The sequence below is a fragment of the Perca flavescens genome, chromosome 11, assembly GCF_004354835.1.
Source record: "Perca flavescens isolate YP-PL-M2 chromosome 11, PFLA_1.0, whole genome shotgun sequence".
Lineage (NCBI taxonomy): Eukaryota > Metazoa > Chordata > Actinopteri > Perciformes > Percidae > Perca > Perca flavescens.
The window spans coordinates 10,189,120-10,261,208 of record NC_041341.1 but is presented as its reverse complement, the minus strand read 5'-3'; the positions used below and the strand labels follow the sequence as shown (position 1 = coordinate 10,261,208).

At 40.6% G+C, this 72,089-nt stretch overlaps 2 protein-coding genes across 3 annotated transcripts in view; one reads left to right on the top strand and one right to left on the bottom strand.

The window, feature by feature from the left end:
- The window catches only part of ndufa10 (NADH:ubiquinone oxidoreductase subunit A10), a 13,876-nt gene extending 6,463 nt beyond the window's left edge, over positions 1 to 7,413 (bottom strand). Inside the window, exons 1-6 of the mRNA XM_028591322.1 lie at positions 7,246 to 7,413; positions 5,877 to 6,045; positions 3,215 to 3,430; positions 2,897 to 2,983; positions 1,274 to 1,395; positions 935 to 1,014 (exon numbers count right to left, since the gene is read on the bottom strand). Coding sequence (XP_028447123.1) covers positions 935 to 1,014; positions 1,274 to 1,395; positions 2,897 to 2,983; positions 3,215 to 3,430; positions 5,877 to 6,045; positions 7,246 to 7,320 — 749 coding nt within the window. The 5' untranslated portion in view covers positions 7,321 to 7,413. The remainder of the gene's footprint in view (positions 1 to 934; positions 1,015 to 1,273; positions 1,396 to 2,896; positions 2,984 to 3,214; positions 3,431 to 5,876; positions 6,046 to 7,245) is intronic.
- Positions 7,414 to 23,102: 15,689 nt separating this feature from the next.
- Positions 23,103 to 71,841, top strand: LOC114563739 (aryl hydrocarbon receptor). 2 transcript variants are annotated; one of them, XM_028590558.1, is made up of 11 exons: positions 23,103 to 23,585; positions 36,265 to 36,455; positions 54,275 to 54,381; positions 58,295 to 58,384; positions 59,571 to 59,685; positions 60,739 to 60,866; positions 62,330 to 62,526; positions 62,640 to 62,749; positions 63,945 to 64,086; positions 66,199 to 67,987; positions 68,729 to 71,841. In XM_028590558.1, the coding sequence occupies exons 1-10, from the start codon at positions 23,527 to 23,529 to the stop codon at positions 67,985 to 67,987; spliced, it is 2,928 nt and encodes a 975-aa protein (XP_028446359.1). In that variant the 5' UTR covers positions 23,103 to 23,526; the 3' UTR covers positions 68,729 to 71,841. The 2 variants fall into 2 exon arrangements, with proteins under 2 accessions (XP_028446359.1, XP_028446360.1); XM_028590559.1 differs by lacking the exons at positions 23,103 to 23,585; positions 36,265 to 36,455; positions 54,275 to 54,381 and adding an exon at positions 54,454 to 54,661.
- Positions 71,842 to 72,089: the final 248 nt, after the last annotated feature.

Here is a 72,089-nt window from a genome sequence, read left to right as displayed (position 1 = left end):
ATAACGGGGGTTGACTATTGCTTTTATTTTTGATAAATAATCTTCAGTAATGTGGATGTTATGACAAAGTGGGTAAAGGAAAAACAATAGTCTACATACAGTCTAGTAAGAAAATGACCTCACTTCACTTTTTTTTTTTTTTTTTTTTTTTTTTTTTACAGTTAACAAATTCTACGTCGTATATAAAACAAAAATTGAAAACTGGCCAATGTGACCCGAAATCAACACAAGGGTTAAAGTGCTCATATTATGCTCTTTTCCAGGTTCATAATTGGATTTAGAGGTTATATAAGAATAGGTTTATTTCGTTGAATTTTCAGAAAACACCATATTTTTGTTGTACTGCACATTGCTGCAGCTCCTCTTTTCACCCTGTGTGTTGAGCTCTGCGTTTTAGCTACAGAGTGAGACATCTCACATCTTTATGATCTTTGTTGGGAGTCGCACATGTGCAGTAAGTACTACTAGCCAGTCAGAAGCAGAGTATGAGGGCGTGCCACGCTAGCAGCTAGGTGAGCATTATAACGTGTGTTACAAAGTGACCACGTTTGTCTCTGAAGTAAAGGCTGGACTACAATAGAGCTGTTTGGAGCAGTTTGTGAACAGTGTTTTCTGTTGGAGATGGTAAGTCCCTTTGGGGTGGACTTTGAGCTTTTTCACTTTGTAAACCTATAACGTGCACAAAAAAAGATATTTAACCCAATAAAGTAAAGGGGAAAAGCCAAAAAGCATAATATGAGCACTTTAAAACCAGGAAAAGTCAACACGTGTCTTATTGCTATATTACGATATCAAAAATGTAAGACTATATCTAGCCACATGTTGCCTAGCCCTACTAGGAGTCTTTAAATACCAAAATACATAAGCATCATGTATGCTGCATGGGTTATTTGACAGTGGTCTGTTACACATCGGTTTTAGTTCAACTACTCACCTGATTTTGGGCAGGAAAGACTTCTTGTAGCTATCCTCAATGCTCTTCAGATACGTCAGGGGCACATTCTGGAGATAGGACTGCGAATGGAGAGATTCAATGTGAATAAATAATTAACATGGAGCTAAAAAAGCTTGACTGAATCATCCCACTTTAAACTATCGTTTCTTTTATATCAATAATTGATTTGGAATCTGTGTATCAATTCTATCCATTCTCTGCGGCGTTTCTTTTCCAACGGAAAATGAAATGTCTTCTATTTAAGAGTGAGACTGAAACATGTTGCCAGGATTCCAGTATCTACAGCGTGCTGTGGTTTCATTGACGGCGCCTCACTACCTTGCCGCTCTGTTTCAGTTTCTTCTGCACGTCCTCGGCTGGCAGGTCCACGTAGACGACGAGGTGCGGAGGCAGGAACTCACAGATGCTAATGCCCTTGATCTCGTTGTAGTGCTGCACACCTGCGAGCCACAGGACATTTCTTTCAGACGTTTGTGTTTGTGTGTGTGTGTGTGTGTGTGTGTGTGTGTGTGTGTGTGTGTGTGTGTGTGTGTGTGTGTGTGTGTGTGTGAGCACAATTCGTTCTCGCAATGTACAACATCACCAAGTTTTACATTGGAAAACAGCACTGAAATCCCCGTCAATACTAAAATCGCTATATGGACTATTGCGATATCCGAATCGGGGGGGTGGGGGTGTCAAACCATTCTGAATTAAGTATTGAGGTGCGGCAGAGACCTCCTGTCCCATAGACTTAAGAAAATAAATCTTTGTTTGGTACAGATCCTCGCAAAAATCCCACTATAATCCTTGTAATTGTAATACTTTTCAATGAAAATGAGTAATGATACAAAAAGTATCTTTCCCTCCAATATCGTGAATCGTATCGCAATTGCAATATCAGTCAAAAAATAATCGCAATGAGATATTTTCCTCATAGCGTGCAGCCCTAGTCGGTACGTGTTTATATTCAAGGCTACTGAAATACAGAGAATTACTTTTAATGGTTGTGCTTGATATCTGCATCTTTGTAGTTAGTGACAGTGATATATAGGGCTGGGTAGCGCCGACGATTTCCCGGATCCGATTCACAGGGTCCTGATTCGACTGCATTTTAGATTCAATATCAATTAGGTTAGGGAAATTACCAATACCAATTTTGCTCGGTTATAAAAAGAGATTCTTAGAGAACTTCTGCTGTAAATTGTACAAGCAAGAAGCAAACCTTCCACCCCCCCATAATTTGTATAATGCACCCCTAATACTAACATATTAAAGTGGTCATATTATGCTTTTAGACTTTTCCCCTTTCCTTTTATTGTGTTATATATATATTTTTGTGCACGTTATAGGTTTACAAAGTGAAAAAGCCCAAAGTCCAACCCAAAGGGACTTACTATCTCCAAGAGAAAACACTGTTCACAAACTGCTCCAAACAGCTCTATTGTAGTCCAGCTTTTACTTCCGTGTCGAACATGCGTCACTTTGTAACACACGTTATAATGCTCACCTAGCTGCTAGCATGGCATGCCCTCATACTCTGCTTCTGACTGGCTAGTAGTCTTTACCTAGCTACTGTCAGGGCACGCCCTCATACTCCGTTTCTGACTGGCTAGCAGTGCTGACCGAGGTACTGCGCATGTGCGACTCCCAACAAAGATGGAACAGAAGTGAGATGCCTCGCTCTGTAGCTAAAACAGAGCTCAACACACAGGGTGAAAAGAGGAGCTGCAGCAATGTGCAGTACAAAAAATATATGGTGGTTTTTTTTTTTTTATTAAACCATGTAAACCTATTCTGATATAACCTCTGAATACAATTATGAACCTGAAAATGAGCATAATATGAGCACTTTAAAAGATCGATTTCAGGAGTTTATTCATCGATATCAGATTACTCAAAGAAAGAATTCTTTTAATGGGAGAGTTGATTATTTCAACCCAGCCCTAGTGATATACTCACACTCCTTCCTGATGTATCCCTCTTTGAACATGGCCTCCAGGAAGACCGTGTCACTGAAGGGAGAACGCTCCAGGATCACTCCTTGGCCTTAAAACACAGACAAGATCAGGCTGTATGCGAGTGATTCTGTTAACACACTATAAATCCTGTTATACACACACATTCCTTAATGTCATTGCTTAAAATCAATCACAAACTTAATTGTGTAATTGCATATGACAATCACAGACGTGATTTTGGCCGGTTGCCATGGAAATGACCTAGCTGGACGCTGAGCTGAGCATGGGAAGCTCCAGTGCCACTCTGAGCCCGCGGTACCTGTGGTGAGCAGGTGTTCGAGGGCGTCGGCGTACTGAAGCAGCCTCATGGTGTACATCCACATCTGCAGTCTGTAGCCGTTTCCGTCGGCAGCTTTGGGGTCCGCGTAGAACTTCTCCAGGCTGCACATCCCGTTGAAGTCAACAGGAAGTGGCTCCTTCTCGCCGGTCATCTTGTCCAAGTAGAAAGTGTCAGGCTCGGGCATGTAGAGCATCCCTGTACATACAGAATCCTAAGTTATTGGTCTCAACACAAAATACTGTCATCCCATTGAATTTTCCAAAATGTTGTTTATGGAGAAGGAGAACCAGGAAATGAGTTGAAGGTAAATGCAACGGACCAATCACAGTTGTTGCGGGCTGCGTCACCGTGACGTGTAGTTCATTTTTTTTGAGAGGTGCACATCAGACTACGGCCAGGGCTCCAGACTAACTAATTTTTTTTATTTATTTTTTTTTTTTTACTAGGAGCACTGTAGCCCCTAACTGTAATTTTTTAAGGGTGCGGGAAGAAAATGTAGGGTTGCACACCTTAAATCGAACTGCAGCTCAATTTTTCACATTTCCCCCATTTTAACTGCATTACTGATAAATGCTTTGGTAATAAATACAGAAACTACAATCTGCGGTCATATTTTAGTTCACAGTCACATTGAATTGAATGGTGCTAAACAAATGCACATTCAGAAATGTAAAAGTATGATTATTGTCATTGTACTGTATTATTCCCTCTGCCTCATACAGGCTCTACACCTCCCTCCCTCCCATCTGTTTTATGTTAACACTGAAACAGCAATCATATCTAAGGTGATTAAGCTTCCATGGGAAGGAGAGAAACGTTACTGTACTGTCGTTCCTGACTGCACTTGAATGCAGCTTGATTTCACGGAGAAAGAGAAAAGAAAAGACAGATCGACTGTGCTTTGTTGTTTGGAAAACATTCAGCTGGACACAGACTCCGGGGCAGGTCAGTACTAGCGTTTAGTTTTCTTTTTACCCTCATAGCTTTAAAAAGGTTACACTGTGTAGGAATTTCTCCCATCTAGCGGTGAAACTGTATTTTGCATTCAAACAAATAGTGCTCTCTAGCGCCTCGCTTTTTCAAATGCGAGTTGCAACTACGGTAGCCGGTATGTACCAAGAAGCTATGACTACATGTCTTCCAATTTTTGCTTTTTTGGCGACGAGGATTCCTTCTCCTGTGGCTCGGCATAAGTATGACCCTCCATTATGAACTATAGAGAATATGAGAAATAGATATACCGGTAGCAACTATGATTTAAAAACGGGAATAATAAAAACAAACGTTTTCATTTTCACTTTTACCGGGGCTGTATTACCGAGGGTCAGCGGCGCTGCGCCCGGGTTCTGCAGCACCGGAGCCGGCTTGGATCAGCGGTGCCCCATATATACAGTATCTACGGCAACCAAACTTTACTGGTGAGACAAACGTGTGACGGTCAGGAAGACGTTTTGGCAGGGGGGGGGAAACGGATCAGAAAATGTAACGGAACATTGTAGAAATGTAGTGGAGTAGAAAGTATAGATAATTGCTGCAAAATGTAACAAAGTAAAAGTCAAAAGTAGGCTATGCACTATTGATTCTACTTAAGTAAAGTACAGATACGTGAAAAATGTACTTAAGTACAGTTACGAAGAATTTGTACTTGGTTACATTTTACCACTGCATTTTGGCCCTATAAATAGCGATCAACCACCAAATAACGCAGGATTTAATCAGTTTAATTGCTGATGTAAATTGCACTGTTAGTGTTTTTTTTGCATGATATGATTTTTTTCTTTTCAACAAATGATCAGAAATACATTACAGTACAATACTGTCATTGTAAATGACTGTAGAATTGAATAAAATGCAGTAACCAATCATTTGGAGCAAATTGTCATCACTCAAATGTGCGTAAGAGTGCTTTTCAGTGTTCGTAGATTTTGTTCTTAGCTAAGAACAAATCCAAGTTAAGAAAACATTAGTGAATGACAGAATCTTCGTAAAAAGATCGTAAGAAGGGTTTAAGAACACATTTCTTCGTAAGAACGGTTGATGAATGAGGCCCATTGAGCTAATAAAATACTTAAAAAAACACTACACAGTGTACCTATAGGCTAAAACTTTCTTGTGGTAGCGACAGAGGCAGTGATGTTTCCCCGTTTAATGTACGGGACTCTCACGCAGCCTCAAAACCGCCACAACACCTGTCACGTAGAGTACTTGGCCACTGCAGCATGATGTCAGTCTTAACGTTTCACCGGAGGATTCTTGGAGTTTTTTCCCGGCTCCCCCACAGCATCCCCCGCCACAGTACTACCCCCACGTGCCCACGCCGTCAATTTAACACGGGACCAGAAATTGGACTTAACTCCCAGTAAGACATGTAAGAATATTTCCCAAAAATGTCCACAGATTGTTACATATTATCAGCCAATATTGGATTATCGCAGATATATCACTGTCAGGCAGGCTCTCAATCATTGGTGCAGTAAGCATTATCACAATCAAATTTCAGCCATTTTAGCCCCATGATGGAAGGAGTTTAACATTTTGGCCTGTAAACGCCTTCTTACATCCACTGCATGGCGAATCACTGGATGGGTGTACCTTTGCCGGGGCAAACCTTGATGAAGGGTCCCTACAGTGAGATAGTTACCCAGCTTGTCAGCCAGCTTTTGGGCCAGCGCTCCTTTCCCTGAGGACAAGTTGCCGTCCAAGGTGATGATTTTGCTGTTTTGCTTTAACCGTGGCGTCGTCCTCTCGCCCAGCGCATAGGCCAACCAGCCATAACGTAGGCTTCTCACCGAGCTGGTGTGAACACCTGCCTGTATGACACAAAAAAAAAACAGACCCAGAGCAGGATTAATCCACACAGATTCCCTCCGACCCATTTCGCCCCCGAAGTCCGTAAAAAAAATCAACCAAGTATTTCTACACAGAAACACTACCCAGCATTTCATTTCCTTTCTACCATTGTTTTGGGGAGCTACGTACGGCGTGTAAGTGGCACATATGCTCCGCAACAACTTTTTGGGGGAAGAGTCACCACCCTCCCCTGGAAAAAATCTGGAAACACTGCTACCCTGCCCTTAGGTTTGCTGTAAGTTATTTATTTGTAAAAATAAAAAACAAGCAATTATATATATAAATATATATATATATATATAATTTATTTGACACATGGAACAGGGTCTCAACATTAGGTAAAATACACAACCAACCATAGGGCCCTTACCATTTCAGTTTTTATTGGGTTGTAATGGTACAACATATTTACCAAACTAATTTGTAATTAATGAAAATTACAAAGTCACTGCCACACCAATAAACTGAGCTCGGCATATTTGCCCGCTGTGCTCAGGTAGTAATTTAGCCCGGACACAGACAAAACTATGGAAGACATTACAAAGATGTTTTATTCCACATCCTATTTAATCTATATTTTATATAACGATGTGCATTGCTCTGCACTTCACTGTGTTTTGCACTTCTGGTTAGATGATTAACTGCATTTCACTGTCTTAGTACCTGTGCAATGACAATAAAGTTGAATCTAATCAAATCCATGTTTTTGTCCACCTCATTTATGTCAATGAGAGTCGACCGGTTGCCAGGTAACACGGCTTAGTGGGACTACATGTGTCTGTGATGGTAACTGCTTAGTCCTAACTGGGACCTCAGTCTGATACATTTTATTAGAAATATCGAATCCCTAGTGTTGAGATAACACATAATGTTAGGGCTAAATATTTGGTTGAAACTCGAAACTCCGCATTTGGCAACACCGAGACTGGCTAGCTTAACCAAATAGCATATTTACAAATTGGTATATCGACAGGCTCGACTGCCAACGTCATGCTATTGGCTATCCACTGACAAGAAACATCATAAAAAGCTGGTAGCCTGTCGGCGACCGACTGTGATGCTAGCGGCTACGAAGCTCGCTAGCTAGCTAGTTAGCTTGTCCTTGTGAACTTAACACATTATGCAGGACAAATAAGGGTCCGTGTATCTTCTGTCCTTACCTTCTGTGCAACGTTCACCGCTTTAAAAGCAGTTGCTCCCGATGGGATGACCAGTCCGATCACCCTCAGGGCCATGATTAACTGTCCTCCAAAAACCCTCCGAGCTGACCCGAGAAATCACAACCCGGCGACAGGATAACACGTCAGAGGGAGCGAGGGCCTTTGCTAAGTTTTGTCTTGTAGATTACACGTTTGAGTACGTCTAATCGTTGCCTGACTTTTTTTTTTTAAATAACATAAACATGTCTGTTATTGCAAAAATCAAAATATGATTACAGTACATAACGGGCTACATTTATAGGTTTAAAAAAATAAATGTTTTTTTTTTTTACAAAACAACCCATTTTAATGTAGCCTCCCTGTGCTTATGGTTCGGATAAATAGTTGTCAATAAATAATTTGTTTTGTCTATGAAATTACCATTATTACCCATTATAGTTCCATCAGAGCCCAAGTGAAATTTTCAAGTTGCTTGTTTTATCTGATCAACAATCTCAAAACTCAAAGCTATTCAGTTTATAACTAAATAAGCTTTAAATCCCCACATTTTATAAGGCCGAACTAGGTGTAAGCATTTTGCTTGAAAACATTAAACGATTATCAAAACAGTTAATTGATTTGATGACGATCCACTAATTGATTAATTGACTAATCATGTGAGTTCTATAAGCAAAACTACTTGTGAGCTAAAATTGCTAATGTTCTTCCTAAGAATTGACTGTAATAATCCTTTTTGTCATTGTCTTTAATGCATCCATAATCTATTCTTATATTCCTGTGAGGACCCACAGTCCATGCCCGATGTTTGTCTCTCTCTTTTTACCAGCAGGTGGCAGTATTCACTTGTTTAAAATAAACCTGCCTGACCTCAAAACGGTGTACTCATAAACAAATGTTTTCATTTCAATGTCACCGTCTGCAATGGAAAAGTAGGTAGGAAACCATGGTGGAAAGTATTTATGTAGGCCACATTTACTCAAGTACATTTTTGAGGTACACTGTACTTCTACTTCACTACATTTCACAGGAAAATATAGAACGTTTTACTCCATTTCCTTTATTTTAAAGCTGTAGATGAGGCCCTACAACTACAGTTACTTTGCAGATTACAATTATTAATACGAAATATAATGACCATATGAATTAGGATGTATTGCTGTAGATTAAACTCCAACAGTATGTATTGTTCTATTGTACGTTTGATACTTTTGGACGCTTACGTCCAATTTTGAATGCAGAACTTTTACTTGTAACAGGATATTTCTAGTACTTCTTCCACCACTGGCAGGAATACACATTGAATACACACTTCTTCACCTATAGTTAGCGGGACGGCTAAAAGTTAAAAAAAAAAAGCACTGGCTTGGACCAGGCTCATGAGACAGATGGGATAAATAATTTAGCTAGATCTGTCCCATCCCCCCCTCCCCCCCACACACACACAAGAAATGTAAACAGCCATAACACTGTACACTCACTGACTGAAGTCTCTGAGGTTTTGCATGTGATGGTGTGAACAGCAGAATTTAAACCACATTACCCTGCCAGATACAAACAGTGTGTATCTGGGGGAGGGAATTGCCCCCTCAGGCCCCCTTTGTGGAGCCTGAAGCGACATGATCTCAGTTTCTTTTTCTGTCACTGCAGCCTTGAGTTCAGCATGATAGGGAAAACCTAAGTTGGCCAGTAGGTAGTCTAATTATACAAATGTGTTTTTAATCTTCATGATCTGGACTGGAATTTATATAATGTGGGTCTAAACTATGCCTGACATCTCATTCTGTCTTTTTACGGCGATGACTCACCAATAGGTCAGGTGTAGCGTGGTGAAGATGCTGTTGATTAGATCATTATAACACAAGCTGTTATTGTAACACTGGTCTACAGGGAAAACGATACCTGAACAAATGGTTATAAATAGTTCCCTCTGGTTTCACTGTGATAGTAATTACTTTACACATATTCACTCACCTTCTGATATTAGGTTGGCTCATCTTTGCCTGCACTTTCCCTTACAGCTACGAGCTCACTACGCTCACACATGAATTCCCGAGACTTTACATAACTCCTACAGTCTGTCGGCACACAAGTGTGACTCACTGGCTGTTTCCTCTGTAGGCTCAGAAACCACCAATGTAAACATGGCAGACAGTCAACTACACCGCTTCATATTTCAAAGGCCATTCAGTATGGGCTCTTAGTAGTTAACTTTGTGAAACAGAACGAGTTAAGTGCAGGCAACAAAAAAACGTAGTTAGGGTAACTGCGTCATGGACTATACGGTCAAAGGTGTAATTTAAGGGGGGGTGGGGGCCAAAACTGGGCTTTTTTCAAATGTTCTTTTCACGTTTTCAATTTTTTTGTCACTTTTTCCGTCATTTTTGCCAGTTTTTTTTCAACGTTTTTGTTTCCTTTTCGAATTTTTCGACAATATTTTTGACGTATTTTGTCGCCTTTTTAAGGTTTTTTGTCTACGTTTTTGGCGCTTGTTCGACATTTGTCACCTTTTGATGTTTTTTTGAGGTTTTCGTCGCCTTATTACACGATCTCCACCCCCCCAATGTTAAAACCAAAGTTACGCCCTTGTATAAGGCCCATAAAAGTCTGTTCATTTCCAAAATTGACCGTTGACTTTTGGTTTTACACAGGACACGAGCCATTCTCCTGTGAAAGTCCTGTGTTTGTTTGAACCTTGTTTTGGCACTCTTATAGTTTTGTCACCTTACTTCCTCGTTTGCTCTCACAATAATTAATCGTGAAGCAAAAGATATGGGTTGTTATAAGCTGCTTGCTGAATCGAAATATACGGTCGTTTTCTCGTTTGGCTACTACTACTATCTGGGAGGATAGAATAAAAGAAGAAACTTAATGGGGCAAACCTGTCTCCTGAAATACAATTCAATGTATATCTGCAAAGTTGCATTATGATCATACAGGATTTATTTATAAGAAGATTGTTGTCACTACAATATCCACTTTTGGCATTATTCACTTTTCTCATGGTTATGTTTAGGAAACTGGAAGCACATGGTTATGGTTCTGGGAAATCTTGTGGTCTTGGTTTGACCCAAGACAGGATGCATGTTTTGTTTCAATATTTAACCAAAACGGTGATATTTCCCTAACCAAAACCATAGATTTTCCATTGTCAAAGCCCTGTAGCTTTGTGCCATCCACCCTCTCTGTGACGTCTGTGCGGTGCAAGAACATTGCAGCTGGAAAAACTTCCCACGCAGGAATTACGTTTTCTCCAAAATGTTATTAGGCAAAACTATTTAGCGGTGTATATAAATTAAATAAAAAAAAGAATTTTAGGAGACCATAGGCGATCATAATCAAAACGTTTTCTCTAAAGCATAACTACTAACTTTCTAACTAAAGCATAGTTAGAAAATGGATGGAGATATCTTTTGCACAGGCAGAAATGTTAACCTGCTCTTGACACTTGAGGAAAGGTCAGTGGGTTTACCAAAAACACTGGGATTCATCTTCTGGGGACTATGAAAATCCAAAATGGCAGTCGAGGCTTATCTTGTTTTGGACTGACTGACTGACTGGATGGATTGATAGACCAACCACTAAGGCTGCAACAACGAATCGATAAAATCGATAAAATTCGATTACTAAAAAAGTTGGCAACGAATTTAATTATCGATTCATTGTGTTGCGCAACTATTAGTCGCGGAGATAAAAAAAAAAATTGAGTTGAGCGCAGAGCGAAGCAGCGCGGAGCGAAAGAAAAGAAAAAAGAGCAGAGCGGGGGTAGAGGAAATACGGAGAAAGACCGGAGAGACCCGTAACATTGTTCTGAAACACTCGGCGGAGGCAGAGAAATCAGTACGACCTAAGTCATCCAAGGTGTGGGAGCATTTCACACTAAATAAATCAAAAACGTGTTAATTGCAAGATAAGCAAAAGCGACACGGCATGGCACGGGCGCACCACGGTGATGAGTCACCCTATCCTACTTCTGTTCCGTTCTGAAGGGAGGAACGTACCGTCCCTCCAGTAGCTCTTCTGGTGCTGCTGTTTACTCGTTATCCAGCTGACTAGCATGACAAGCTAGCGTTAGCTCGGTAATAAGAGTAATAAAGCAGGGGTGGTATACTTTGCAAGACTAAAGACACGGTTTTATTCACTCGCCTTTTTTGGCCCATTAATTTTTCAATCTGTTGTCATGTGTATATTATGTGCTTTGTCCCATATCAGTTATTGTTGACAAATATAATAGTGTGTGGTGTATAAACGAACTTAACTTGCACTTACTACAATGATGGTAATAATTTAATGAATAAGTGTGCGTGTGTGTGTGTGTGTGTGTCTGTCTGTCTGTCTGTCTGTCTGTCTGTCTTGTCTGTATCTGCTATTTGGGTTACTTACCTTTACACAACTATTAACTAAAACAATAAGTATGCATGTATTGAGTTGATGTAAATTAATGCTTTTTTTTTATCCGATTCATCGATTAATCGAAAAAGTAATCGACAGATTAATCAATTATTAAAATAATCGTTAGTTGCAGCCCTACCGACCACATTTCTTATTTATGTCAAAACATTTTGAAACGTCTTGCTTTTATTATGTATTGTTTTTATTCCACTGATGAAAAAAGAACTGGCAAAACTACTTTACTTTGATAGATGACACAGCAGATTGGAAAGAAGTTGCAACGTGTACAGAAAGGGGGGAGGGGTAACACACAGTTACGGTACAGTACCAAACACTTTCCTGTGTTCACATCCTGACACACAGAGACGCCCACCCCCCCCCCCCACCCCAACAGGAACCCGAGTAATTAGTCAACAGTAAAATAACAATACTCTACATTCAGGTCTCACGGCTGCAGCCCTGTGAGGCCAGCTGAAAGGGGTTTGGCAAATCTATCTCTTGCCAAATTTCCGTTGGTTTTTACAGCAGGTTTTATTTCACTCCTCTGTAGTTTGGACTGGCTTTAACAGTGCCAGCAGGGAGGAGGTTTGCCTGCATTGTTTATCATTAAAACAACTCAAAAGCATGGCAACCAAAATAGCTGCCCTTCTCTCCACACCTGCCTTAAACCATACAAAAGAAAACTCGGCAGAAGTAGCATGCTTCATCTTGACTTTATCAAGCAACCTTTGTTCCAGTGTTTCTAATTGTGTTTTGCATCTGTAATGCATCTTACAATTGAAAAAAAAAATCCAAATTGACGTAAAAGATAAACTGGATTTATAATGTGGTGTTGATGGACACTGTTGTTCCACATTGAAGCTTTATATTGTGGACTTAGATAGATAGATAGATAGATAGATAGATAGATAGATAGATAGATAGATAGATAGATAGATAGATAGATAGATAGATAGAGATACTTTATTCATCCCGAGGGAAATTGTAGGCATCCAGTAACTTAAACAACCAAACACACATACACACATATATCTCACATACATAAAAATCACTCACAGAAAATTAAAGAGTTATAAAAATCACTCACAGAAATATAAAGAGTTAAAAGGTGCTAAGGTGGTAGTGCAAAAGAGAACAATGTAGGGATTGATCAGTGCAATAGCTTATTATTAAATATTAACTATGACTATGAAAAGAGAAGAATGTAAACGGTGCAATACATTACAATAATAATAATTCTTTGAAATAATGTTTGCTGACTATTTATGGAGCAGTGTTTCCTAGTTACAGCTTGACTGACATCCTCTGGCTCACGCCTTGTATCATCTCCTGTTGTTGTAATTGTTGGTGTACTAACTGCCGAAATGGTGCACTCTCAACGTTAGACCATGTGATGTTACATAAAGTCTCCGTGTGAAAGTGAACAACGCAGGCGAGCAACTGCAACGTGCTCAATATGAAATCATTTTGCAGAGTTGCGTAATTTACCTGGTATGTTGTGTGTGTGTGTGTGTGTGTGTGTGTGTGTGTGTGTGTGTGTGTGTGTGTGTGTGTGTGTGTGTGTGTGTGTTTTTAAAGGGTTCACAGCATTTTGCAACAGTCTTTGGGATGAGTTATTTTGACTAGCGCTGAAACAATTAATCACTCATTAGTCCACTAACAGAAACTAATTGGTAACTGTTTTGATAATCTATTCATCATTGAAGTCATTTATCAAGCAGAAATGTCAAACATTCTCTGGTTTCAGCATCTTCATTTCCAAGATTTGCAGTTTAGTTCCATTTTCTTAGCAGCAAACTGAATAGTTGTTTGACGTCACCTTTTAATGGGCACTTTTTGCTATTTTCTGATATTTTACAGACTAAAACAATCAACTGATTAATCAATAATGAAAATGCGGCCCCCAATATTGACACTACCAAAATGTTATCTAAATGTTTTTTGTTTTTTTTTCCACTTATTGCATGTCCATTACTAGCCTAGTGTTCAGCCCTGATGCTAAAGCTTTTCGGAGTATCATCAAATCCTGTAAATATGTTTAAGGGTTGTTAAGCAATAAGGAGGAAGTGTGAACCTCTGTGTAATTTTGTATGTGCTTTTTGGCACACACAAAATGGCAGCCAGTGATTTAATGTCAATTAGAGGAAGCATGTGGCTGCCTCATAAAAATATGTAATGCCTCCCCGATTTTTTTTTTTTTTTTTTGATCATCACAGTGAAACATGTCAGTGTCCACATGCCAATGCAAAAGGTTTTCCCCTTAAGTTTTCCCTTAATGTTAACGTAGAGTTTAAGTAGCCGCATATGGGACACAGGAGGAAAATTGTAAGACCTGAAAGATTGTATGCTGTATTTGCATATCTGTTTGTTTTGTAATAATATGATATTGTGAAGTAGGGGCAGGACCTACTGAGCTATTTACTTCTGCCTGCTCCTTCTCAAACATATACTTTTTAATTATTTTTATTTTTTTTGTCTTTGGTAAATTCAGATTGTTTGCGTTTGAATTTTGGGGTTTTAATTTTAAATTTTTTATTTTCTTTTGCAACATTGTTGATTGTTCGAGATAAACAATAAAATGAAATGAAATGAAACCCATGACCACTGTACGTGTGCTTGTATGTCATTCCTGTAAAGGCTACTGTTCCAGTGACACCATTTTGTTTGTTTTCTTTACTCTAAAAAGTACATTTCTTTCTACTTTCTTTTTTTTTTATTTTGACTCCCAAAATATAAACAAAAGATACACAATATTGCCAATGAATCAACATTTAATGAGTCCTGCCATTTCTAACCCCCTTAAACCAGTAACAGCATGCACGCCTCAAACAATATCAGCCACGGACATCGTTACTTTCATTCAATTTCTTTTCTCTTTCCCTTTCTTTTTGCTCTACTTTCTTCAGTCTCTCTGTCTGGCTGCCCCACCGACCACACAGTAGTAACTTCCATACTCAACTAATAACATCGCACATGAAACTAATTGACCACACGTGTGCAAATGAACAGGAATCATGACACTCACAGGGCGCTTTATTATACGACCTTCTCTTCAGTTTAACGGCGCCGTGGTTGAGGGTGTAATGGATCACAGTTAGATCTCACTGTGTTAAAAACTGCCCTCCTGTCCTTCACACGCGATTCTTCCCTTTCCCAGAGGGCAGCAGTTCTGCTTCATGTCAAGCCTCTGCCTGTTTGAAAAACAGGGCTCTACAGTCCAGAGAGAGCCGATGAGAGCTGACCGATGCGTCGTTGTTCGCCCCCCCCATGTTACTGCAGCTGCAACATCATCTCTTATGGAAACCCACTCCCACCACCAAAAACAAATACACTAATAAAGTTTGAAAAGCGCAAAAAAAAAAAAAGAAAACTCTCAAGTTTGTTGTAGTGAATCTGAATTATTACTTAATGTTAAGTGCCTCGAAATAAGGAGTTAATATCTGATAATTATGATAATGACTTGGAAATTATGTAGCAGAAATTCAGACACAATTTTTTTTTTACACTTAATTCATTCAGTCAAGTCAAGTTACTTTATTTGTCCCCCAGTGGGGCAATTTGTTGTGCAGCAGGTAGTATAATAAAATCACACACAATCATACACACAATACAGAGATTGCCTAACTTGCAGGCAAATTTAAAAACACAAACAACAAATCAAGTCATCTATGGTTCTTTATAGAATTAAAAAGTAGAATGGCTGCAGGTTTTATTGTTTTACAGTAATGGACCCATACCAGCAGATTAAGGAGAAGGTGACAACTGACTCCACAGGGTAGGTTTGCTGACCATGGATGGTGCGGGTACGCGATTTGTGCCGCCTGCCACGATCCAACATGCGCGAAATGTTCGCGCATGCGCAGACGATAATCCTGATTCACGCGCTGCACGATCTGCGCACCTTTGCAATGAATCGCAAAGCTGGAGTGTGGAGGAAACTGAAGGTTTGCAGTGACAGAAAGACTCAGACCTTATTCCACATGTAACCAAAAAGGCTGTATGTTCATGTAACATGTAACATCTCCTTTATTATTTTGGACTGGCAACCACGTAAACACCTCGTAATGCATAGCGGGAGCTACGTTTAAAAACATCCCCACACTACATGTCACAAAAATATCAATGTCGCCAAGGCGTAGTACACAGACGTCGATATGCGGTTGTGGACCAGTGACGATAAGTGCTTTATTTAAATATCTTTATAAAACCGACGTGCCGTGAACTGCATAATGAATAACATCAAATGTAGCCTACAAAAATATGCCGCCAGATGTGCCGCCTGGCCCGTCAAGTGTTTCAACGCATGCGTGATACAAATAGTGTAGGGAAACCACCAGGTTTTCTACTACGCATTTATGCGCATTCACATATCGGATCGTGCAGGCAGCACAGATCGCGTACCGACAGATGGTAGTTAATTTAACAGTGTCCCGCTCAACACACACTAATTAGGACTAAGGGAGTCAAAATTGTGAGATCGTATCTCATAAACACTTCCTAGTAATATAGGCTAACCCCTATTTATGACTCTGCATCGTAAAACTATGATTATCTCATAATATGTATTTGACGCAGTCTTAAATAGGAGATATGAAGTCATACATTTGACTAGGAAAGTCATCATTGTTCAAATAAATGATTTTGACTTTGATTTTTTTATATTTATTTTTTTATTAGAATTTGTATTTTTTATCGTTGATCATTCCTGACAAATGCGTTCATTTTCCCGGTGCGAATGAGCTTCCATACCTCTTTCTCAGAGCAAAAGGAAAGAATTAATCACACTTCTCTACAAGTGTGCCTCAGCTTTAAATACTTTGTCTCTGAGCGCAGCGGACCCGCGGACAAGACTGAACTGTTCAAATGAGGAAATCCAAACAGTAAAAAAAAAACAGTGTTGTAATAAGTTTGAGGGAAGTTATGCAGTGGGTGGAGAACAATAAAAAGGCAGTGAGGTAGCTGGCCTTCCTGAATGGAAACCACTGCTGGCCTGAATAAAACATTGCTCTAAAGTTAGTGAGAAATAAAGACATTGAGCCGGGTGTTGATGGCTGTGCACCGGTGTCTGTCACACAGGAATGCGCCAGGGCCAAATAAACAAGCACCCAGAGTGGATTAAATGCATGGGAACAGTTGCACAGGGCTCACCAGCAACCACACGCCAAATTCTGTGGCATGGCAGCTGCTATGTTCACATGTCCCCATTTCCCTCTGTGCTCGGCTGCTGTGTTCTCCTGCTCAACGTGTAGGACTCGGTCACAGCCCGTGGACAGGTAGGTTACAGCTATAACGAGCTCTCGGGGGAGCGGCCGGATGGAGATGGCGATGTCAACATCAACTGATTTGACAGTGCTGCAAAAAAAATTAAAAACTCATCTCTTTCAAGTTGATTTTTCATGAACAATACTCCACAAAGTCGTGGAGTACTGTACGGTATTCCGCAGGATATTATATAGCCTATTGTATTCCTATGCTGTATTTTCAACATCTGAACTATTTTATTGTTTCATGTCTTGGGTCTCGGATTGACACACATGTTGACACAGGCGTTCTTCAATTTCACCATGCAGTATTGTCATGACTGGATACCAAACACTACTACATAAAAGACAGAAAAGTAATGGGATTAAATGCAGATTACCACTACACCATGGTGTACTGTTCGTATCAAATCAATCATCAAAATTGTATTAAAGGAAAAATATGTTTTTTTTCAACTACTTTCACAGATTCAGTTATTGTAGTATTTTTATAAATTTTTTTTTGGGGGGGGGTAAAGCTACAAAGGAGTTCAACCAGGGACGTGCACATTTGCCGCCTCCCCCCTTCAGCCGACTCTTCAAAGATGGAGCTGTTTCCAAAAGAAACCTTATAATTCTGAATAAGTTCTATAATGTACCTTTAATTTCTCCTTAACGCACTGTTACTGACTTGGCCCTTTTATAGGAACACTTATCTGGTCATTATGTAGCTGTCTGATTTGTTGAGTGATGCTCTGCATGCTCTCCCTCACTCTCTGCACTGGAGCCTTGTGGTAGGGCCTTATCTTGAATAGAATTATTAGAATCATAATGAAGAAACTTATACAGTATACTGTACTTCTCACTGCTAAAAGACATCTGAACACAGACACAAGTGCTGCCAGTTGACCTTTAGACTGTGACTGCAATGATTCTGGTTGAGATAACTTTTGTTATGATTTAGCGCCATAAAAAATATTTATGTTTATATATACAGTATATATACATACACATACACAGATGTCATCAATGTGCAGTGACAGATGTAGCTCTTTTTAGATCCAAACTCCAAACCTATTTGTTTAGACTGGCTTTTAATACGCAGTAGTGGTGTGACAATTTCCCTCTCCTCCGCCTGTTTCTATGTAACCTTTTTCTGACTTACTGGTTTCTATGTTTTCATTCTTTTTATTGTATGTTGTGTTTTATTCTTGGTTACTGATGTAAAGCACTTTGGATACCTGCTGGTTGCTGTAAAGTGCTATATAAATAAATGCTGTTTGATTGATTGTTAACAACAATTAGTCTGTAACCTGTGCACATCCCCGAGTTCAAACAGACCAACAGACCAACCCACTGACAAAAGAAAAGCCACAATGTTAAGCTTTGTTGTTTGTCGACCGTTTCTAAAATGTAATGTCGACAGTTAGAGCCGGAACTGAAAATCAGCAGACTGTAACTATGACTGTAAACGTGTCCTTTATAGATCGTTTGTAGCTACTGCAAGGCAAAGAGTATCCTTCCTCAGAGAACAGAGACATGTCAGTGCTTCCATGTCAAAGCCTCCACCCCGGGCGTCTCTCAGTCATCCAGCAGTCAGACTGTCAAACGCTGCTGAAGTTCCTCATGACATGTCTGCTTTTTTTTTTCCCAAAAATGTTTTGCACCTTGTACTTTGTTGCCATGTGTTTGTGTTTTTCCCCTTCTGTTTATTCAGATGCTAATTAGGAAACAACAGTGGATGTTTTAAAGGTCCCATGACATGGTGCTCTTTTCATGCTTTTATACAGGCTTTAGTATTCCCCTAATACTGTATCTGAAGTCTCTTTTATATAGACCTCAGTGGTCCCCTAATACTGTATCTGAAGTCTCTTTTATATAGACCTCAGTGGTCCCCTAATACTGTATCTGAAGTCTCTTTTATATAGACCTTAGTGGTCCCCTAATACTGTATCTGAAGTCTCTTTTATATAGACCTTAGTGGTCCCCTAATACTGTATCTGAAGTCTCTTTTATATAGGCCTTAGTGGTCCCCTAATACTGTATCTGAAGTCTCTTTTATATAGGCCTTATTGGTCCCCTAATACTGTATCTGAAGTCTCTTTTATATAGACCTTAGTGGTCCCCTAATACTGTATCTGAAGTCTCTTTCCCGAAATTCAGCCTTGGTGCAGAATTACAGCCACTAGAACCAGTCCCACATGAGCTTTCCTTAGTATGTGCCATTTCTGTGTCTGTAGCTATTGAGGAGGAGAGAGGGGGGTGGGGGGGGACAAGGTGGCGGGTGGGGGGTGTGGCCTTGACCAACTGCCACTTTGCTCGTTTGAAAGCCATGATGTCTCTCTCTCTCTCATGGGTGGGCCAAATTCTCTGGGCGGACAAAGCAGAGAAAGGGGAGGTAACCTTGCTGGGGGAACGCATATTAATGTTAAAAAACCTCATAAAGGCTCACTAAAGACAGTAAAACACAAAACAATCTTTGAATCAAAGCGTGCATTTAGAGGTGAAATAATTCACTTGTGGCAAAAAAGGCAAAAAACACATTGCTCATTGTGTGTGTGTGTGTGTGTGTGTGTGTGTGTGTGTGTGTGTGTGCAGAATGCAGTCAGGATTTTTATGTCAGCCTGTCATGATTCAAAAATAAAAAGGGCTTTGTTTTGCGCCATCAAGGAAACAGAGTTTAGTATTTGAACCATTGACAAAACTCGGGGAAGTGGTGGATGTGAGCATGATAGACGGCTGTTAGAAGGAAGTACAGTGTGCCCAAGATAAACACTATCTGTTTACAGATGAACGCTGTGGGGAGGGCTTAGGGTTGTGAATGGTCTCCATGGAGACTGTCTGCAACACGTCTCTAACTGTCGCTGATGTGTGGCGAGGTGAAGTAGAAGGCCGCATTTCAAATAACCAGGCGTTTCAGTATTTAGTCTACCCTCATTGATCTAAAACGGGGTGGACAAAAAAATGAAAACCTGTCAGTATACACGCTAGAGATGGCCCGATACCATTTTTTGCTTCCCGATACCGATTCCGATACCTGAACTTGCGTATCGGCCGACACTGAGTACCAATCCGATACCAGTGTGTCATATATTTTATTATGTTTTAACAACTGTATACTACTATCCCTGTATGGATGTGATATTATTTTGTTGTCGGTCTGGCTCAGGATAAAAAAAACAATGAATGCCGCAGAACTTTCTTTTATTTTCCAGTTTGACAGTCAGTTATAACGGAAAAAAACATAAACTACTTTAACGTAGATTTTATTTAGGGCTTTATTACATGGTATCGGATCAGTGCATAAACTCCAGTACTTCCCGATACCGAAGCGTTTTTAGGCAGTATTGGAGCCTATACCGATACTGGTATCGGTATCGGAACATCTCTAATAAATGCCACCACAAACTGCAGCCTCCGAAATTACCATAAAGTCCAATCAACAGCTTTCTAAAATTGTTTTGGCAAAACGAAAAAACAAACAAAAAAAAAGACGAACTTCCGGCAAATGTGAGATTTGCTCTGCAAGTCAGTCTGGCCGAGAGCCCATTCAAGCCCATTTCCAATTTTTCCAAATCGAGGCACCAATCACAACCGTCGAGGCGGGCTTTACGCCATGACGATAACGCAGCGACGGCGAGCAGCTTTTTGTTTATGTTCAACATGACGGCCTCCGACCCGTTGATGCCGCTGTCGCTGCTGCGTCACCTGGATCGTTGGTCTGATTGGTTGAAGGACTATCCAATTGCGCCCAGAGGCATTTGAGCGGCGTCCGTTGACCACGCCCCCTTTGGAAAGGAGCTGTGAATGAAGCTTGCCCAGACCCACTCTCAGTTACAACTGAGAAGAGTCTGGTGTCAACCAGGCTAAACATTATAACTTTCATGACGGTGAGATTTGCTCAAGAACTGTTGTATCAGACTGCATTAGTTTTAGCTAGGTGTGTCTAATAAACCTGCCAAATGTCTTCATGTTTTCAGCAGGGAGTGACACTTTACTTTAAGTCCACCTATTTATCATTTATAAAGTCGCTGTCGGGCAATGACCTCGAAACGCCATATTTCATCATATTAATTTCCTTTGATAAATCATGTCTATTAGTCACCCTTTACGCACATCTCTGGGTTTCACATATTTAATCAGTGGCGTGGTGACTTCATCTGAGGTAAATAGCTCAATCAAATATTTTCAAATTAGCCTTTTTTTCCCCATTTCCTGAAAAACAACGGTTTTGGATATACAAGGTTTTCACCCAACGGCAATACCGTTAATAAATGGTTTATTACGCAAGAGTTACTTGAAAGCAGATTTAGGCCTAAGTGTTTTAATGTAGGCTATTATCACCTCCATAGGTGGAGGCTGCTGTATATACAGATCATGAATGACAATATAGTAAAACCCAATTGAAAATATAAAACACGTCCTACAGGAGAAATTATAACTGACAAATATGCACATTGATAACACAAAAAAAATCACATTATAGTGTGTTATAAATCATTCAGTGAATGTTTGTAAATGCTAAATAGTAAAAAAGTAAAGTGTTAGTGTCCATCAACAGCACATTTAAAAATCCAGAATATTTGATCTGCATACTGACTAATTTCACCACTTTGTCAGGATGAATACACCACTACACATACTCAAAACCTGCTAAAAATAAAAACACATACAACACAAAAACATCATATGGCCAAATGTATGTTGACACATATGTGACTACTTTGGGTCTGGCAATTCTCTGTGGTTTGAACTGTTCTCCTTAGTTCCAAGAAACTTAAAAGGGAAGACTTAATGCTACAGCATACAATGAGTTTAGACAATAGTGTGCTTCCAATGTTGTTGGAGAAAGGCCCTTTCCTGTTTCAACATGACAATGACCCTATGCACAGAGCCAGGTCCGTGAAGAAATGGTTTTTAGATTAAAGGGCACTGGGGAAGAAACATCGCCCAACATCAGTGGCTGGTATCACTAATGCTTGTGTGGCTGAATGGGAGCAAATCCAAAATGTTGTGGAAGGCCTTAAAGGTCCCATGGCATGAAAATTTCACTTTATGAGGTTTTTCAACATTAATATGCGTTCCCCCAGCCTGCCTATTGTCCCCCAGTGGCTAGAAATGGTGATAGGTGTAAACCAAGCCCTGGGTATCCTGCTCTGCCTTTGAGAAAATGAAAGCTCAGATGGGCCGATCTGGAATCTTCTCCTTATGTGGTCATAATGAGACATCATGGCTTGAAAACAAGCAAAGTGGCAGTTGGTCAAGGCCACACCCCCACCCTCCACCTTGACCCCCTTCTCTCCTCTTCAATAGTTACAGACACAGAAATGGCACATATTAAGGAAAGCTCATTGTGGGACTGGCTCTAGTGGCTGTCATTCTGCACCAAGGCTGAATTTCGGGAAAGAGACTTCAGATACAGTATTAGGGAACAATAAGGCATATATAAAAGCATCAAAAGTGCAGCATGTCATGGGACCTTTAATGACCCTTGTTTTGGAGTGAGATGTTAAATCACATATTGGTGTCATGTGTGGGTGTACACATAGTCGGTTTGAGTGTTACCATAGATTTGGTCATGTAATAAGGTAAAATAGGGGCCTGAATAGGAGCATAGTTTACAAGTTAAAAGCCCCCATTATGAAGCTTTTTGATTCGCCTTAGGGCAAAACCGTATAGATGTTTATCATCATTCTTGTATAAAATATGCAGGGGCTAGTGGCCATACTGGACTTTGTATTGCTTGAAGCTGAAATGTAAATCATTCACATGCCAAGAAGGGCTTTTGAACCCATCTCTAATAAGAGTCTCTTGGATTTAGTTTGTGTACTTTTATTAGTTTAAATAAATCAGTTATCATACACATTCTAAATAAAGGAGCACTATAAAGTGAATGGGTGTATGCCAGAGATCCTTGCATAGTTTAGGTTTAAATTACAACAGCATACAGAGTGATATACTGTGGTTGTAGTGAGTTACAAAAACGATATCATATGTGCATCAGATATTATGGAAGTTATTAGGGAAACGTTTCTACAGTATTTCCTGCTGTGGTCAGAAAACTCAGCCAAAGAACATATTTTCCCAAATAAATCCAAAAAATCACAGCACACTCTGGATATTACAAAAGCAGAAGCAAAACATGCTCGACAGGCACAAAGATTCCAGTCCACCTTAAAACATACAGCTCTGACAGACCGTTCATACACATTTCCTGAAAACGCCCCGTGCAAGGAGAAAAAAAAAAAAGGAAAACTCAAGTGACTCTGAATGATAATAATAAGGCTGCGTTGTTTATCCAAAGAAGGGGGTTGGACTTCTGCTCTATTCGCCAAACTCTTCTAAATTTCCATTTTCTTCCCCCTCTCACAAAACTTTTCATACCACTTTTGTGTTCACACGACTGCCTCAATCTCACTTCCACCGCACCGCCGACCAAGGTCAGCGTCAGTGACCGCCCACTGGAACTGGCAACGCGGCACCGAACCTCTGCGGACCCCGGCGGCAGCTTTTTTTTCTTCCTGGGAGTTGGACTCAATGGCCGAATAAACGACGGACTAACAGACTTGTACGGATGGAGGAAGCCTCAACAACGAAGGAGTAGCTAAATAAGCCCAAAACAAACGTTTGTGAAGTTATACGAAGTGACACCATGTTGGGAAACCCAGGATCTTATGCTAACAAGAAGAGGAAGAAGCCTGTTCTCAAACAGTAAGACTTACCAGTAACTGTTGTTTGTGTTAAGAGATTTTCTCTTCAACGTTACTTTATGCATTCCGTTTTTGTTTGGCTATTTCGAGTATGTAAAACTATACACATACGGGGGGGAAAAACAACCTAGTACGTAACGTAACGTTCCACGCACCTGGCATCTGTAGAGCCTAATCTTAACTTTCAGTTTACTTAGATGAAATGCTGTAAGTTATATAAAAATGTGGGCATTAAAATGAATGTTGGCTTTCTTATATATAAATATATATAAAAAACTTGAATAGAGATTGGCTCATATTTGATAAGTTATTTAATCAAATAACACATCTTTGCGAAAATGAAGCTAGACCGAGTTAAGGTCGACCGCATCCTCCTGTTTTCTGTCATCGATATATCAACTATATGTATCTATAACTCGAAAGCAAAAGTGGTCAGAATAACGAGGAACACCCGGTAAAGTGTGGTGTTGTGTTTTGCTTTGACGATTATGATCTCTTGTGGTTTTGTTTCCCCACTCTTGCGGACTACCTTAAGAATGCGTCTAGCTCAGATCTGGCATGGATATCTTGCACTCGCGCATTAATCACAATCAAGTTGGAGAGTCGGCTGCTGCTCTCACGCGATGCTCCGAGGAGGGCGGAGGGAGATGGAGGGAGAGGGCTCGCGGGTTTCGAGTATGTTATTGTAATCTGATACGGCCTCGCGCTCCATCGGTGTGTGTGTGTGTGTGTGTGTGTGTGTGTGTGTGTGTGTGTGTGTGTGTGTGTGTGTGTGTGTGTGTGTGTGTGTGTGTGTGTGTGTGTGTGTGTGTGTGTGTGTGTGTGTGTGTGTGTGTGTGTGTGTGTGTGTGTGTGTGTGTGTGTGTGTTGCAGTGCCTGTTTTTTTAAGAAGTACAAAAATGTGCTTAAATGAAAGTATACATATATATATACAACAACATAGAAATACTGCAATGCATATACAAGTTGAGGTTTTGGTCAGTTGAAGCTCTCGGCAGAGTTGAGTTATTAATGCATTAATGTTGGAGCTGGTCCAGGTGTAGTTTGAGTACTGCATTACAGTATTTTGTGGGACTCTTTAAAATGCATTATGTTTAAAGTTGCAACACAACAAACGATTATTTTTTTTATTACTGATTAGATTACTTTCTGGTTTAGGAAATGTCAGGAAATAGACCCACTTTACGAAAAAGATAGTTGGTGGAGAACAAAAAAGAGCTGAAAGGAGAGTAAATGTTGGACATTCGTAGGTTGGCCCAAAGTTTCATACTTAAATTATGGAACTTATGGCATAAAAGTTACACCAAACTTCTGCTGATTAAAGGCATCATGTTTTCTGCTCTTAATGTAAAACAAATGCCTTGCCCTCCATTACAATTCAAAACATATCGCTGCTGTTAATTTTCATTATTTTATTGACATTTAATCAGAGGTGTCAAAAGTATTCACATTCATTACTCAGGTAGAAGTATAGATACTAGGGTTTGAAAAGACTTTTGTAGAAGTTGAAGTATCAACTCAAGCTTTTTACTTAAATAAAAGTGTAAAAGTACTGGTTTCAAAACTGCTTAAAGTATAAAAGTAATGTAAGGCAGAGATCTTCAACAAGGGGTCCTCAAAGTCATTGCAGGGGCCCAAATTATTGTAAATTTGAGTCTTTTAAAATTAAAATGCCTTAACATAATTCCAACATATTATTAGCAGACAAATTCCCACTGATGATAAGCTTACTGGCCTATAGGTAAGGTAGTCCCTAAGATATCAGCCCACAGATACAGTTAATCCTAGATTTACTGTGCCACATACAGTATGTCACATACAGTATGTAACATTAAAATATGATTTATAAAATCATGCCAACAATTAATATTTTAATAGCTTATGAAAAAAGGGTATTTAAGAACGCTTTAGGTTGCCCTAACTTTTATTGTAGGCCCAGTTTAATAGGCAACTTAATTTCATACAATATGTAGTAGGGGGTCCCTGCTACATCTCACTTTAAGTTAAGGGGTCCTTGGCTTAAAAAAACGTTGAAGACCCCTGATGTAAGGGGGAAACAATACCATTAAGGACAACAGCTTAACCCCAAAACGTTAGGACAAAATCATATGACTATAATGTTATATTAAAATCATACCTGCAAACTCAGAAGGGCTGAAAAAGGTGACACATCTCTGTGTCTGTGTTTTTCAGACAACGGCAGCTACAGTCTGGTGTTACAATCCTCTCCAGTGAAATACAGACACACTTTACACCGTTTGGTTCTCAGCATTTTAACCGTGTTTACTCCCGCTGCTAGCTAACCGTAGGCTAACGTTAGCTGCTGCCAACTGTAGTGTTAACTAGCTAACCGTAGGCTAACGTTAGCTGCTGCCAACTGTAGTGTTAACTAGCATCCCGTGCGGCGATGTTTCAGTTCCCTCTAACGTCCGTTTTCGGAGCATCAGAGAGAAGCGCAGGCATTTAAGTGACACCTAAATAAGGCACCGAAATCAGCATTGCTATTCGGTCCGGTTGATAACGGTCGTTAAAGCACCGGAGGCGTATTAGCACCGGGTCTGTGCAGGTTTGATGGATCGCGTACAAACCAATAGGGTGTCGGAATGACTATGTTTATACTTCTCATCCAACCACAATCACATTCACTCTATCCGGATGGAGCGATCTGGATAGGGTTTTTGGTTTTTGTCAAGGGGGTAAGCTTCGCTTCAGGACGCGAACCTCTGATGGCGCCATTTTGTTGCTACGAAGCGATCACCTCTTGTTAGCATTACACTGACCGCCATTTTTTTTTAACGTCACTTGACTGCAAATAACTTTACATCTGAAGCGTTTAAAGACTCTATTTGTCCATTGTTTATTTCTAAAGAAACACGACAATGTATAAAAGGCTCCATTACCTTGTACCTCACGTTATGGCTCCGTAGCAGACGTTTTTGTAAAAATAAGCTAACGATTGTGTCATAACTAAGTGACTTACTGTCGCACAGTAGAGGAATTACCGTATAGTACAGGAGAAGCTCGCAGGCAGTTTCGACTTAAATTAGCTGTTTAGGTTTAATTACTAATGTTAACTAGCATGTTAGTTAGCAATAATTAGCCTGTGCTTATGTTATCTCCTTACATATACCTACACTATCCATCTCTGTAAGATTGGGAATGATTGAGATTTCTCTTGGCACAGCTACCAGAAGACTTCACACTTTCAGACACGTTGCTCACGTCACATTTACGTTGTCTCTCTCAGTTGGAGGCTGCGCAGTAAAGCAAGAGATCACCGGAAAAGTGCTTCTAATAGCCTTCACTGGTCTCCGTCCAGAGCAACGGGGTCTATTGGTCCATTATATACTGTCTATAGTTTTTGTGTTTTTTTTTTTTTTTTAACGATGACGATATATATATATATATATATATATATATATATATAATGTGTGTGTGATTATAGTGATCTGGCAACTTGGGTATAGGCTGTTCCCAGTCTAAATCCAAAAATAAAAAGGTGGCCTGTGTACAGACGTCTGTGTTTCTGAAGATGTGGGACTGTGCAGTGAGTACTGAGGTTTCCTGGACAGCCAGCTGGGCTCAGCTGCACAAAGGCACCATTGAGCCTGACTGTAAAAAGCGGTGGTCACTACCCAGGGGCATTCCATGGCAGATCTAGCCATCCAAATTCTCTCTTTTATTACCATGGACGCCTTCTGTGTGTGTCTCCTCTGCCATGCCTCCTGCTCCATTATTAAAATACCCAGGCAATGTATTCCGCTTACTATGTCTTAAAGTGCTTATATTATGCTCATTTTCAGGTTCATAATTGTATTTAGAGGTTGTACCAGAATAGGTTTACATGGTTTAATTTTCAGAAAACACCATATTTTTGTCGTACTGCACATTGCTGCAGCTCCTCTTTTCCCCCTGTGTGTTGAGCTCTCTGTTTAGCTACAGAGTGAGGCATCTCACTTATGTTCCATCTTTGTTGGAAGTTGCACATGTGCAGTACCTAGGTAAGGACTACTAGCCAGTCAGAAGCAGAGTATGAGGGCGTGCCCTGACAGTACCTAGGTAAGGACTACTAGCCAGTCAGAAGCAGAGTATGAGGGAGTGCCATGCTAGCAGCTAGGCGAGTATTATAACGTGTGTTACAAAGTGACGCACGTTGGTCTCTGAAGTAAAGGCTGGACTACAGTAGAGCTGTTTGGAGCAGTTTGTGAACAGTGTAAACCTATAACGTGCACAAAAAAAATATGTAACCCAATAAAGGAAAGGGAAAAAGCCAAAAAGCATAAAATGAGCACTTTAAACTCTTACAGCAACTATTTTGTTAGTTTGCAAAAGGGCTGGAACCGAATATTTGAATATTTGTTCAGTGGGTAGGTATTCCATTTTCAATTTGGGGATTTGAATATTCTTTTTTTTTTTTTTTTTTTTTTTTAATACTGTAATAAAGTTGAGGCAGATTCAACTTTTGGAGAAACGCTACCCGACGTCACACCGGTCGGCCGGTCATGTAACCGGCGATCAGACTCGTCAGTCCGTTTTGAGGCTGTGTGAGAGTCCCGTACAATAAACAGGAAACATCCCTGCCTCTATGGCTGCCACAAGGAAGTGTTTAAACACGAAACGCAAGCACTGAACTGCCAAGGAGTTTGTGTAACAGCTGACAGTCGCTCCGTCTCTTTTCTTTTTCGTTTTTTCGTGAAATGAAGCTGCCTTCAAGCGCGGTCGGAAATGTCGAGATCTATAAACGATCTGACGGAAAACAATAATTGTGAAATATAAAGTCTGCTTGGTGCTACGTGGGGGGCGGTGGGGGGTTTAAATAACACATAAACAGGACGTCACACAAATGAGCCATTCAGGTGCCACCAGCGAAGCTTTGAATATTCGCTGTTGATTAGTACCAAACACAACAAATGGTAAACGGGACCGTTCTAGTTTGCAAGCGACATTATTCTCATGTATTAACACTGGGTCAGGTTTAACTCATAAGTTCCCCACGGGGACCATCATGTCGTCACAAGCCCACATTACTACCCAAACTATAGTCTCCCAGGTTGACGAGAACTGACCGTGACTTATTGCATTGCTTTTGTCTTTATGTACCTGCAGTGCAGCGCTGGTGAATACACACTAACAACACCGAAAATGGAATCTGCTTTGTCCTTCTTGTTTATTTGAGCCCTGTACAGTATTGCTTTTTCAGCAGTAGCATCACTCCTACAGGTTACTGTGGAAATAGGAGTTCATTATAGTGTATATGGCTCATTAAAGCCCCCCCAGTGAGTACGTGGATTATCAGTCATATGCTTTGTGTGACTAAGCATTTTTTTTAGCAAACAATGGCATCCTTAATAAGAAGGCATAATAAAAATGAAGGCATAATATGCTTCACCAGTGCAAATGTGTTTTTTTTTTTTTTTTTTTTTTTGCACAGTAATCTCAATGGACCAAACACACACACACACACACACACACACACACACACACACAGGCAGACATGCTGATAAGAGGTTTGGCAGAACGCCATAACAGTACGAGTGAACAGCAACAAAGTTGCTCTTTGTTCTTTGCCCTTTTGTGTCAGTTTCAAAGACGAGTCCTCGCTTAAATACTTTTCTCATTGTCCAACAGTCTTTCAGGAAGAACGTCTCCATCTATGCCAATAGTTTGAAATAAAACCTCTGTGCACAGCTAACAATAGAATGCCATAGTTTGTTGTGTATGTTGAAGCTGTGTTAGAAAATCAAACAATGTAGCTTACAGTAAAACTCATTTTATGATCGTTATATTATCATTACCTCTATAGATGTTGAAAGCTGTTATGTTTCTCTATCCGTCTAATATATCGTCAGGTAGCCTTTGACTGTGCGGTGGATCAGGGCAAAGCAAACGAGGCAGCTGTCGCTCAGTGGGTAGAGCTGGTAGGAGGTTCTCACCCCAGATGAGACAAGAAGCGAACGTACGTTAGCGAATGTTAGCGAACGCTGCGGTCCCCTCGGCCTCTGACGCCCCGCTGCAGGAGACGCTGTATTCCCCCGACACGCTGTATTAACTTCACTGTTTAAAACGCTCCAAAACAACATTAAAAAGGTAGTAATCTTCCCTCAGCGTTTAGTTTTGTTGCTAAACTGTGTGTAAAATGAGCGGTGACGTTAAATCATCTGTTTCAGGTAACAGCACCCTTTGGGTACCGTCTATTTGCTGGATTGTTCCGAGGTAACCGTCGGTAGCTAACGTTTGCAGATAAGCCCATTGACAGCAACGCTAGTGTTCATATTTATGCACCATGACACATAAAGCAAACTGTTGCTAAAAAAAAAGGAACTACACGTTGTTTTCAGGTAACGTTACTGTTGACGTTCAAAATGGCTGGTGGATTTAAGACAAAAAATAATAATTTATGGAATGAATCACATTTGTACATATCTGTCAGTGGCTTGTTGATCTTTACATTGTTAGTTCATTTCCTATCCTGGGCTGGGCTGTAGGGCTGTCAACAAATATTCTAAATTCAAATATATATTCGAATAGTTTTTAAAAAACGAATTTCGAAGGTAAAAATTAATATTCGAATAAAAAAAAAAAAAGAAAAAGTGGAAAAAAATGCTCGCGGTAGCAGAGGCTGTCTGTCTGTCTGCTTTGCGAGTGGACAGCGCAGACAAAGCAGACTGAAATATCGGTTTCTACATGTTTATGCCTGTACAACAGGTAGGTGGGTATACTGATAAGTATTGACTAATTAGCTAATCATTGAGGGTTTATTGTAGGCTACTTACAGTAACGAGTGTAGCGTTAGTTTATCTGCGCCAGCGGAGGTAAATAATGTATAATCTGTAGCTATCGTTTCAAATCAGTTGCATGTGCTGCGTGAAGTAACACACACACATTGTGTGTGTGTGTGTGTGTGTGTGTGTGTGTGTGTGTGTGTGTGTGTGTGTGTGTGTGTGTGTGTGTGTGTGTGTGTGTGTGTGGCGTGGGCATCGCTGTTCAAAATCCTGTCTATCCTCTTGAACGACATTAAACACAACATATAGTTCATGAGTGGTTTCATCGGCCCCGTTTAACGTGTTGAAGCTCCCCGGCGGCGCTGTAGCTGGCCGGTGAGGGCTGCTTGAAGGCGCCGTCCGCGCTGCTGCTGCTGCCGTAAAACTGGACACGGCAACGTTAAGTGCCGCCGCGGCAGCAGCCCGCTGCAGAGAGCCGACAGGATTGAAACAGCAGCAGCTTTCAGCGACTTTAGAGTGAAAAATCGTCACAGCATACATTGATGTTAAAATGTGTACAGGTATGCCTGTATGCCTCAACGCAGAGGTCCAGGGTTCGAATCCGACCTGTGACGATTTCCTGCATGCCTTCCCCCCTCTCTCTCCCCTTTCTCACCTAGCTGTCCTATCAAAAATAAAGGCGGAAAAGCCCCCAAAAAAAAAAAAAAAACTCAGGCGCAAACCTGACCTGGAGCCAGTGTTTGTAAGTTGGCTCTAAAGAGTTTGTGGCTTGCTCCCTCCCAGAGAATGGTAGATTCAGTGGACTCCAACGGTGACCCCCCACCCCCACACCCCCAGAGTCACCGCAAGAAAACAAACTGCATCCAATTCCCCATTATCCACGTTTGTTTGTTTTTAAAAACGCAGAATACATTACTTTTGTGTCACGCTTTTGCATCTGAATATATCTGAAGCATATTTAACAATTTATTGGCAAAGGCATAAAGATCATATCTGACCTTGAGTTTTTGTATGCATTCAAGCCGCTCCTTAATATTGTTTTGTGCTATAGATGCAACTGGAGAGCATCATTTATCACATTTTCAAAAGAGTTTTTTTTTTTTTTTTTTTTTTTTTATCTCAGCATGAGCATAAAGTAACAGAAAACCTGAAGTTTGGATTGATTGCAGAACGCTTCTCTATAAGATATTGTTTAATACAACTGCCTTTGTTCACTCTTCATCTTTGACATTTATGCACAACAAATTATAATTATTTTGTGTAAGTTCTCCATTCTCTTTTTTACCTGGACAGCTCTTTGTAGGCTAAGGCCTGCTGTTGTAAACTATCCTATTTCCAAATTTGCAGTCTGTGTTTCCCAGCAGCCCAATGTGTATAGAAAGGACGCTTCTCCTACTTCTGAGCCACAGAGTCATCCCTTCTGGATCTGGCAGACGCTCCGCCTGCTTGGAGCAGACAAATGTGCGTCAGTGTCATTACAGCAGACTGAGAGCAACATGGCCTGCCTTGACTCTGAGACGGGGGTGATTGGGTTCAGAGCGCTTCTCTTTTGCTCTTGAGATAAGAAAAACCAAAACCAAATAGAAATTGAGGGATGAGGCGAAACATATGCCTTAATTCCTACAATTAACGTCTGCTGCTCAACCCCGTGATCCATAGCAAATCAAGGTGGAAAAAAATGGTTCTGAATGCTGGCTTTTGTCTCTGTTAGACATTTCTTGAGAGTGAGATCAGTCCTGCTCTGTTTCTGAGAAGGTACAGTTTGGGTTTGAAGCCAGCAATCAAGTTCAGGCTGCATTCCCTGCAGACTATTCAGTGGCAGAGGAGGACATTTTATAGCCTATCATTAACCAAAGTTTCGGTAAAGAGAGAAATTAAGAGAGGAATTTAGGTAGGTAATTTCCAGACTGAAAACTGCAGATATGCTTTGGTAGTAATAGGCCTGGATAAGTAGTAATATAAGCTAAGGATGCGTTTTAGGGCTGAAACTAACTGATTTCATGTGATTTAGATTTGGCCAGCCTGATAAAGATCAGTGATTGGTTCCTCTTAATAAATAGTTACAGAAAACTCCTGCTTAAGGATATCTGAAAGAGCCACAAACTTTTCCTCATGTTTAAGAGTCACCTATAAGGCTTTGCAATACATTGATAGTAGTCTATATCCACGACGTTCCACTTCCGGGATTGCTCTGTTATCGACGGAAAATCCGCCAGATTTCACTGACTTAGGCCGGATATCCGTTGCTTTGGGCTTCCTTTGTGTTGGCACTCTGATCTCCGGTGGATTTCTGAGGACTATGGTTAACTGCTCCTCAGATCTCTGCAGGGTAAATCCAGACAGCTAGCTAGACTATCTGTCCAATCTGAGTTTTCTGTTGCACGACTAAAACTACTTTTGAACGTACACATGTTCCACCAAAACAAGTTCCTTCCCGAGGCTATTTTGCAGAGGCACCGTTGCTCCGTATGGCTCTTAGCACCGCCCAAGACGATTGTGATTGGTTTAAAGAAATGCCAATAAACCAGAGCACGTTTTTCCCCCATCCCGGAATGCTGTACGGACTAGCCAGACCCTCCTCCGCAGCGCTGTGGAGGAAGGTCTGGCAATGTGAGACTACATCGATAGCAATCATATCACATCTATTATTTTAATCATACCATTTTTTATTTTTTATTTTACTATTTCTATGCAGACCAGTATGACCGTACTTTTTATTTGTATAGACCGCAGAAGACATGAAGGGGGGAAAGAGAGGGGAAATGAGCAAAGGGCCGCAGGTCGGAGTCGAACCCGCGGCCGCTGCGTCGAGGAGTAAACCTCTACATATGGGCGCCTGCTCCACCAGGTGAGCTACCCAGGCGCCCAGCTGTAGACTCTTGCTTTAATACAAATAAAAACTAGAGTCCACTATCACTTTCATGCTCAGGATGCGAATGTTGGCCAAGTAAATGTTTGAGTTTCCAATTAAGCTAATTAGCCTTGATCATTTCATATTTCATAACATTATTTAATCGCTTTCACAGTGCACACAGAGAGGCTTTTGTCAGCACGTAAATTAAAAACATGCTTTTGGCAGAGGGCTGTGCACTTCAGGATTTGTTCGTTAAACGCTGTTAAACTAAACAACAGATTGGCCCATGCTTATTAACATCACATTCATCTCATTTGGTAAATAACCTCGTTACCTCGTTAGACTCCCCACTCCTTCTGCAAATTGCGACTGCTGTATATTTAAAACCTTCTGGTCTGGCAGAGGCGAGGAGACGGTGACTAAGCCCGGCAGCTGGCGCTTGTTTTGCAGAGATGTTTAATTTTGACGCATGCGATGGATCATTTTTCCCACCCATTAGAGGATGTGAGCGTTTTGACGTTCACCAGACTCGACTAATTTAACAAATAAATCCACAAAACGCTGAGACTGTTGGAAACTGAGATACTTGTTTTGACCTAATAAGTCATAAATGTGAGATACTCCGATTGAATACAGTAGCTATCTTTATACTATCATAGTTTTGGTTGACTTTGTCATAATTGTTACGTACTTAGAGACTCATCGTTTCATTTTTTTTCTTTAGCTATTTATTCCTTGGTAGGAATTAGTTCACAATAAGTGTCCTTCATGAAAGGCACTATATAAATAAGTTATTATTATTATTATTATTATTATTATAAAATGCAAGCAGTGTCAGAAATTAAGGGGGAAAAAAAACAGCAAAAATGCCTAACGAAAAATGTGATTGAGAGGCAAAAATTGCCCTTAAGATTTTGAGACGAAAAAGAAGATATTTACCAGTTTAGGCCAAAATCCTAATCCTACACTAAGACATCATTTTATTTTCATGTAATCCATCTAATTTCCATCCCATCCCTAACACAGCCACACACACAAACAGTGCTGTTACATATAGCCTAAATGCCCTGATAATAGCAATAGCATGCTTTTTATTTACTAGTGTTGGCACAACGCGGTGATTACTGTATGCATTTTAATCTGGGCTCAGTTCACCCACAAAAAAAACAAGCAACTTTATGCACTAATTACAATTTTGTCCCCTAAAACTTTTTAAATGCCCTGATTTTTAGGACAGTGGGGGTAAAGTTTCCCCCCAAATGTAAACGTCCTACCCTGGCTGTAAGTGTCTTTCTCAGCAGGTGTGTAGTGGAGGAATGATAACAGCGGTATCGTGTGGCGTCCCCGTTGCACCCTTCCACTGACACTTGGTTTCACTCCGGCTGTAGCCTAACACGTGTGTCTGATTTGGGAGTAAGACATGTATCTCCAGCGAGCCTCGTGACTTTGTATTTTGCACTTGGAGCATGGGTGGTCTCAAACCCTTAAAGTGAAAGTCAAGCAGAACAAATAAAGCTGCTGTCATGGTAAAAATGCTTTCAGTTTTGACAAACGACATAAGTAGTCAGTGGAGTGACTTGTGGTAACGTATGTTTTGTGCTATTTATTCTGGGCCGAAGATTGTGTCCTTGAGAAAAAAAAAACACTCTGTCAATACAGAGTGTTTTTTTTTCCATGTTTTAAAAGAGAGTGGACTGAATCTGTCTGCTGTTCAAAAAGACCAAACATACCGGTCCATCTTTCACTAGAAACGACAACAACCTCGCTGATTGCATTGTCTTATTTTCAGACAGCTGTCGAGGAGACAGACAGCTGACAATCCACCAGTTGACAATTTAAGCAGCCGATTTCATTGTTGTCATATTTGAGACATCAAGGATTCAGCCTCTGTGAAGCTAATGTCAGCCTGAAGCAGCTAAATTGCATCATTATTCTTCAGTACCATGGGTGGCATCTTTGTATTTGTTAAATAGTGTGCCAACTATTGTGCCATTGTCAAATTTTCCGGTCCAGAGGGGCCGACAAGTTAGTTTTCTTTTGAAGTTTTCTTTAATAATTGGTGATGCTGCAGCAAGAGCAGTGTGCGGGATTTTCTTTTTCTTCAAGTCTTTGTTTTTTGTCCAGCACATGAGAATTGTTTGGATGTGCCCACTTTTTCTTTGAAAAAAATCGATACGAACTAAGCCAGGTTTACTAAGAAGTTGAATTTTCTCTGACTGGTGTTAAAAAATGAACCATCTTGAGACATCAACATTACATTTTGTGATTTATTGTTTTTATTTTTCAAACGTAGAACTATTATATTATGGAGATAAGTTTGGGAAGCTTGGTAGAGTTTTCTGTTACTCAACGTCGACTCAATGTTCTGTGCTGTTTATTCCAGCTTGGTAGTGCATTTTGAGGCCATGGGTGAAAAAAAAACTTAGCCTCAGCTGTTAAAAAAAGTCAAATGTCAAAACATTCTATGCAGCACAGTTCGGTATCCTCTGCTAAGGCACTGTGCAGGCCAAACGAAGACAGTGCTATTTCCTTTTAAATACTGGTGAGTTTCTACTTGCTTTTATAGAGAGCTAAACTAACTTGAAAAGATGAAACATGATACCGTTTTGTTCCAAGCTAAAAAACGTATCTTGTACCATAATAAAAAATAAAATAATACTTATTGTGTTGCCATTCAACAGCTCCATCTCTCTCTCTCTCTCTCTCTCTCTCTCTCTCTCTCTCTCTCTCTCTCTCTCTCTCTCTCTCTCTCTCTCTCTCTCTCTCTCTCTTTCTCTTTCTCTTAGCATTTTTGTCTTACAAAATATCTTACACTCATCATGGGAGCTGTTGTTCTGTTGACTCAGAACTCAGAACAGTGCTTGAGTCACATTCATGGCTGCATCTTTATTCCCTGAGTCGGTTTGGAGCATTGCTAAAAGTTAATATGGGTCACGTTTAATTGGCATGTGTCACACTGCACCCCACAACAGATGGCATGCTCCGACAGGGCCGGTTAGCCAGGGCCTGAACTGAATCCGTCTCGCTTTACAGGCTTTCTCAATCTGCATATTTAACACCGCAATCACCAACTATATGTTTTTTTTCTTCTTTTTACTCCACAGTAAGAAGGTCTCTGACGGCAATGAAGTCGTTAAATCAAACCCTTCCAAGCGCCACCGGGATCGGCTGAACGGGGAACTGGACCGGCTGACGGACCTTCTGCCCTTTGAAGGGGAGGTTCGCACCCATTTGGACAAGCTGTCGGTCCTTCGCCTCAGCGTGGGTTACCTGAGAGTCAAGAGCTACTTTAAAGGTGAGGGTCAGCCCGGGTCGAATACCAGCCGGCACTTACTGTCAGTGAAACTGGAACTGATTTGAGAGTAACGTGCGCAAATGTGCTGGCAGTACATTTGAGAGCCAAGGCAGGAATGAGAAGCATGCCGGAATCTGGTTTTAGGAAACAACACATCCTCAATACTTGTGGCCTTGCTCCACCCTCTCTATTAGCAACACATACAATAGTCACTATGAAACAGAATTATGAAATGTTTTTTTATTTTTATTTTTTTAAAGTTTCAAGTCTCCACACACAGTTGATTAAACTTGCAGGCAGCCCAGCTTTGAAAACCTGATGAGTCATGTGGAAGTCAATTATGTGTGAGTCATGCATGTAACATCTCCACCAGCCACAGATGATAGTTTTCTTTGAATTAAACAGACATTTTAGCCGAGGTGTTGGCAGACTGGCTGCTGAGTAAGTTGCCTGGTCGCCTCAAGCTTCACTGATGTTACAATTTATGAGTCCCTGGCTCTGTTACTTTTTGGTTCATTTCCTGTGCATTGTCTTGCCTGTGTGGTCTTGTAGATGGACATGTTGCACTCAATCGTTCGCTCTCTCTCAGACAACAAAAACCCTCCTGAATCTCGTCTGCTGATCGTTTGCTAGTCAGTGACATAGTGACGTAAATGTGCACAGAAAGTATTCCGACACCAAGATTTTATCAGGATTAGACATCTTTATAGTCTTTATTAAATTTCCTTTTTCATGAACCTACACTTATTTGTGTAGAGGGTGCTAGTGCATTATAGCAGAGCCGTCCTTCTATAATGTATTTTATGCAACGTGTTGCTACACGTACTGTTATTACACAGCTAGGTTTTACATGGCTAACAATGTTAACCCTGCGAAATGCTGAACGTAATGAAAGGTAAAAATAAAATGGCAATATACATCAAAACATTTGTAGCTGCAGAGTGCCAAGCTGTTTGCACTGTGAACCTACAGTATGAATTAAGTTGTTACATGCAGTCAGAGGAGTTGTGACATTCCAGCACTGCTTGTTCTCACACCCTTTTGTCTACTTTTGCAAGATAGGCTGAAGTTGCGCCATCATGTAATCACTTCATTAGTCAGTTTCCGTAAACTCTACAAAAGGGCTTTTAAAACTTGAAATTTCTAACCTATAATAAACTTTCCCCCAGCTTTGATTACATACATTTTGCAGTGGTATATCTGGTTCACCATTAACAGACAGTTGGGATGAATATGCAGAAATTTCTGTGTCCGATGTCTCAGAGATAACATGCAACTGGTGGATACAAGGGAACATAACTCTAGTATGGACTTTACACTGTTACATTGAGTAGAGTACGTACAAGTGTACAGTACGTGATTTATAAAGCGGGGACAAAAGTCAGTCAGCATGTGTCTCCATCTAGTACCCTACGAGAAACAGAATATATCACATGTTCAAATAAATGGTGGCATGGCACGGCAAGTTCTACATGGTTTTTCTCACCTGTATTTACATATAGACAGACAGCACATGTGGAATATCAGTGGAGTCATGTCAAACTCCTATCAAACACCTGGGGCCAGATGCTTTATTGCTGCTTAAACACTAAAACTATGCAATTTCTCACCCGTGAACTGGTGTTAAATAATGAGGTGAACATGCAGTGAGAATGTGTGCAGCTCACGCATACTTCAGAACATGCAAACACATGGTTTTACGCTGCCAGAAAAGTACTATAAAAAGAAGTAAAAAATTAAAAAGAGACTGAATCCAAAATCTAAAGTTGAGTTCAGTGCATGTTGCAGTCCACACCCCTTGACATTTAAATGAAGTCAGTGTAAAAGAGACGTGTGCATGTAGCTTTATAAATATGACACAAAGAATGGACGTGCATTTTTCTGATTTTAATAGATAAGATAGATTTTATTAATCCCACACTGGGGAAATTCCTGTGCTACAGCTGCTCAAAAGAAAAATTTACACACATCAGAATAACACAAATACACATTAAAAAATATACATAAACTATAGGAAATGGAAAAATAACACAATAAAAATAAATGCATGTTGCCTCAGATCCTGTTGTTTAAGGGAACATATGCTTTTCTGCGTTTTCTGTCATTGTTGGATTTTCATGTTAAAACCAAAAAACTTTAAAAAGTTTTAAAAACTTATACTTAGATAATAAAGTAACTTATTTTAGACAAATTCCTGTGAGCTAAAACGTTCAGATTTCCAACTATTCTGAGCACTCTGGTTTCAACAGTTTTTTCTACTTTCGGCTAAGTCTTACGCAACTCTAAGACGGCCTTCTTTGGTTGGTCATCTGCTCCAAGTAGGCAGGACTGGAGTTGTTTTTTTTTCAGCCACTGCGGTGTTAACATTGTCCCATAGTAACTACATGATAACGGCAGTAAACTATGTCAACTTGGCTGCCAGTGTTGTTAAATTTGTTAAATTGGTCACATTACTCCTGAAACATTTTCTGTTTATGTAGTATTTGGTTTAAAAGCCTTTCCTTGAAATTGCTGCTAACTGAAGTAGCTACATGGCTAACGGCAGTAAACAATGTCATGTGGGCTGCCAATGTTGTTAAATTCTCCCCAATTCCGGGTCGCATTACTGCTGAAACATGTCCGATTGGGTAGTGTTTGGTTCAGCAGCCTTTATCTGCAATTTTTAACAATTTAACGTTAGCGTACTGCTAACTATTAAGTAGCTCCATGCTAACGCGACATAGCTGTAATCTCGACCAATGTTGGAAATTTCTCCCCGGTCACTTTACTGCTGGGGCGTGTCTGGTTGTGTAATATTTGGTTTAGAAGCCTTTATTGGTGATTGTTCACAGTAAAAAGTCCTACAATATACTCTGTTGCTGTAGCTCCAGCTTCAACTAGCTAGTTTCAAGGAAGCGCGCTGGCTTTTTCGGGAGGATGGATTAAAGAGACAGCACCTCATACAGTGGGTGAATACAGGTGCAGCAGACATGGGCACTATGAGAAAAAGAAAGTGTTTTTTTTTTTATATTAAAACATGTAAACATGTTGTAGTACAAACACAAAATGCAAGTATAATCCTAAAAATGCTATAAAATAGTTGCCCTTTAAAAGCCTTACTTAACTCCCATAATCCTCCTACTGTCCTTATTTTCACCCACAATGGTCTGGTCAAAGGTCAACCGAAAACATCCCTGCACCAAAGTTACATTTGCCGACACAAACAAGCAGAGAAAACAGAAATGAAACTGTTTCTTTCTGCAGCACTGGGTGAACTAACTGTGTTTCCAATATTAGGCAACCTTTACAAAATTATTCAAAAATATTAATATTAAAAAAAAAACTTTTGGGGCACCTGGGTAGCTCACCTGGTAGCCTTTTGATGCATTCCCCCTCTCTCTCCCCTTTCATGTCTTTTGCTGTCCTATAAAAATTAAGGCCTAAAATGCCCCAAAAAAATAAAAAAAAAAAAAAAAAAAAAAAACAATCCTTGAATTTCACATGGAAAACATGACATTGTTGTTGAAGGTGTTCTGATTTTAGAAGTCTGTGGTAATGGTGCGTTTTCTTTCGTAGAAACAAATTGCATCTCTAATCAATTTTTGGTTGTGAATGCAGTGCTGCTCTCGCTCTCAAGCTGAGTTAGTCTGGTGTTTCTGACCACAAATACACTTTAAAAGTGTGGGAAGCTCTGACCTACTGCACATTTGAAATACCCAGTGGTGTTTGGTCTTTGCAGAAGATTGAACTTTATTAAAAAGTCATTCTCTTCAGACAGTCATGGAGATTTCCATGGTCTGACATGTTATTTTTCTTCTTTGTGCAGCTTTATACATTGCACATACCTTCCTGCAGTTTGTCAGTGTTTATGCCTCTGCTCGTCTCCCTGACACTGCCTTACTCTTCACTTCCTCTCCTTCAGTTCATATAACATCAGCAATAGTCAGGCACACTGAAAAGACGGCCTGTGCCCTGTAGCAATGGAGGGCAGGATCAAAATCACATGTCACATCACACAGCCCATGTGCAACCCATCACCCCATAAATACTGCTGCTTTGTCACTGTATATGTGCACTCACTGTAGACCAACAATTTACTTCATTGTGCTGTCTCAGCAGTTAATAAGGCATCTCTCTTTTACCTAAGTTATTGATTAAATGCTCTTGTAGCTAGTCTGCTGGTTATTATCCTCCACTTGAAGATATTCATTGTGTTCTGAGACAAATATGCACCACTTAGTAAATAGCTGTTAGCTGGAAGAACAGGAAGTTTGTTGTAGCCTTGAGAGCTCTCCCTTAAAAAAAAAAAAAAAAGAGAAAACAATGGACGAGACAATTTCGAAGCACGTCATTAACAGAGCATCTTTGGTTTACATTTTACCGTATGAAAACGGATCCAGTCAGAGATGGTTCAGTGTTTTCACAGGTCCCTTCATGACGTCTGCCATCCGAGTTCTGCACATTGTGCTTCCTGCAATCATGAGCGTGATCCCGTTAACATGTTCAGAATATGGGTTGCACATGGCTTGCTCGCCAATCTTACACATATAAATATCCGTTTATGTCAGTCATACGGAGTCTGTGTTGTACAATGCCTTCTGTGGCTCTGGAGTTTGTCCAGTCTGATAGAATGATCTCAGCTTTTACAGAACATTTTAGTTACTAACCGGGAACATGGAGTTACAAAGCTGTTGGGTGTTTTTCTGGCAGTGAAAAGATGCCGATTGTACAAGTGTCAAGGGTTTTTTTTTTTTTTTTTTTTTTTTTTTTTTTTTTTAACCTGATCTTGCCATTAAAAAGGCAGGATACACCAGCCTCTGTTGCTTTAGTTTTTACTATTCTGTCTCTTGTGAGCCCCCTAACTTTACGGAAATGTAAATCAATGGACTACACCTTTTTTATTGCAGTGTGATTGATTGATGTGTTTGTGAAGATTGCCTCTGATTACTGACAATGTGATGTGCGTTAAATCTGGGTCAAGACACATCAGCCAACCTCATGACACTCCTCCTGACCTGGCCCCTTTGTCTGCTGACCAGGGTTCTTTATTAAGTCAACGATAATGATGTTAAAAAATAATTTTAAACTTTGACTCCTTGAAGAAATTTAGAGAGAGAAAGAGTCCACGTGTAGGTGAAAAAGAAGAAGCGAAAGATAACGTGTAATTATGTAATGTGATTGTGCATAATTCTATGGTTTAGCAGTAAAATTGTAGCTTTCTAACTATACTGCAGACTGGAGTCTCTACTAACTGTAGCAGTCAGCGATTAACCCAAGATAGTTGTCCCATATGAATATGTCCAACGCCCGTCTGCTGTATGAAAGTGGTGTAAGGTTGTGGATTAAAACAGAACGCCCCTGAATGCTTTTTACCGGCATCAAACATGTTGTCATAGACAGCCTGTCTCACCCTTTCCCTGTCGGCACTGGCATTGACGTGACATGTGATACATCTCTGACAATATGCAGTGTCGGCCTAGTGTATGCCAACTTTCTCCTTTGTGCGACACGGCTGTTCGATGCCAAAAACAGCCCGTTGTTCATTATCAGGTTACATAATAGATCTGCGTCTACTTTCAATAAAGTCATCTTTGACATCACCTTTAGTAGAACAGGTTACCATCTGTTTGTTCCAACCAGGGTGTTGATTTCTCGAGTCAGACACTTGATTAGAGTTTGTTTAGAAATCGCTGTTATTATTGTTGAGATTTTGTTGTAGCTCCTCCTGTTGCCAGACAGAATAAAGGTGCCCTGCCAATCCAAACCATTTTTTCCTTACATTTTTTGAAATATGTTAGGTCCATATGTGTTTATGTCGTGAATGTGAAAATGAACTGCTACCTCCTCTGTCAGCTCTAGCCACTGAAAAGAAATAAGCAGAGAAATCAGGCCAATTACAAAAACTGGTCAGTCTGACGTGGTGTTGCCTGAGCTCATTACTATTCATGAGCTTGCCCAGTTGCGCTGGGTAAAGGATGCTGATAGCCAGGCTCTCATTGGCTAGCTGTTAGCCAATCAGAGTCAAGCAGCTTAGCTTGTTGAATATTAATGAGAACTGGCAAAAATCGACCCGAGTCTTGCTGCAGGCCTTTTATACCACGCTTGAATTGCTTGAAACAAGGTAACCAAGGCATTTTTTCCACAAAACATGTTACAGAGTCCATGGTAGAACTTCAGACATTACCACAAAGTAATGAAACACGTGTGGCAGGGCACCTTTAATCCATGCAACCTTTACAAACTAGTAGAAGGACATTATCATTTTACATATTGAGTCTTTCAAGAACATTGTCATTACACCGTACGCATTAAAATGTCTAAAAATGACAACGTATGTTATATATTTTGTTGAGTTGTGTACTTTATCCCAAATGTTTCCAACAATGTTCAATGTCTGAGAAAACTAATATTGTTTTCAAGGTAACAGTCCGTTTGCACATGCATCAGCGTGGTGGTTGTCTGCCAGAAGTTGTCATAAATAGTTAAAAAATATATATTTTAACCGGATGAAGGAGTTTAATCATCAGATGTCTGGATATTAAGTTATCATAAAAACAAGCTGAGCAAACGTTAGCAGTAGGTCGGCTCGCAGCCCCTACGGGACGTCCTGTGTCTGCTAAAACGGCGTCGGAGAAACACCGATTTTTAACATGAGCTGCTTCTTTCAGTGTTTTTATCGGTTTGAACCAATTTTGGAGAGGAGGAAATAATTCGGCCCTCCGGTAAAACCTCCTGAACGATGAACACTGAATGAATCCTAACCGACAGTGTCACGTGTTCATGACAGTGTCATGACACTCTTATGTAGATCCCTTCAAGTATTCAAGTTACCCAAATATTTCTTAGTTTTTCAAGACTTCATTTGTGAAGCCTGCTGCAGACATGATTAATGAGAGCTCTAAAAGGATATTGGGCACAAACGGCTGCTCATGAAGACCCAGTCACACAACCCCAAATTAATCCAAAGAGTGAAACCTGGAGAGCCAATGAGATGAATGGTCAAGTCAACTCATCTTTATTTATATAGCACATTTAAAACAGCATAAACTGACCCAAAGTGCTTTACAACCAGGGCAGATGGGGTGAAGTATGCCTCGATACATAGATAAGCAACAGCAGGCTACATAAATAAAAAGTCCATAAGAAACACAACACCACAAAATGTACCACGAACAACTTGCATGGTAAAACCAACGGCAAAATAGAAGGAAGTTAGAAGACTGAATTGGTGGCATGTGGTGTGGTATGTTGCCTTATGGTGGTTATTGCTGGTACAGATGGCCATACAGATATGATTCATGATATGTTCCATTATAAGAGACTTTGACTGTAAGCATGAGTGCAACTCCCTGCATGGTGACCAGTGAGTGTACGCTTCCCTTTTATGCTGAAACAAGGGAAATGCAGGTAAAGAAATGAAGACAGACAATGCTACAGAGGCGGGATCAAATGATGAGGAAACTTAAGAGGAGAATGATCTGGCTTTGATGTAAGAATTAAAAAAAAAAATTATGATTACACAGACCGGGACGGCCTGAGTCATTGTCTTATCGTTGGCCTTGCAAGAAAAGCTAGCAGTGGAGGGATGTTACATAGATGCAATGTTCTGTAAAGTGTTAAAGAGTGTGTTTAAAGACCTCAACATGAAAACACTGGATTCATGCAGTGTTATACAGTGCCATAAACGTTTAGACAGACGGTCCCTGTTTACAGGGGTGGATTCTCAAACACAGAGTCTTTGTATATGTCTAACAAGATCACCTAGGTTGACTCTCAGGGGTTATCCCAGTCAAAACATGAGCCTAGGATGGGTGTTCGGGCGGGGGCATGCCTAGAGTATAAGATAATGCTCCCATAAATTGTTAGGTAAAACCGGCTGCCCTAAAATGGCAGATCTTTTTGAGAAAGCTGGACTGTTCGCCTCATAGCGTGACTTTACGAGGCAGCGCTGGATATTTTGAAAGGCTTGTAGCTCACTGCTGCTGAAAAATGTGGATTTGCTTTCCAAGTTCATTGAAAACATCCAGGGCCTGTTAGCAATCAGAGTTGATGTGGTAACACTGTGTCGTGTGCTATAATTTGGTATTTGGGATATCTGAACCATGTACACACAAAAACCATACACATGACACAAGTGAACAGAAGGAAGAAAGAGGTCAAGAACAACGTTTTTAAGTTCTGGCGAACGGTTGCAGCTCGGAAGGAGAGAGAGTACCGGTCTTGTCTGTTTTTCAATCCTGATGGGCTCGATTAGGAGGGTGTTGTTTTTTGAAAGACGTGGATTTTACTTATACGTGCCCTTAAAAACCTCAGCGTAATTCACCTGCCAACTCCGTATCATAATATGTGAGAGGAGGACATCTCACTGGGGTGACAGAAGTTGCCTGTTGGCTCTTGATTCACGACTCGTCTTTCAGTATTTCGTGAGAATGCAAGCAACCGCTGGGAGACAGATTTAATCATGTTTTCATTTTTTTTCCAATTCCCATTCTCTGGAAAGTTTACTCTGTCTCTCCAGCTTTAAAACCACAGCACAACATCTCCCTTCAATCCTATATATATACATATTTTTTTTTCCCCCTGGTTCCCTGTTGGCCCGAGCGGAGTTTGCCCACCAAGGCTTTCTGTGACATTTAGAGTCCCACTCAAAAGTTTTGTTGGGGGGATCAGAGACGCAGAAGATGTGTTATTTGATTTATTGAAGGATCATGATTCAAATCTTTCAGGGTTTGGAAAGAAATTTTCAAAAATATATAAACAGTGATTTTTATCCAGAAGTGTAAATGAGCTTTTAATGTTGATTGTCATTTGCATATATTTCCAGACTTCAAACATCTATATTCATCTTCGTCTATCAAGAGCTTCAACATCCAATTACTTACTATCTGTGGGCTAAATTTAGACATCTTTTAGAAGAAAGTGTTTGTTCTTCTGCCTCAGTCTGTTCCCTTCCATGATTCCTTCCCTCCGAGAGCTTTGACGACCGCCTGGAGACTGATAAGAATTATTTTGGCGATGTGATATGCGAGGCACGCCTAACGCAGCGACCTGAATTTGTCTTTTTTTTTTTCTTCTGTGCCCAGTTAAAAACCGATGACATTACTTTTGAAGCAGATAAAAGGAGCACAGACAGCCAAAAAAACAGCGTAGAGTATTGATAAAAAAAAAAAAAAAAAAAACAGACGCCCCCTGACCCCACTACCATCCACGACCAAACCAGACATTGTGTCTTGGATAGTATATTATCACTGTTGATTTTGATCATCAACATTTGCTTGTGTGAGTTCTATGCTGCAGCACACACACACACACACACGCACGCACGCACGCACCGTTTTAAACCTACAGGGCTGGCTCACTGCCGCTTTGGGGGCCCTAAACAACAACCATTTAACGTGCAGCCAACCATTTTGTAATAACATTTTGAAATCCAACAATATGTAATGTAATGTAACAATATGCTTTTTCAAATTGCAAAATTGTGACTGTTTACACCCCCCCACACACACACACACACACACACACACACACCCTCTGCACACACTCCCAGAACCCAGAACCTCCCTCTTCTTTTCTTTTTTTCCTTCTTCTCAGGACTTTGTTTCAATCCAAAGCTGCTGTTTCCTTCTTTTCCTTGACATGCCGAGATGACACTCTTGTCTGATCACGAAAAAGTCGTTTCCTTCCCCTAAAGTCATGGAAGTAAACGGGGACATTAATCAACAGACTGATGGGAGGTTGAACCTATAAGTGACCCAGCTCATTGGCTGTTATTTGTTGCAAGCACTGCCCTTTCCTGCACATCTGCGTGAGAACAGAGATCTCTGTACAGGATCTACTGGAACTAAATGTTTTCAAATCAAGATTATATTCCCCTGTGCATTGCTGGCATGCTTTATACTTTCTCGAAATCTGGCAGACTTCCAACCAGTGACAGCGTTTCCTTTTTTCTTTCCTTTTGTTTTCAGTGTTTTAACTCCATACAACATGCTAATACTACTTCATAGATACGTATGTTATTGAAATTAGTACACACTGTGTCACATAGGTTGTTGTTGTTTTATTTCAACTTAAAGCATTTCAAAAATTTAGTTTCAGGTTTATTTTGCGCCGTTTGTTGATTACTGGCCAAATAAACATGACTTAAGCCAGTTTTAGTCTTTGTTTAATTCTCACTATTCAGTGCTTCAAGCTTAACTGATTCTGTTTTGACTGTTTCTGCACTACAGTGGTACTATTACCACACTGGACATAGCTGTACATACTGTACATATCTGTCTATATGCTTCATACTGAATATCCATATTATATATATATATATATATATATATATATATATATATATATATATATATATATATATATATATATATATATATTCAGTTTTTCTTATACTAATACACTGCATATATCTCTATTATTCTTACTGTTATTAAAATGTCACTGCTACTACATTGCACATATCTGTACATGTTGTTCATACATTGTTTATATTACATTGCCATATTTATTCTGCTCTTGTAAGGCAACTGCTCATACACTGCACATATTTATATTTCATTAATATTACTCCAAACCACCTTCTGTAAACCAACTGTACACTATTGTCTACACTGCACTATATCTCTTGTCCTGTCTATACTTGTATATATCACATTGCACTTTTCTGCTCTTTTTGCACTTCTGGTTGGACGCAAACTGCATGTCGCTGTCTTTGTACTTGCACTCTGCATAATGACAATAAAGTTGAATCTAATCTAAAATCTAATCTAAACTGACACCACTTTATACTTTGACCTGTTTTCCTTTGCCCTGAATAGTCAGAGTAGATTGCATGTTGAAAAACACGTCTGCACATCACAGTTCTTTGGATTTCACTTAATTATACCCCATGATGAAAAGATGTCAAATCCTTTAAAGGCCGCCTCGTTCCCTGAGTGACAGGGATGTTTGCCTGGAGTGAATCTTGCATCAAAGGCATGCTCTACATTTCACCAATCCCATAATGGCTTGTTTTCAAGGAACAGGAAGCTAACCGTTTAGTAATGCTAAAATGTGACCTCTCTTGCTGTCAAACTACACCTTTTGAAAGTGTTGGAAGGTGCTTTTAGGGCGGCCGTAAAATGTTTTGCATGAGCGTTTCATTGCTGTTTAATATGTTATAGGGGTTGTTTTAGCCAAGTTCCATAAACTGTAAAATTCCCAATGTGACATTGTTGACACCGTTTCTTTCGATCTTTGTTTTTTAGTTGTCAAAGTCAAAAATGTACTACTGTCTAGGAGCCAATGGGTTTTGCGGGGTTATATCCCACCACAGAAAGCTGGGTAGTCTATAAAACAGGCAAAAAATCGGACGCTTGGCATTATTACGTGATAAATGACGTGAAATGGATTATCAAAATGTTGCGTTTATCTACTAATCGATTAATTGGCACTATACTCATCTGTCTAGTGTTGCAGTGGTGCTGGGAAAATCCCCACACTGAACTGTAAATCAGTCCTTATGCTGTAGCTATGAACAGTGAGAGCACCGGGGCAGCTCAACGAAGAAGAAGAAATCTGTCTTTTAGTTTCTATTCACACCTAAATACCATCAGATACAATCAAATGATATCAATCAGTATAAAACTAAATATTGTGCAACAGGATTTCGTTCCCACTCCTGTCCTGCTCTGTGAAGGCGATGTGTGTATGTTTGATGTTAGTGGGAATCTGTGTTTTTTTTTTTTTTTTCTCCCTCTCCTTCACTGCCTACCACAAATTTACAGGAATGTCTTTCCAACTTCTGGTCAAGCTCTGGCCAAGTATCTTTAAACGTGTTTCTCCTGCAGCTACACGGAGAACTGGAAGTGCACACGAGCGACTCTGCAGCGTCATAAACTGTTGAGCTGTTAGCAGCGGGGAAACGATGGGGAGGGAAAACACGATGCAGATTCCCCCACTGGGGAAGAAAACTAGAATGACATCAAACAGGCACCAGGCGGCCACAATGAGACCCCCACACTCACAAACACTGAATAGAGGAAAAAAAGGATTTGGACTTGAAGTCTACGTTTGCCTGTGTATGTTTGGCTGAAGCACTAATCGTTAATTGTGTGTGCAGGCATTTCTGTTTCATTCTAATATGATTTAAAATGTTTGTCTGTCCGATGGTTTGTATCCCATACCGGCTGCACATGTAACTCCCATTTTATGCTGATAGTGGTTGTATGAAAGGGTCACATTGTGTCAGACCTGCAGCTTTGTGTGCCGTAGACCGGTGATTGTCAGGCTGTGCAGGTCTGGGTGTTTGTGTTAACACTGTGTGAGTTCTAGCTGAAGGATTGTGTGTGTGTGTGTGTGTGTGTGTGTGTGTGTGTGTGTGTGTGTGTGTGTGTGTGTGTTTGAGGGTAGTGTTCAGGGCCCCTTCCCTCCTTAAAGAAGTTGCGTGACTGGACGGACGGGTTGGGAGAGGCCATATCCTGGGATTTTCCTGTAGTGGCCTTTCAGATAAGGGAAGCGCTCTTGTCGGCTATTGCTTACAAAAAACCCCTAGGGGCAGATACAAGAGGGCTGAGTGTGTTTGTGCATGTTATGTCTGTGTATGTGTAATGTGTGTGCAGATATGCAGGCTGCCAGATCAGTTCTCCCAGCAATGAGTCTTCTGGCGGGGGACCAACATTTGAGATAGCTTGCTTTGCTTTTTTTATGCTGCTGCACGCTAATGATTTTACATTCATATTTTTTATTGATCCACAAAAGAACCATGTCCATAGTGCGGCCACATGGATGTAACAGCAAAAGGCAACATACAATAGAAAAGGGAACAGTATGCCATTTTGTGTGGATTAACCTTTTCAAATCATACAAACCATTAATATTCAGGATAAATCCTACATGTTTCAAACTTATGATAGCCAGGTTCAGAATATAACTCCAGTAAGTACATAAACTCAAGTGCTGCCACAGTGATGTAAAAATGTTAATGCTGTTTTTGCCTTGCCATGTTAGCCACAGCTAAGTTATACTTTTATTTACATATTTTTGCATATTATCAAGGCTTAAAGTTTGCAGTACAAGCTTGTTCAAACATTGCAGCCATAAACATGCAAAATGATTCCAAACAATAGCATGACTCTTCTGAATTTGAGAAGCAATGATCTTTGACATGACCTGACATGGCGGGGCTGCCCAGAGAACAATGACGATCAGTGAGAAGGCTTTCAGCAGGGGCTGAGTGACTTTACCAAGATGCCAAGTTAAAGCCAAAACCAACAGTGGAGCTGAGTAGTTACTTGGTGCAGGCTGTCATTCGATGTGGACATGTACATGCACTAACAAAGTGATGCAACTTCTGCCTACACTGGAAGTTTGGTTATGTGTTTGAAAGAAAAGAACAGGCACCTCACATATCCCTAATATAAAACACAACAGAGACGTTGCCAAGAGTTCCGTAATCCCTTACCTGGCAATGGTTGTCTAAACTGGCTTTGTTCTCTGGCTGACATGTTTTCAACACCCAGCGGCTCAAATGAATGCTAGTGGTGTCCTGTTACTTCAGGTTTTGTAAGTCACAGGACCTCTAAAATAGCGCAGGTAGAGGTTAGGAAAGTTTGAGTACAGTCACATGATGTGATTGGTGGACAGGCCTCTTAAGTAGCCTCATTATATGAACAGAGGAGCGTCCATCTATGTATAGCCTTAGAGAAGAAACTTGTTGTGCCTATCTCAGCCTTAAACATGCCGAGGCACATGTGAAACAAGTCACATTCTCAGCTATCAAATAGACTTTTTACTTCCAAATGTCCAAGTGTGCATCTGGAATTTGTAAAAGTCAAGAGACTAGAAACAGTAGGCCTGTGTCTCCAGGCGAGATGCAATATTTAGATGCTGCTGCCGAGTAAACTATATAATACCTCTTTCCCACCGATGGCAACAATGATTGTTGTTTTTCAAAGTGTGCGGCGTCCTGTGACGACTAAACACATTGAAATCACCCCGCGTCCGACCCACCTCTCGCCCTGGGTGGCCGAGCCGAGTCAGTCAACCTGGGATAACCCTTTAAAACGTAAAGTCCCATTATCTATTCCCCTGCACTATGCTGCATATTAGGGTTGCTAGATATTGACAAAATGTGATATTGCGATATTCATTATGAATATCGCGATATCGATATTAATTTTGATATTTCTTTAACATACGTAAATTTACAAAAGTTCTGGGAAAACTCATCAAAATAGATTCATAACAAATAAAACAAGTTTGCTTACAATACAAAGTTTATTATAGTCATATTGGACTGGTAAAATAAACAACGGCCATGTCTACAGAACAGGACATGTATTACTGGTTGTACAGTATAAAAACAATACATAAAGAGCATGTCTACAGAACAGGACATGTATTACTGGTTGTACAGTATAAAAACAATACATAAAGAGCATGTCTACAGAACAGGACATATAAGAAACAATAAAAGTAAAAATATTGCATACTTATCGCGACACTTTCGATACAACAATATCCAGTCACACATATACAGTGACAGTGTTGGACCCAGAAACGTGACTACTGCCATGTATTACAACTAACAAAGTTGCTTGCATGCTTGGTTTGTGCTTTTTATCTGTCAGATACAACATCTGTGCTGCTGTAGTTTACTTAAATAATCCCACAACATATAATGTATATCAGTGGATTTGCAATAAAACCACATTTCAGACTTTATTATTTATCTTACATATTACTGTATGAATGTGAGTTATGGCTCTCTACTTTATTAGTCAGGGATGAATGATAAGAAGCAGCTCTATTTTCCATTTACGTTGTTCCCTTTTAAACCAGCAGTTTTTAGTCTTGTAAAAATCCACTGTAGTGACCTGCTGATTTGACATATTATTAAAGGACAAATCTGGCACAAAATGAACCTAGGAGTTAATAATATACATGTACCGAGTCGACCGTGGGATATGTTTTCATGCTAATCGAATGTGACCAGTTTTAGTGCAAACCGCTAATTAGCTTATAGTGGTAGTCGTCGATGCACTGTTAAAGTAAAAAGACAACGCCGTGCAACCAGTAATGTAGCTCAAGCACGGCGTTCGTCGTTCGAATGGTCGTGACTGCTTTCCCAAGATGGCGCCCGCCTGTATATGAACGGTAACGCCTTTCTAATCTATCTTTTTAATAAACCGTCTGTACACTTCCAAAGTTCTCAATGCTTTGGTTTACATGTAGGGACCCTCATTATGCTACCGTGGAAGTGTGGTGCTATTTTGAGCCTTGTTATTGATATAGAAATAGAGATTTTTTTTACTTTACCCGTACCCCGACGACTAGCGTTATAAGCGTAAGACAAGTTAACCTCTGAGCGTTATAAGTGGTTTGCGCTAAAACTTGTCACATTCGATTAGCATGAAAACATATCCCAGAGAACAGTCGACTCGGTACACATGTGTTATTAACCCCTAGGTTAATTTTGCGCCGGAATTGTCCTTCAAGATAATTTTATTATTATAATAAAGACTAAGCTGCAGGTTTGTTAACTGGCCTTTTACAGCCTTTTTTGGAAGAAAACTGACTTTGAAAAAAGAATATTCTAATGCTATTCAGTTAGCCTAAATAGCACGGGACTCTCCTATGTCCAGATTTTGTCGCTCGTGTGCACTTTTCCTTCATTTAGGGAAGACCTGTTAAAGTAAGTAAAGGTCAAGACGTGGTGTATCGTTACAAAGACGTACAGTAGGGCAGCGAGACAAGAAGACTGACCATCTGAACTATATTTTCTAAATTGCAATTATTTACCAAGTGAAAGGGAATCTTTAATGTTTTACCCAACAGTCCGTTGTGTCGAATAGATTTTGCACAGCTAATACCTGGTAGTAACTTTGACGTACTGTTTTTTATCGTAGTCTTTTAGATAATGTGGTTAAAATATGGATTTGCGTACAATCGGCCTCCAACACGAAGGACTCAGTTCCAGTGATGTTGGTGTGTTCATAGATCTCAGCAGTTAATGTATCTTGGTGGGAAGAAGAAAAACTAAAAACTGCAATATGACTAATAAAAAGTCGATTAAGCTGAGGGATACAATGTGTAACTTTGCTATGACAAAAAAGCTTAAACTCTGAAAGATGTTAATGTTACATCTGCTGACATAGGCAGAGTTTGAAATTCGAGCCAGGGGGGGCAAAAAAAAAAAAAAAAATTGTAGCAACTGAGACCTGGGGAACACAGCACGATCACATATGGACAAAACAAACATGCTAAATAAACATAGGTTTATTTTTTTAAGCAGATTTGAATTTACATTGTAACAATTTAAAACCTCGAGCTCAATTTAGTTAAAAAAAGAAGTCCATAACGCATATAATTCTTGAGCGACAGATGCAAAAAATCCACAACAATCTCTGTCCCCACAGGGCAGGCACAGACACAGGCGCTCTGCTGCTGCGCAGGCTGCACGCTTCTCTGTTCACAACGCTGCCTCTTCTGCTTAACGTGAAAAAGCTTAACGTGGTTTAATGTACCTCAACAACAATCACCAAATTTATTATGGCCATATCTTGAAATGAACACTTATGCCTGTCAAAAGAACTTGACAGGCTATGGCGAGGAAAAAGCGAGGAAAAAGCTTGTACCTAAACAATGATTACCAAATTTCTCTCATATTGCTCCTCATAACCACTGAAAACTGTCAAAAAATCTAACCATAAATGTGGTGATGATTGATCGTTGTTTAGGTATATTAAACCATGTTAAGCTTTTTCATGTTAGGACTTATAAAGCCCATGAGAACCGTTGGGAGTCAACCAACGGCTGCTCCGCTGCCCTGCTGAAAATGTGAAGCAGAAACGCTAAATGTCAGATAACGTCCATAATAATTGGACTTTGGGTTCTATTTTTTGACAGTTTTCCATGGTTATGAGGAGCAATATTAGAGAGAAATTTGGTAATCATTGGTCATTGTTTACGGACAAAAACCTGACCTGCGCGAAAGAGAAAAAAACGTATGCGTCATTGTACCCAGCACTTCTGGAAATGTACCTCCGAATGCGTCTCTGTCCCCAACACATTTCAAACCAAACTGATGCCCGTGGGCACGGCTGTGTTGGAGCACAATAGACAGACGGTGGCAGAATGCCCCGACACTTAAATTCAACTAACATGTAGGTTAACAGTGAACAATCAGTGTTGGACCTACAGTCTGTTGAGATGCCTCTCCAAACGCAGAAACCAAGCGCAATCGCACCATAAAACCTTAAGACACGTTAAGAAAAAAGATCAGTATTTTGCCGTAATCCAATGACATGAAAACAAGTCATCCACAGCGATCAGTAGATTCACAATCAGAGTCACGGTGTATCTAGCAAGGCCTATACAAGCGTCACATTCACCAGTCAGCTCCAAACAGGTGAACGAGGTGAATAAAACGTATCAAAGTCCAAATCTACACAAAACGCGCATTCAATTAGTAAGCTGACAGCAAATTTATATACATGGCATTTAGGCAACCTTTATTGTAACGTTGGCACGGTAAGATGTCCCGACTAGTGCAACAAATTATTGTTTTTTGCGTCCTGCATATGCGTCTCAGGTGAGAGGCAGAGCCCTGAAAAAATATTATTTTTACTAAAGCAGTATATGAAATCAGATGTATTACCTATCCCCATTTAGTTGTATGTGTTTTTAAAGTATTTATAAAATATCTGGTTATGTCAGAAGTAATTATTCCACTCATTTTTGAAACAATGCAATTACCCGTTTCAGCTACCAGGGGGGGCAGTGCTCCCCTTGCCCCCCCCGCAAACTCCGCGCATGTCTGCTGACCCCTCCCCTCTGTTTTCTCACCCTCTGTGCAGCAACGATGAAGAACAGCAGCAGTGGTCAGATGTTCTCTGGAGTGAACGGGCAGAATGGGAACAACGTGGACACCGCAGGCTTCTCTGAGGGGGACCTACTGCTCCAGGTAAGACAAGTTAACCTCTGAGGGGGACCTACTGCTCCAGGTAAGACAAGTTAACCTCTGAGGGGGACCTACTGCTCCAGGTAAGACAAGTTAACCTCTGAGGGGGACCTACGTCTCCAGGTAAGACAAGTTAACCTCTGAGGGGGACCTACTGCTCCAGGTAAGACAAGTTAACCTCTGAGGGGGACCTACTGCTCCAGGTAAGACAAGTTAACCTCTGAGGGGGACCTACTGCTCCAGGTAAGACAAGTTAACCTCTGAGGGGGACCTACTGCTCCAGGTAAGACAAGTTAACCTCTGAGGGGGAAAGCACCCATTCAGACGCCACTTGTAAATGGACCTTAAATGGTCACATTTGCAATAGTCTCGCATTGCCAGACCTTCCTCCACAGCGCTGCGGAGGAGGGTCTGGCTAGTCCACACCGCATTCCAGTAATGGGAGAAAAAGGTGCTCTGATTTATTGGCATTTCTTTAAACCAATCAAAATCGTCTTGGGCGGCCAGACGCAATAACGGCGCATCTGCAAAATAGCCTTGGGAGGGAACTTGTTTTGGTGGAATGTGCTTGTTCCAAAGCTCAGATTGGACAGATAGTCTAGCTAGCTGTCTGGATTTCCCCTGCAGAGATCTGAGGAGCAGTTAACCATAGTACTCAGAAATCCACCCGAGTGTGCCAACGCAAAGAAAGCGGAAGATGAGGGACATCGGGTGGATCTTTTTTTTTTATCATAATGATTGCTACTTTTTTTTTTTTTTTTTTTTTTACAGCAAGCGGCAAATAGTGTAACTTTTAGATGCAGATGAAAACAAGATTCTTTAACACTGATCCTAGGTAGCAGGTTTGGTATTACACCCTTGTAACAAGTGTCAACCAAAACCACAGAGTGCCAATCCCACGAGTCCAGCTATTCAGATGAAGCTACTTAAAATCCTTTCATACAGGGGAACAGTGTGTGACTGGTTGTTGTAAATGCATATTTGATCCATTTATATAATGCTGCTGTCACTAATTGTCACTGTTAACTTCAGTGTGCAACTGTTTCTCCACACTTACAAAGCACAATACCACACATAATTGCATTAGATACAATTTTGTTATTTTGCACAATTTTATCTGATGCGGTGTAATATTAATACAATTAATTAATAATATGATATTAAATGAAATAAAGTACAAAAGTAAGTTTTGCATAAAAGTAACTTCTCCAACATGCTTTTCTTTTTCTCTTGGACTTGTCCTGTAGTCGTTGCGTAGACTTGAGTGCCATTTAAATGTAAAAAGCAATAGAGAAATCCCCCATCCCTGAAAGAAACACCTATTCTTCAAAGCTAACCAATTTCAACTGGGGTCAGGAGGAGCACGTCAGGAGACGTGCAGTTACCTTCTCAGATCGACCACAACTTTCAGTCTAAAGGCAACTCTAAACAGCTCGCACAAAGATCACAACAAGGAAAAGAGCACCGACTCAAATTAAAAATAGTCTAAATACACCTTCATACAGTTTCAATGTTACTGCTGTACGTGGAAGAAAAAGTCTCACGGCCGATTGATAACTGAATTGCCTGAGGCTAGCAGGTGCATTAATGCCCAGTAAAGACTTTGTTTATTTGTGCGCTCGTCGTGCTGTGTAGACCTAATCCAGGTCTATCCATGTCGGGGGAAGTTTTGACAGGTGAGGCTGCTTGCCTTGGTGACTCTTGCCAAAGCGTGGCCACGCTCTGTGGCTCTGAACAAAACCAGTGCTTTGTCACTGTTTGATTTCATGCTCACCTGTCAGCTAGATTTTCACACTTTATTCTGCAAAGGGATCACAGCAGGCAATGATTGTGTAATACAAAGGCCCTTTGAGAATCAGCAGCTGTTTGGTGTTATTGTGAATTGAGTGTGTTCTCTGCAAAGCAAAATAGACAGTAGTTAAAAGAGTAGCATAACATTACATAGCGATTTATATTAGTTTTTTTTATTTAGACAGAATGGGATTTAAAGGGATAATTTGGATCTTTTGAAGTGGGGTTGCCCCCAGTTTGGAAAGGCAGACAAAAGTACTGGCACATGAGCTAAAGTGATGTCCTGCTGTGGACGGGAGCAGCGGCTAAATGTATTTTAGACACCTAAAAAAAAATCTGTATCAGTCTACGTGTACGCTATATTTAGAATATTTTCACTAACAGGGAACTGTTGCACGTATAGCGTAAACTTAAACTGATATTGAATTCTGTAGGTGTTTTAAAATGTGTTTATTTGCTGCCCCCGTCCACAGCAGTACATTGCTTAGCTTCCATGTTTGTTCCCTACTACCATAATACTAAGACTGTGGAGAAGTAACTCACACAACCACACTCAAAAGACAAGAACCATCCCTTCAATCTGTATTTATTGTATTTAACGTGGATGGTTTCATACAACGCTCTTCACAAGTAAAATAAATGATCAGTTCACTACTTTCATTGAATTTTTAGTTTTATAGCATTTAAGAAAAGTTTTTTTTTTCATAAAAGAACGTTGAAAAAAGTGACAAATGTTTGGGGGAGGCACAAAAATGCCAACAAGTGCAGAAAAACATCAACAGAAACATCCGGAAAAGTGGCAAAAAAAATAACTTTGATAAAAGTGACAAAAACTTTGAAGAAAGTGACATAAACATCGAGGGAAAAGCAACAAAAGTGTTGAAAAAGACAACCAAAACGTTGGAAAAAAAAAATTCTCATTTTAAATTTTGATCCAGAAAAAAACAAAAAGTTGCATGGTCGACAGGAAGACAACACAAGGGTTAAAAAAAGGACACTTACTGAAAGTATAGAAGTCTGAACACAGCAGACATCAGACAAAAGGCGAAAAAAAAACAACAACCAGCGACCGGAAAAACAACAAGTAATCATTCAGCAATAATCGACTATAGTTTGCTTTTTCTTTTACCAGGATGTCATGTTGATAAGGCGGCTTACCCTTACTGCACATATTATGATGTGTTCTACAACGGGGCAGTGTGCAATTTAGTTGGCTAGTGGCAGTCTCTCCAACATGAGCATGTCCATGCAGAGTGATGCAACAGATAGACTTTGTGTGTGTGTGTGTGTGTGTGTGTGTGTGTGTGTGTGTGTGTGTGTGTGTGTGTGTGTGTGTGTGTGTGTGTGTGTGCATGCAGTGTGTATGTTTGTTGACAAAATCTATGTTATCTTACTGCGTCGATGCAGAATCGTCCAGGTCTGCATCGCGATGCAATGATTCATTCCAACACCCCAAACTAGAAACTGGTGACAGTTGACATGTAAAATGCTAATTGCAAGTCAGAACTGTAGTTTCAGATTTTTCTGAGGGGACTTCTAGACAGCGGAAGCATATTCTGAGCTGTCTTTGCTATTTTAAGGACCCTCATTGCTGGAAACTTGCTGAACTGCTCCCCTGCTAACACCAAACACTACTAACTTAATGATACAATTCCAGATAAAAACCTTTTACCAGCCACTGCTCTGTGAGACACCAGCACCTTCATTCACTGCTAGTATTGTGAAAAGTTACATGGATATGAACAATGCACAATAACAATATATGTATCGATGGATTAGACTTTCCTCTTTTTGATTAGTGGCGTCATTTTCAAAATCAACGACCTTTCGTACCAAACTATTCCCTTTAGCAATTGTAATTATAATGAAACGATAGTAAAAACCCAGCTTCTCGTTAAATGATGATACTTATTTTACAATGTGTTTGCACCCTTTGGCACGTGTATCTGCTTGTCCTATGAGTGATTTTGTGCCCGTTACAGTTGCCATGTATGTCTGATATTCATATGTGCATGCCGCCTTGGTCTGTGTGTGTGTGTGTGTCACTTACATACCTGGCATGTACATGCCATTTAAATGTTTATGTAAGCTCTGAGTGATGACTGACTGTCTGTTCCCTGTGCAGGCTTTGAACGGGTTTGCGATGGTGGTCACATCAGAAGGATCGGTGTTCTATGTCTCTTCCACCATCAAGGACTACCTGGGCTTTCATCAGGTGAGATGCTGGCTAACTAGTATTAGATACAGTATTTGTTTAGGGTCAATTAGTCCTCCTTTAGACTTGAAAGATTGTGGTTCAAAGTTATTTTTCCTCATTTGAATTCATGTCACAGCCACAAAGAGAGGTGAGAGAAATTGAAGTGGGGGTGGAGAGGGCTGTCTAACACTTGGGTCTCAAAATCTCCCATCAATGTTTAGGTTGGTTGGATGAAAAATTATTCATCAAACCATTCAGTGACCCCTTGTGGCCTATATGGAGGAGTATGTATTCGTCATATTTTTCTAATTTATTCAATTCTTTGTCCCGTCAGTCACACATTTTCCAAAGAAACTTACTATACCCATCCACTCTTGAGCTGTCATTTTATATGGTCAATATGCTCTCTGAACACTAAGGGTTTAGCAAAAAATGGCTAAATACATTGCTCCTGTTGTAAAACCCTGTGGAAGTTAAACTCAGGAAGTTTTTGCAAATTCTTAATATAAAAAACATATTTTTAATAGTGAACTCATTTGGACGGGTAAAAAGCAATTCAGTCTTATCTTGGCATGTTTTGGGTAAAAGTACACCCATTTAACTGAATTGTAATCATGCACTGCATTCAGCAGCACACTCTGCTGTCACATGTACATATAATTTGCCAGCATCTCATTAAACAGCAGTTCAGCTTGGATAGTGAGGAAGAGGCCTCGGAGTCTGACAAAAAGGGAGGCCATGGAGAAGTTAGGAAGTCTTTTTTTTTGCAGGGGGATATTAAATAGCAAATGTTTTCTTGTTGTTGTTCACTGAAAGTTCAATACAATGTTAAATGAGTCAACTCATTTAATAAGGTTCAACTCAAACTAATATTAGGGCTGCACAATTAATCGCAATTTTATCGATATCACAATATGGACTAGTGCAATATCCAAATCACGGACATTTTTTTCATTTCTATTAGAAGGGTTTACAATTAGGTCAGTCTAAAAAAAGGTTTGTTTCTATCTGCATATGACATGGAAAATATAGGTCCATTTTATTGCTGTTATTTCCCATTAATACCCATGGAAGGTTTCCACCTTGAATTTTGCAACCCTACTGCTGTTTGACCACAAACCCTTTGATAGGAGCTGGACCCTGACCTCGCGTCTAAATGACTTGACTTGCTGACGAGTGGTTGTGTTCTCTCCTCTGCCGACAGTCGGACGTGGTTCATCAGAGTGTGTTTGAGCTCATCCACACTGATGACCGGGCCGTGTTCAGACAGCAGCTTCACTTTGCTCTAAACTCCCCATCTGTTGGCACGGATGTAGATGGTAAGAACTGTGAATGTAAAAAAATAATGCTTTTTATTCAGGTTTTCACATAAGCTCAGTCTCCACACCTGTGTGTGAACAAGACACGACATTAACATAAATCAGTGGATCAGGTATATGGTTCTGACGTTTACAGCAGGCCTGGGTATTGTTAAAAAATATTCAACACCGATACCACTACCGTGACTTTGATACCGGTTCCTAAACAATACTTTTTTTTTCCGATACTAATTTTATAAAACCATAAGAAATGACCTCATTACACATTACGGCACAAATCTTTTTTTATTTTACAGCTCCTTCAATGTCAGCCAATCACGACAGCCAATCACAGACATTATTAGATCTTGTTAGAAGCATGCTGCGTGCTTGTTAAGGTTTACTCCTTAAGTATAGAAATTTGGTATTGAATGATAAGGCATTTTTTGATACTCGATACTATAGAGCAGGCGTGTCAAACTCATTTTCACTTAGGGCCACACTGGAAAAAGAGAATCACACTAAGGGCCAGACATGTAAAGGCTTTTTTTGTGACTTTCTCCGACATTTGTCACCTTTTTGTAAATTTGTTGCTTTTTCTGACATTTTTGTCGCATTTTTGTTAACATGAAGCCCTACAAAAGTCATCAAAAGAGTTCCTTAGCCATCATAGAATTTAGCAAATCAAGCAAAACGATGATTTTTTTTTTTTTTTTTTTTAACAACAACCTCTTTCACAGCTTGAATATGAAAACTTTCTGCTGCTTCTGGGGGAATTTCTGAGTCTCAGAGTCGGCAAATCTGCCAAATTCTGCTTTGAATGACACGTAATTGCATTTAAAAAAACCCACTTTCCTGTGTTTTTGGTTTAGCACGCAACTAGGCAAGCCAAAATTTATTGTGAACCCAAATTGATATACGGGCCGGATCTAAATCTACAAGGGGCCGGATTTGGCCGCGGTCCTTGAGTTTGACACGTGCTATAGAGGCATTTCGGCCGGTGCCTAAAGAGTATTGAATTCGGTACCCAGCCCTTCTGCCGTGTAATGTTTGATTTTCTACCTGTGTCCTCAGTGTTGAAGAGTTGTGGTAGTACAGTGTTGTACAGTCCTGAGCAGCTTCCCCCAGAGAACTCGTCCTTCCTGGAGAGGAGCTTTGTGTGCCGCTTCCGCTGCCTCCTGGACAACTCCTCTGGCTTTCTGGTTCGTACAATATTTGGAGTTACTGTCACACATTTGGTAAAATTGGGTGTAATGTGACTTAATTACTTGAATTGAAAAAAAAACCTAATTTTACCCAGATTTTCCACCGGGCGTGTCTGTGCTTCATTCCGGTTTTGTTCCGGCCTCCGCCACGCGCCATACCCCACCGGGAGCGTCTCAGAAGCGGAGCGTCTTGTCTGCCCGACTCGCAGATTTTATTGTCTCTACAAGTAGAGATGTTATCTCGTTTTAAGGCAGTATCGGAGCCGATACCGATATCAGTACTGCCTAAAACGCTGGTATCGGTATCTGGAAGTACTGGAGTTTATGCACCGATCCGATACCGCGTAATAAAGCCCTGAAGAAAATTTACATTAAAGTAGTTTATTTATGTTCTTTTTAAAAAAGAGAGAATAAAAGAAAAGTTCTGTGGCATTCATTGTTTGTGTTTGTTCATGTTTTACAAAGAGTTTAACCTGAGCCAGACCAACAACAAAGATAGAAATCATATCACATCCATACAGGGATAGTAGAATACAGTTCAGCGTTTCCTCTATGTTGATAGCATAGTGGCGGTGCGCCACGGTAAAATTTCCAGCGCCACGGTATCAGAAATAGGGCAGACGCACAACAGGGTTTCCGCTATGTACACTACGCACCACCGTTCCTTCGGCTGTTTATGAAAAGTGATAAAGTCGTAGAGCAGTCTGCTCTACTGAACTCAAGCGAACTGTCATCCGCTCTCTCTCCCCCTAGGGTGAGCTCTCTCTCGCCCTAGGGTGAGCTCTCTCTCCCCCTAGGGTGAGTTCTCTCTCCCCCAAGGGTGAGCTCTCTCTCCCCCTAGTGTGAGCTAACGTTAGCTAACGCTGCGGTGACGGTCCCTCCTCCTCGGACTCCCGTTGTAGGAGAACGCTGTATTCCTCCGACACGCTGTATTAACGTTACTGTTTTAAAACCGTTTTCCAGGTTAGTGGGGGTGCGTACCGCTCAAAACCAACATGAAAAATGTAGCTAGTAATGTTCACTCAGCTTTTACTTGTGTTGTTAAACTGTGTGTAAAATGAGATATGACACACTGGTATCGGATCGGTACTCGGAATCGGCCGATACGCAAGTTCAGGTATCGGTATCGGGAAGCAAAAAATGCTATCGGGCCATCTCTATCTCCAAGTACTTTACAGAACTATCTTGTGTTTATTAAGCTGGTATCTACCACTCCAAGCACTAACTGTAACTGAATGCCACACCTTTTCTACTTTTCTCACTTGGAAGGCCGTGATTGCTCATGGGAGCCGCGGCGCATCCAGCCCGCAGCGCAGATGCGCCCGGTGGAAAATAAGGGTTATAATGCGGTTCTTTTGAAATATTCAGGAAACAAACACAAGAACCCTTTTTGTTTTGTTAACCGCTTTCTGTGCTAAGCCCCCTGAGTTAATCATGTTATTTTTTTTTACCCAAACCAGGCTCTGAAGTTCCAGGGGCGACTGAAGTACCTCCAGGGCCAGAGGGTTTTGAACGGGGACTGTAACAAATCTCAGCTGGCACTCTTCGCCATTGCTATGCCCGTCCAGGCTCCAACCATTGTGGAGATCCGAGCTAAAATGCTCCTGTATCAAACCAAGCACCAGCTGGACTTCACACCCATGGCCGTTGATAGCAGGCACTGTCTTAAAACGACATCTTCCAATGTTTTCAACTGTTGCTCGTTAACTGCAGGTCATTCCAGCTTAACAAACGTTTTTTTTTTGTTTTTTTCCTTTTGTCTCCCTCCAGGGGAAAGATTATCCTGGGCTATTCAGAGGCTGAACTGTGTACGAAAGGCTCCGGCTACCAATTCATCCACGCAGCTGACATGATGTACTGTGCCGACAGCCACTTGCGCAGTACGTTTTACATGAAATATGTGTGCTATTTGGTATTTGATGGAGATGCAACAACACATTGACATTGTTTGTTTCATGCAAGAGGTAATCAAACAAGAGGCAGCTGAGTGTACTTCAACAAGTGTTTCTCACTAGAAAGGAAAAAATATTTGTTTAGGACTTCTGTTTTGAAGAAAATATGATGAGAATCATAGCGGCACTTCTTTTTTTTTTCTTTTTTTTTTGCCATGTTGTTTTATTTATATTAATATTAATGGACAATGCATCCGGTTCAGCAAAGTGCTGCATTTGCGGAAGTGCCTTAAACCTGCATTCTATCTGAATTCCATCAGGGGGCGACACATGCGGTTGCAAAAGGAGGTCGGTTTGTGTTGAAGTCTATGAGAAAGTGACCCACTTCTTACTTGATTTATTACCTCAGTAAACATTTTCATAATGAGTTAATAATCTCAATCGCTAGTTTTAAGTCTTCTGCAACACAGAATGACGTTTATTTTTGGAATTATGGTTTTGTTGATTTTAAAATCAGTGGCTATGATGTGATTGCCAGTGAAAGTGTGTAACGTAACGTAAGGTGTAAGGGCTCCTCCCTCACTCCTCCCTCTCGTCTAAAATCGTCACATCCGCAACGAGGATGGCTGGATAGCACATCTCTACAAACCAATGGGTGACGTCACACATGCGCTGTCCATTAATACACAGTCTATATACAGCTTGCTTAAATGCTAGTTTCTAGTGTAAAGATTGTAGCAGTAATTACTTTAAAAAGATAACAAGTTCCTGGTTTTTTTTTTTTTTTAGATATCTGACTAAAACTGAGATCACATTTGAATCCAGAGTATCTCATCAGCAGGCCCAAATGGAATCTGCAGTTTTTCTGCTTGTGGTGGAGATGTGTCAACATTCTGAGTTCAATTTTATTCATTAAAGTCTGCGTGCAGAAAATCTGAAGTACTCTGCGTCATCAGCTACTTCCCAGATTGACCTTGCTGTTATATATATATATATTTTTTTTAAACACACTTTAGTTCCACCTATGGTAAAGCTTTAAGAAGAGCACATCACAGTATACGATAAATAAACCATAAAGGGCAAAACAGAACATGCCTAGCTGACCTTTTTAAGAATAGTTACAACAGCCGTGTTCTGCCACTTTGCTGACAACCATCTCGCTGTTTTTGTCTTTGCATCCCAGTGATGAAAACTGGAGAGAGCGGTCTGACTGTTTTCAGGCTCCTGAGTAAGTCGCGTGGCTGGGTGTGGGTGAAGTCCAACGCCAAGCTGATCTACAAAGGAGGAAGACCTGAATTCATCATCGCATATCAGAGAGCTTTATCGTGAGTGTTTGATCATTTAAAAACTTCACTGGCACTGGCTCTCTTGGTTGCTGAAATTATAAAAAAAAAAAAAATTGGATGGCACGGGCAAAAATAAACTCCTCCTCAACGGGATTGAAGACTGATCTTGGCATCAGTTAGGGCTGCACGATATATGCAATATGTGATAACGTTGAATATCGCGATAAGGATATTACTTGCGATAAACAAGTAATATCCAGACAGACAGATGTTAAAGTGTACTCCATAGGGGTGTGACGAGACATCCAGCTCACGAGACGAGTTTGGGCTCACGAGAACGAGGCGGTACGAGATTTTACCACTATTTTGAAGAAAACTTAAATGAGGAAATCAGGGCTGGGCAATAATTCAATATGATAATTTATCGTCCTTCAGTGGAATCATATCGTAATGAAATCATACATCGAGATATCGTGAAATAACAAGCACATACTAACTCAGTTTTCTCACAAAATCTGTCATTTTGAGGGACTATCATTTGAAAAATTGCAGGTTTGTTTTAACATCACACTATTTCTGTGCATGCAGGTGAACATAGTCCGTACATAGCTGGCGATCTTTTATTTTTTTTTTTCTCCATAATTTCACTTTCAACTGTTTACCACATTATTGAATATTTATCTTAAATCACAACCCAATAGTCAACCCTACAATATCGATATCGATGTATTTGATAAAAAATATAATGGTGTCTGATTTTCTCCATGTCGCCCAGTTGGTTTTGAGATGGGTTAGGTGGTGATAGACAGATGGTTTATCCAATCAGCTAACCAGTATTTTCAGACAGCGGTCCGGGAACCTGAAATGGTGTCTTTTATTCCTAAATTCTCGTTACACAAACGGCAAATCTCCTTTACCGACATGTTGCTTGCTTGCTGAGCTAACGAGCTGCAGCAGCAGGGGCGGGCTTGTGGTAGTATTTTCATACGCTTCGTGGATCTGATTGGTTGATTTGGCCCGTCTATCACCAACATAGCTGATAGACAGATGGTTCATCCAATCAGCTAACCAGTATTTTCACCCCTTCCCAAAAGTTCTCCAACGGAAAGTTCCCAGATGGATATGCCGAGCAAATGTGAAGCAATCCATCTGGCGGAGTCAGGTTAACTTTAAATGGCCTTGTTCCTGAAAGGTGCTATAGAAATAAAGCTGCCTTGCCCTACAACCTCAGCCTGTCAGACTGTCACCAGGGCAATACAGAACACCTGTCTGTCTCGGAACTTAAACAAACTGCACAGTGATCTCGCTATTATGTCATATGGCAGCAAACACTGTCTGCCTGAAGTTTTAAAAAGTGTAACCCACTTGCGTACGCTTTACATTGCCGTGTCTCACTGTGACTTTAAGAAACTGCAGAGGCAGTGTGACTTTCCCTCCGTGTGTGTGTGTGTGTGTGTGTGTGTGTGTGTGTGTGTGTGTGTGTGTGTGTGTGTGTGTGTGTGTGTGTGTGTGTGTGTGTGTGTGTGTGGTCCAGACAACAACTTTAAAGGGCTGTTTGAGGGTTAAGACTTGGATCTAGGATAAGGGTTAGAATTAGGTTATGGTTAGAGTAAGGGTTAAGGTTAGGCATTTAGTTGTGATGGTTAAGGTTAGGGTAAGGGGCTAGGGAATGCATTATGTCAGTGACGGGTCCCCACAAAGATAGTGCCGCGCACTGTGTGTATATGTGCGCGCGTGTGTGTGTGTGTGTCGGAGCTGAGCCCCACCCTCTGTGAAAGACGCAGAGAGGACAGAGAAGCTCGCGCTCTGACGTACCGAAATTTGGCACCATTTGATTTAACGTGAATAGATCCCCAGTGGCACCGACGTAATTCTTTTAACCTCGATGAGAAATATCGTAAAGTTTTAATCTCGCCCTCTTCACACCTCTAGTACTCCGTTGACAATTGAGCTATAAAAGGCACCACTGAAAAAAGAATGGCAGTTACATTTTAAAGTTTTCTACTGATGTTTTCTGTCAACTAATACGAAAAATGTGTGTCTTTCGCGATATGTCGCAGCCCTTTCGCGATGCGTGTTTATTGCGCCAGTTGATACATCGTGCAGCCCTACTGTCAGCAATGTAACTCGTTCTATTCTGGTCGGTTTCAGCAACGCTGAGGGCGAGGACTATCTGCATCAGAGGAGGCTGCAGCTTCCCTTCAGCTTCACCGCAGGAGAGGGCATCCTCTACAACAACGACACCACCGTGGACGTTGACCAGTTTCAGTTCAACAAAATGTTCAGCGACGAAAACAAAGTGAAGGAGGACGTGGCCCCCCGCTCTTTGCTGGACTGCTTCCTGAGTCAGGATGAAACGGCGTACATGCCGCGGACGGTGGACACCCCTCTACCCGTGGACCAGGTGTTCATGGACAGCCAGGCGCTGGTCAGCATCGCCAGTGACTCGTGGCAGGATGACGGCCCCACGGCCACAACCAGCGAGCCCGTCGTCGTGAAAGAGGAAGCCAAGCAGTCGGTGATGGCTATGATCGACAACCTGGAACAAATGGCTCAAAGCGGGGACTTCTGCGCAGCGTCGGAGAACCTGGAGGTCGGTGACGCAGAGCTGATGGAGTGGAATAATGCCCTCAAGAGATTAAGTCAGGACCAAGATCAGCCGAGCAACGTCCGGTCTGAGCTGGACAGCATCCTCACCAATGACATATTTGATTACATCGACACGGTTTTGTTCAAGGAGAAGGGAGACGATTGTCTAAAAGGCGGCCCCCCCGGCTGCCTCACAGCGGTCCACAACAATCAGCAGGACCCCGCCGCTCAGGCTGCCCGGCTCTCAGCCACTGGACTCGGTGACCCGCAGCTGTTCCAGACCCCGAGCCCCGATCGCGCTTACTCTCCAATGAATGGTCTCTATGCCCGCCAGCAGGACGCAATGACCGGCCCAGCGATCGCGGGGCGTGGCTTAGTGGAGCCCACGCAGATATTCAGCAGCACCCAGAAACTCTCCCACCACGGTCCCCTGATCGCTCCGGTTGACCCCAACCTGCCCCCTCTTCAGCAGCTGCAGCTCCAGGACATTTTCAGCCCGTCCATAGAGCTTCCAGAGCTCACCGTCCCTGACGCCTCGGGCCCCTTTCAATCCTGTGGGCGGGCGTCTATCAGCCACACGGGACCACGCCCTCAGGGGACCTCAGCACAGACGCAGTCCAACCGGCTTCTGCAGTGTCTTCAAAACAACGCGCACGCTCCCGCCGTAGCAGCGAATGGACCGCTGCTGCCGAGCTCCGTTCCACAACCAAACACCGTAGCGCCCGGCATAATAGACATGTTGCCAGCCCTGATTCCGTGCAGTGACTTTAATTCCGCCAGCACGCCGAATATTCCCATTCCCTTTGCCACAACATGTCTGCAAGGAAGCCCCTCTTTTGAAACGCACAACCACCAGGTTCAGCAGTGGCCGCAGATCCACAGGCAGAATCTGCCCCACACTGGCATCGTGCAGAACGGACACAAGCTGATGCCAGCGTGCCACAGCCTAACGCCAGAAAGCCAGACGTTCCCACACGCCGCGGGCCTTTGGCCAAGGGACGCCAGCGGGCTGAACGCCACTCAGCAGCACGGAGGGCTGACGTGCGGCCAGGCGGCCACTCACAGCAGCTGCATGTTCGACCAGCACTTTTCCTCCGGGCCAGCAGGAGGCAACGTCCTGGCTCTGTCCGGGCCTCCAGGCCCCCTGAGGGGGGCTGACGCGTCTCTGGATCGCAGTCCTCCTCAAGGTTCCTGCTTCTTCCAGTGGAGCCACAGTGAGCCCGTGGTGGGCACGTCAGCCATCAACCAGGAGAACGTCAACATCAGCCCTCTCACCGCTCCGGCCAACATGCCCGCTACAGAGCACACACTCAACATTCAGCACTACCTGGAATACCAAAGACACACATAGGTAAACCCATTAGGGCTGTCCTCGACTAAAGAAATTCTTGGTCGACTAACACTTATACAATTTTGTCGACTAATCAATTAGTTGATTTAATTGACAGAGCTGTACGCTTTGAGAGGTGGTTAAGACTAGAAAAGCACAATATAAATGTAGTTAATTAACCATCTGTAAAACTGAGTTTCTCCACAATTAATCCTGCAAAAGCACCACTTTAAATCTGGTGTTTACCATAAATGTGCTCAGAAGTTTCTTGGACATAAGTAATTAAGCATGAATAAGCATAAAAAATGACTAATCGACTAAAGAAATCTTAGTCGACTAAGTCCAAAACGACCGATTAGTCGACTAATCGACTAAGAGGTGGCAGCCCTAAAACCCATCATTTCACCCAAGATACTTCATTAGGAATAATTATTTTCAGACCATATTTAAATGTAGGGCCTCAACTAATGATTCTTTTTTAGAGATTGCACCGATTACAACTTTCTAGGCCGATTCCAATACCGATTCTAGCCAATTCCGATTTCATTTTTTTCTAACCACTTTAGAGCACACACAAATATGTATTTTCTATCTTTTCTTTAATGGAACATTTTGCACAGAACATAGAACATTTTTTGAACAGATAATGGATCACTATAAAATAGAACTATATAATTTTCAATTAGGCAAAAAACAAAAACAACAAACAAAAACTCTTAACTGCATTTTCCGTTAACAACGTGTCCTCTTTGCTCTATTCAGCAGGGGGAAAGAGTCTCCGCTGAAAGCAACGGGATTTTTGACGCTCCTGCTCTCGATGTCGCCACTGTGTAGCCGACAAAGTGGAGCCACATCCAGGAGGCCAAAACTTAGTATAGTTTGACTGTATCAGTGCTTATCCACAGACTCTCATGTCCTATGTTTTATATCACTCTGTATCATTTCTACTTTGTCCAGTCTGTAATGTTTGAGAATCTGTTGCTTTGTCAGTTTTTAGTGAAGATACACTATAGTAATAATGAAGTATGAAGCCACAAGTGCATTTACCAGGATGGAACTTAAGCCAGCTAGGAGGATTGGTCAAGTAAATCCAAATAGCCAAAGAAATAGGTTGTTATAAGGGAAAGCAGGTTTTAGTCACGTCCTTGTTTTCAGCCAGGGACATACATGTATTTATCTCCCAAGTAGAAATACCTGAAAATGAAAAAAACCCGAACATGCAGTTGTTTTTTATATATATATATATATATATATATATATATAATCATTATAAACTGTGATGCTTACAAAGTGGAGACTACTTCTAAGAGAAGTTGAAAGCTGAAAGCACAGCTGTACCAAGAAATTAATATTATTACAGATAAATAAATCTGTATATTTTAAATGGACCCCTTAAATGTGGTTGATGTAAAGTGTATAAATACACGCTGTAGTTGTACTCGTATTTGTTTCACCAAAAGGTTGGCTTTGGCTCACAAAAGTCTCCTATGTACAGATTATGCCTCAGCATGTAATCCACGTGTGCAGCGTAAACACATTTTTATGGAGAATGCTTTCCGGTTGGAGATGCAGAGATATCTCAAATCCCAACAGTAAACATAATAAATATATATATATATATATATATATATATATATATAGGAATAGAAATCAGGAAAATTTTTTTGCAAACTTCTGTCAGGGATGCAAACATTTTGGTTTGTCACGTTATTTCTATTTCAGTGACATTTTTAAAACTAGAAAAATAGCTGCAGTTGAGTTAATGTGAATGCACCGCTGCTAATTAAGACCTGTACTTGTGTTGTTGTTTTTTAGATGCACCTTACTCATGTCGAAAAAAAAAAGCAATGGAACTAAAAGTAAACTGCAAGTGTGCCACTGAGCTTTCAGAAATCACTCCATCAAAAATCACTTCAAGCTCGTCAATCGTACCACGCCACATTCCCCCAAACTGTAATTATGCACTCACTCGTCAAAACAAAATGCTCAGTGATTTCAAGAAAGAAAGTCAATTAACTAGCATGAGTTACAGTCAAAGAGTGTAAAAAAAAAAAAAAAGTTACAGTAGAAGCCTAAATGATCTCCCAATATTTTATGTCAAACCAAAAAACGGATGTACTTTTAGGGAAAGCTTATTCTTTCTCAAAAATGCTCAACCACACTGACAAAAGGGCCAACTCCTCAGAATGATGCAGTGGGTCCACACTGGACACGCCCCCCCCCCTCTAGATGAGACATTTAACAATACTAATGGTGCATTTAGGTGCATTTTATCAACTTTTAAGTTAAAAACATTCACATCTATTACCGCAAACCTGCCCTAAGACGGATAACAAAATGATGAAACCCAGTGTTAATTAAGTGAACATGTGATGGACAACTATTAAGCAATGTACAGTATCAGTTTAAGATAATATATTGCTACAACTTGTGGATTCTTCTTACATTTATTCACATCTTTCAGAGATGTGCACTTCATGTAATGTCTTTTACTAATCTTCTACCAACACAATGAACAGACTTGATAAATACAACATGTAATCAACTGACTTTACAAGTGATTGGCTGAATCCACTTTTAAACAAATGGTTGATAGACTTCTTCAAGCTTTTGAAAAGAGTCAGCCCTGTTCTCCCATGTTCTTAAACAAAAACAAATACAAACTTGAAAGGATGCAGTCCCTAAATTTGGACACAGGTGATCCTCCCTACCTTCAACTCTGTCCTCACCCATATAGACTTCTGTTCAATTCTCCTATATTTTGTTATACAAAATAGAAACACCCTAAAATATATATTGCCTTAACCAAACAGTCATTTATATGATCGCATACAGCATGGTCATTTACATTTTCGTGTGCCTTCATGCTGAATCGGCAGCTTAAAAGTATCTTCATATAAATATATCCGTGCCTTCTTGTATAAAGCATCTTAAAATAATATTTTACGCTTGTAGCGCTTGTTTTTTTTTTAAGGCAATCCTTAAGAGCTGCACTAATTTGAGTGAAGCCATGTCCATAGGAGATACAGTATCCTTACTGTAAATTGAAATTTGTATCCTTAAGTGCGCTTAAAGGCTCTGAGGACTTTTCTTAAAGTCTATTTTCCATTACACAAACGTCCTTAACAATAGAAACAAGGGAAACACGCTTAACTCAACCTATCTCCATAGAGATGGTAAGAGTTCTTTCGTTGACAAGCAAGCAAGTATTTAGTACCAAGAATGTGGAGATTTAAACTGGTCTAACAATGCATTCAGATCATATTTACTTTGCTTTGTCTGTTTCCTGTTTGTGCTCTTCATGTTGGCTCTTTTTCTTTTTTTTTATCTGCTTTTCACTAAAGGTTTGTTTTATCCACACTACGAAAAAAACACAAAAAAAAAAAACTGCATTATTGGTTTGGATTAGCCTGAGCGTAAACAGCTTTTACATGGCAGCTTCACCGTATTCTTGCTGCACTGTGGGAAATCACTCAGTATTTTACCTCTCCCTATCAATCTATTGTGTATGTTTTTGGAAATAGCTTTTTAGTACAATGCCTAAAGTTACGGCACAGATTAACACGGCTTCTTTTCCTGTGTCTTTTTTCGCTCATTGTTCTTTATTGTGTTAAAAAAAAAAAAAGCTGTCATGGACTCTTGGCCGTAGAGGATCTCCGCGTGAAGCCGACTGTGGAGGCTTTAAGGACAGCCAATGTTTGATATTGAACTTTGATACAGACACGTCATGACTGTAGCCACTATGAGAAAAAAAAAAAAAAACCTGGAGCCAAATGTTTTATTCACAGCGGTGTTGATGTTTTTATGCTAACTTGTGCCTTGCAATATTTCTGTTATTCGTTTAAAAAAAAACAAATAAAAAACACAACTATTCAGTTTCTTGTAATCCACGTATATTTAGTCAATTAGTTATGAATATCATAATATATGTTAAAGAAATAACCAGCCTTTGTATATTGTTAAATGCTTTTTTTCATAAAGATGTGTACTATGAGTAAAACTGTGTTTGGCTCATTTCTTTATAAAAAAAAATCTCAATGTTGATGATGAGATGGAGCTGTATTGAACCATGGAGCTTTTATACTGAATATGGATTCAATTTCAATTGTCATCAACAGGGGAC

Coding starts and splice junctions, on each gene's coding strand:
- LOC114563739 (XM_028590558.1), top strand. CDS start 23,527: ATGTTGGGAAACCCAGGATCTTATGCTAACAAGAAGAGGAAGAAGCCT. Junction 36,456..54,274: donor AGTCAAGAGCTACTTTAAAG/GTGAGGGTCAGC, acceptor CCCTCTGTGCAG/CAACGATGAAGAACAGCAGC. Junction 62,750..63,944: donor TGCCGACAGCCACTTGCGCA/GTACGTTTTACA, acceptor TTTGCATCCCAG/TGATGAAAACTGGAGAGAGC.